The sequence below is a fragment of the Citrus sinensis genome, chromosome 1 (assembly GCF_022201045.2).
Source record: "Citrus sinensis cultivar Valencia sweet orange chromosome 1, DVS_A1.0, whole genome shotgun sequence".
NCBI lineage: Eukaryota > Viridiplantae > Streptophyta > Magnoliopsida > Sapindales > Rutaceae > Citrus > Citrus sinensis.
In genome coordinates this window covers 9,925,475-9,997,563 of record NC_068556.1, presented here as the reverse complement: position 1 = coordinate 9,997,563, position 72,089 = coordinate 9,925,475, and the positions used below count along the sequence as shown (strand labels likewise).

The 72,089-nt window shown below is 34.1% G+C and overlaps 2 protein-coding genes, 1 long non-coding RNA gene and 1 other non-coding gene across 8 annotated transcripts; 3 read left to right on the top strand and 1 right to left on the bottom strand.

Annotated features, from left to right (window-relative positions):
- The first annotated feature begins 15,357 nt into the window (after nucleotides 1–15,357).
- LOC102610774 (receptor-like serine/threonine-protein kinase ALE2) lies at nucleotides 15,358–24,906 on the top strand. Of its 4 annotated transcripts, none has more exons than XM_025097337.2 (15): nucleotides 15,359–16,005; nucleotides 16,709–16,790; nucleotides 17,006–18,358; nucleotides 18,453–18,587; nucleotides 18,685–18,768; nucleotides 19,505–19,627; nucleotides 19,737–19,943; nucleotides 20,045–20,116; nucleotides 20,221–20,313; nucleotides 20,438–20,509; nucleotides 20,624–20,992; nucleotides 21,085–21,375; nucleotides 21,747–22,136; nucleotides 22,213–22,456; nucleotides 23,799–24,906. In XM_025097337.2, the coding sequence occupies exons 3-15, from the start codon at nucleotides 17,206–17,208 to the stop codon at nucleotides 24,487–24,489; spliced, it is 3,924 nt and encodes a 1,307-aa protein (XP_024953105.2). In that variant the 5' UTR covers nucleotides 15,359–16,005; nucleotides 16,709–16,790; nucleotides 17,006–17,205; the 3' UTR covers nucleotides 24,490–24,906. The 4 variants fall into 4 exon arrangements, with proteins under 4 accessions (XP_006475459.2, XP_024953105.2, XP_024953106.2 ...); XM_025097338.2 differs by lacking the exon at nucleotides 16,709–16,790 and adding an exon at nucleotides 16,123–16,275; XM_006475396.4 differs by lacking the exon at nucleotides 16,709–16,790 and having other exon boundaries at nucleotides 15,358–16,005.
- Nucleotides 24,907–25,960: 1,054 nt separating this feature from the next.
- Nucleotides 25,961–28,394, top strand: LOC102611285 (uncharacterized). The gene is made up of 4 exons (XM_006475398.4): nucleotides 25,961–26,129; nucleotides 26,260–26,360; nucleotides 28,008–28,086; nucleotides 28,214–28,394. Exons 1-4 carry the CDS (start codon nucleotides 26,127–26,129, stop codon nucleotides 28,259–28,261), a joined length of 231 nt encoding a protein of 76 aa, XP_006475461.1. The 5' UTR covers nucleotides 25,961–26,126; the 3' UTR covers nucleotides 28,262–28,394.
- Nucleotides 28,395–31,156: 2,762 nt separating this feature from the next.
- LOC127901921 (uncharacterized) lies at nucleotides 31,157–33,582 on the bottom strand. 2 transcript variants are annotated; one of them, XR_008054259.1, is made up of 4 exons: nucleotides 32,903–33,582; nucleotides 32,778–32,813; nucleotides 32,345–32,689; nucleotides 31,157–31,403 (listed from the first exon to the last, which is right to left on the bottom strand). It is a non-coding gene; the product is annotated as an uncharacterized LOC127901921 (long non-coding RNA). The 2 variants fall into 2 exon arrangements; XR_008054260.1 differs by having other exon boundaries at nucleotides 32,994–33,582.
- A 19,520-nt stretch (nucleotides 33,583–53,102) lies between these two features.
- On the top strand, nucleotides 53,103–53,209 carry LOC112498037 (small nucleolar RNA R71). Its single transcript, XR_003065122.1, has one exon. It is a non-coding gene; the product is annotated as a small nucleolar RNA R71 (small nucleolar RNA).
- The last annotated feature ends 18,880 nt before the right edge of the window (nucleotides 53,210–72,089 follow it).

The following is a 72,089-nucleotide window of genomic DNA, read 5'->3' as shown; positions in this document are numbered from 1 at the left end:
CTCCACGATTGAGCAACAGAACCGCACCATTGATGGATTACGAAATGAATTGAGAGCGGGCTTTAACTCACAAGCTCAATCAGTTTCAAGCCTCGAGAAGATGGTGGGACAACTTGCTTCTTCAGTTCAGACCTTGGCAATGACTGTTGAGAAAGGCAAGTTTCCAAGTCAACCAGTGCCTAACCCTAAAGGAGTACATGAAGCAAGTACCAGTTCACCACAGCAGCATGGGGAGGTCAAAGCAGTCATGACCTTACGAAAAGGAAAAGAAGTCGACAACAAAGTGGAGATGCCGGTGACAAAAGAAAATCAAATTGTACCTGTGAATGTTGAAGACTCACCACCGGAGGAGAAAGAAGAAACCAACCCACGAGAATATGTTCCAAAAGCTCCATTTCCCCAGAGGTTAGCTAAAGGCAAGAAGGGAAAATCCACAGGTGAGATTCTCGAAATCTTCAAACAGGTAAGTGTTAATATCCCTTTGCTTGATGCTATTAAACAAGTTCCATCTTATGCCAAGTTTCTTAAAGACCTTTGTACTAAAAAGAGAAATATGCATGTTCAAAAGAAGGCATTTTTAACAGAAAACGTTAGTTCTATACTCCAACATAAAATTCCTTTAAAATGCAAAGACCTAGGCTCCCCCACTATCTCATGTAGTATAGGGAACCACACAATTGAGAATGCTTTGTTGGATTTAGGAGCTAGTGTAAATTTATTGCCTTACTCTGTGTTTGTGAAACTTGGACTGGGAGAATTACACCCAACTCCAGTGGTGTTACAGCTTGCAGATCGGTCCACGAAAATACCTCGTGGTATTGTGGAGGACGTGCTTATCCAGGTAGACAAGTTTTATTTTCCTGTTGATTTCATTGTAATTGACACTCAACCAATACAGGACTCAAGGAAGCACATCCCCATTATTCTAGGCCGACCTTTCTTGGCAACTGCAGATGCTCATATTCAATGTAGGACCGGAAATATGCAATTGTCCTTCGGCAACATGACTATGGAGCTAAACATTTTCAACATTGTCAAACAACCTCACAGTGCAGATGATGGAATTGTTGATGTGGATTTAATAGAAACAATAGTTGATAATACTTTTCTTTCAAACCTTAGTGATGATCCTTTACAAACATGTTTAACTCACTTTGGTTTGGATTTTGATATTGACAGATCAGTCGATGAGGTCAACGCCCTACTTGACTCAACACCATCCATGGACACTAATAAATGGAAGTCAAGAGTTGAACAACTAGCACCATCAGAGAAGAAACTCATCACATCATCAGAATCACCACCGAAACTTGAGCTCAAACCATTGCCCAACACATTAGAATATGCGTTTTTGGGAGAAGAAAGTTCTCTGCCGGTAATCATCTCATCATCCCTTAATGACGAACAAAAAGGTAAGTTGTTGGATGTTTTGAAAGAGCATAAAGGGGCATTAGGATGGACCATAGCAGACATAAAAGGTATAAACCCTGCAGATTGCATGCATTACATTCACCTTGATGAAAATGCTAAATCTACTAGGGAAATGCAACGTCGGTTAAATCCTAACATGAAAGAAGTTGTTAGAACTGAGGTCCTTAAGCTATTAGATGCAGGTATCATTTACCCAATTTCTGATAGTTCATGGGTCAGTCCTGTACAAGTTGTCCCTAAAAAATCAGGAGTCACAGTAGTTACCAATGCTGATAATGAATTGATACCCACTAGAGTGACTACAGGATGGCGTGTATGCATTGATTATAGAAAATTGAATTCTGTCACACGTAAAGACCATTTTCCTTTACCATTTATTGATCAAATGCTTGATAGATTAGCAGGCCATGAATTTTATTGCTTTTTAGATGGCTACTCAGGATATAATCAGATTCCCATAGCACCAAAAGATCAAGAGAAAACTACTTTCACTTGCCCTTTTGGCACATTTGCATATAGGAGAATGCCATTTGGATTATGTAATGCACCTGCTACATTCCAACGATGCATGTTGAGCATTTTTTCTGATATGGTTGAACGATTCCTTGAAGTCTTTATGGATGATTTTTCTGTCTTTGGTGACTCGTTTAATCAATGTTTACATCATCTAACGCTAGTTCTGCAGAGATGTACCGAGAAGAACTTAGTCTTGAATTGGGAGAAGTGCCATTTTATGGTAAAACAAGGTATTGTTCTCGGTCACATCATTTCGAGCAAAGGTATTGAGGTTGACAAAGCCAAGGTGGATCTCATTTCTAATCTCCCTCCACCTAAAACAGTCAGAGAAGTAAGATCTTTCCTTGGGCATGCTGGTTTCTATAGACGTTTCATTAAAGACTTTAGCAAAGTTTCTAGACCCTTATGCAATTTACTTGCTAAGGATGTACCTTTTATCTTTAATGATTCATGTCTTATGGCTTTTGAAAAATTAAAGCAATTATTGACATCATCACCCATCATTCAGGCCCCAAACTGGAGCTTACCATTTGAGCTTATGTGTGATGCATCTGATTATGCAGTAGGAGCAGTTTTAGGACAAAGAGTTGATCGAATTCCTCATGTTATTTACTATGCTAGTATGACATTGAATGATGCACAGTTGAACTATTCAACTACTGAAAAAGAAATGCTAGCAGTAGTGTTTGCATTGGAAAAATTTCGATCTTATCTCATTGGTTGTAAAATAATTATATTCACAGATCATGCTGCTCTTAAATATCTTCTCACAAAGAAAGATGCAAAAGCCAGACTAATTCGTTGGGTGTTACTTTTGCAGGAATTTGACTTAGAATTCAAAGATAAGAAAGGGATAGAAAATGTTGTGGCGGACCACCTCTCTCGTCTCCATTTTGACACAATTACAGAGCCATTAATATTGAATGAGTCATTTCCAGATGAACAATTAATGAGTGCGGAAGTATTACCTTGGTATGCTGATATAGTTAATTATCTTGTTACAGGTAAACTTCCAGAGCATTGGACCAAGCAAGATAAGGCTAAATTCTTTGCAGAGATAAAGAATTTCTTTTGGGATGACCCTTATTTGTTCAAGTATTGTGCAGACCAAATTGTTAGACGATGTGTCCCTGAAAATGAAATTCAGAATATTCTTTCATTCTGCCATGAACAAGCTTGTGGAGGCCATTTCAGTGCTAAGAAAACAGCGACTAAAGTTTTACAATGTGGTTTCTATTGGCCATCTATATTTCGAGACGCTTACACTTTCTGTTCTTCATGTGATAGGTGTCAACGAATGGGGAGCATTACGCGAAGGAATATGATGCCACTAAATCCAATTTTAGTGGTTGAGATTTTTGACATATGGGGTATCGACTTCATGGGACCCTTTCCCCCTTCTTTTGGCCATCAATACATATTGGTTGGTGTTGACTACGTCTCGAAATGGGTAGAAGCAATTCCATGTAGGACCAATGATCACAAAGTGGTGATAGGATTTTTGAAAAGCAACATTGTCTCGCGCTTTGGATTCCCTCGAGCAATAATCAGTGATGGTGGTGCCCACTTTTGTAACAAAGCATTCAAAGCTCTTTTGACAAAGTATTCAATCACACACAAAGTGGCGACCCCGTATCATCCGCAAACCAGTGGCCAAGTTGAGATCTCCAATCGAGAAATAAAGCACATATTAGAAAAAACGGTGAGGCCGGACAGAAAAGATTGGTCATTAAGACTTGATGATGCCTTATGGGCATATAGAACGGCTTTCAAGACCCCAATTGGGATGTCACCCTACAGGCTAGTGTATGGAAAAGCTTGCCACCTACCTGTGGAACTCGAGCATCGTGCATATTGGGCCATCAAGAAATTCAACTTTGACATGCAGCAAGCCAGCTCAGAAAGAAGATTACAGCTGGCAGAACTTAAAGAAATTCGCAATGATGCATACGAAAATGCCAAGATTTACAAGCAACGAATGAAAGTCTTCCATGATAAGCAAATTATGAGAAAATCGTTCACTCCAGGTCAGAAAGTGCTTTTATTCAATTCTCGCTTGCACCTATTCCCAGGTAAGTTACGCTCTCGTTGGTCTGGTCCCTTTATTGTTCATACTGTTTTTCCACATGGGGCAATTGAAATTAAGGACCCAAAGAACGGTGTCACGTTTAAAGTTAATGGTCAAAGATTAAAGCCATATCTAGAATACCAACCACATGGAGAAGACACCGAAATAAATTTGAGTGACCCACCAGATTTGAATTGATTTTTTCTTTTTGTTGATTTGATTTTTCTTTCTTTCTTTTTATTATTCTTTTGCTAATTGAAATTATTTTTGCATAAGTGTGTTTGTTTTACCATTAAGTTTTTTTTTTTCTTATCATTGTTAATCATGAGTACCATACTTAGACCGTTCCTCCTGAACATTCTTAAACCACTTCAACGTGTCAAAACTCATCTCAAAAGGCAGATTCAATTTTGTAAAACACAACGCATTTGGGCTCTACAACCACCAGAGTTAGTAGCCTATGTTGAGGGTTTAGAAAGCCAACTCAGAGACATTGAGAGAAGTGTTTACGACATCCAGTTGGAGCTTGAGGTAAATTCAATAAGAGGACGATTTTAATTTTCTTTGTGTGTTTTAATTTGTTTTTCTGTTTGTGTGCTTTAGTTTGTTACCCCGGTGAAGTGGCGGATAACGGTACTCCGTGACAATCAAGTCGGTTACTTCAGTTTCCCATAATAACTGATATTCTGAGGCGAAAGTATGGACAGAAACGAGATTCTAGCAAAGCTTCACAAGCGATTCCCTTCACTTCCTCAGAATGCCCTCCTTACGATCTATAAAGCTCGGTCCGAACGCATGCGATTACTCATGAGGAATAACATACCTGCTGACATCCGTTGGTTAATCGAGGCTAAAGTACGATCGGCAGGTGAGTTACCTCCAAAATTTATTGCATACATGCCTGGTTGTGGTAAAGGAAATTATGCAAGAAAACGACGAGCTCGAAGAATTTCTGTTGCTTGTCATAAGTGTGCCAGAATGAGTTGCAATAAAAACCCATGTTCTTTAGGAATGATGTCTGATAACAGGGAAGATAAGATTCAATTCATTAGGGATGGCTTGAATAAGGAGTCATTGGATGATATCCTTTTGTCTCTTGAAACGCATCCCAGTGGATATGTGCAAGGAGCGATTCTCCAGTTATGGCCATTATTCCAGAAAGAGCATGCACGATATAGTCTCGGGAATCTGACTATAAACGACCCTGTTTGCCAGTTTATAAGAAAACTGGATAGGAAGCCTATCCTCGACCCATAGAGGGCGTTCAAGCCGTTTCTGGACGTAAAACCAGAGGAAGATGTGAGCCACAGTCGCAACTACCTGTAAATATCCTTTTACTTTATTGTTATTTTATTTTACTATTGTCTTATTGTTTGCATTATTGTCTTTAATAATTTTATTACTGTTTGCTTTTTCCTTTTTACTGTTTTCTTTTTGACTTGCGAGCCACGTGCTTTACCCGTTATTTGACACTGACATATTACCTCATACACAACCATGACCCACTATCACCGAGACTCTTAAATGTGATTTCTTTTTTGTCAAGCACTCACAAATTGTTTTTGAGAAGTATCACAATGTCAGCTACTCCTAATAGACAATTCAAGAACATTTGTGTGCTTTCTGGATTTACATATGGCAAACATAAAGAGTTCGTTGAGGCAGCTATAGATCTTGGTCGAAGCATAGCAGCGAGAAAATTACATTTGGTGTATGGAGGAGGTAATCGAGGGTTATCAAAAATGGTCTCAGAAGCAGCTTTTATCAGAGGAAGTCAAGTGTTAGGCATCATCCCAAGAGTCCTAAAACCATTGGGCAGTTCGTCTGACTCATCAACTGGAGAAGAGTTAGTCGTCTCAGGTATGCAAGAAAGAATAACTGAAATGCTTAATTATGCTGATGCTTTTATTTTCCTTCCAGGAGATCTTGCAACACTAGAGGCACTTATGACACTAGCATCTTGGGCCCATCTACACATTCACCAGAAACCCATCGGTTTGTTAAATGTCAATAACTTTTATGATGGCTTTATCGCATTTCTTAACCATGCAATAAAAACCTATTTCATTCCTTCTAATGTAAAAAAACTCTTTATTTGTGCTCACACTGCTAATGAGCTACTTGATCTGTTACAAGCTTATAGACCGGAGCCAGACCCCTGGACCTTTGTGTTGGAGCGTCCAAATAATGATGGTAACAATAGCAGCAGTAAGAAGTACAAATTAGATTTAACTCTCCGCCTGTAAATATTTTCTTCTGTGTTGCACCACCCAGGTGATGTCTTCTAAACTCTACTTCTTTCATTTCAAACATTGAGGACAATGTTTCGTTCTGGTTGGGGGGAGGGAATAGTCGACAATTATGGAATTTTGGTTAAGTTTTTACTAATTTTTTGTTGTAGAAACTAACTGTTGCTAACTTTTTGTGTTGAAGATGGCTGAATATGGAGTGTAGTGACTCTAGAAACGCATCTTCATCGTTTAAAAAAAATTAAAAAACTAAAAAAAAAAAATTTTCAGACATTTTCTTTTTCTTTATTCTGTTTTTATGTTTATTTTTCTTCTTCTTTTTATTTTCTCCTCTATAAATATACATTTTCCAACTTTTGAGTCGAAGATGGCTGAATATGGAGTGTAGTGCCTCTAGAAACGCATCTTCTTTTAAAAAAAAAAATCATTTTCTTTTTCTATCATTTTAAATGTAACTTTTCTAAATTAATTTTTCTACATCATTTTCACATTTCTGCATGCATATATTTTTTTTTTTTTATGTTTAGAATAGGTTGGGGGGTAGAATGTTGTTTTAAAAAAAAAAAAATTGTTTGGTTTGTTTTAACATTGGATGACATGATTAATTTCAAATTTTAGTATTTGTATTATCTTTGGTCTTAAGTGATGTTACGCTATGTTTGCTACTTTACATGTTGATGTCGGAGACAAATATGAGTTGCTTGAAGGAATGAACATGTCATAAATAAGTGCCAAGTGAGTTGTTGAGCCTATCATTTTCTTGGAGAGTAACCCTTTTGCCCATTCTCTATACAGCTTAGCAGTTTATTATTTTATACACGATCTCTAGATTTTTTTTGAGTTAACCCTTTAAAAAAAAATGGTAAAATTAAAAAAAAAAGAAAAAAGAAAAAAATGTGTGTTACTACATTGGGAGGCCCATCTAACTAGTAGATATGGATAATTATTTAGAGCCCTAAAAGACGATGGAAAGGCCATCTTTGATCCGTTTGAGCCTTTCTAGCCATCCCTATTATTAAATATCCATAGTTACCCCTTTTGAGCCTTTAAAAAAAAAAAAAAAAAAAAAAAAACCTTTTCTTTGTCAACTTATCATCTTGACCCACTCCGATTTGGAGTATTACCCAATGTCTTTTAAGTTCCATCCCTATTTATGTTTGAGAAAATGTAAATAATTATGTTGTTCAGTGAAGTTATGCCAAATAAAAGCAAAAAAAAAAAAAACAAAAAAACAAAACAAAACAAAAGTTGTTGTTTCAAAAGAATAAAAATAACAATAATAGGTGAAATCCACCTTGCAACTTTCAAAAAAAAAAAAAAAAATCTGCATTTTTCTCAAACATACACTTTGTTTTCCTTATTTCCTTTCTTTGTTAGCCATATCCCTAGCCTACGTTACGTCCTAATAAAAGTCCTTCTTGATTTTAGGGAACTATAGTTTGAAGTAGAAGCTAGTTATATGGGCTAAAAAGATGTAGTGATGCATAAAAAAAAAAAAAAGATAAATAAAGTGGGTTGACTAACATTTTATTTGACTTGAGATCGTATTATTTCTAAGCTGAGGGCATATTTATTTCATCTTGGTGAGAGCATGTGATATCATTTCTTTATTATTTTCTCTCTCAATTACCATTCATTGGAGTGACTATGTTTATTGGGTTTTAATTTCTTTGTGAGAGTGTCACCACTTCCAGTGAAATTTTGGGGTTTGACATGTCATTCTTGAAAGTAGATATAACAAAGTCTACTGGGCTGATTCATGTGGATGGTTAATATGGGTGTGATATTTCTTTAGACTGGAGATAATGCTTATACTTTTATTTGATTGCTATCATTAATCTGATTGAATAAATATGAGTGTTTCAAAAAAAAAAAAAAAAAAAAAAAAAAAGAAAAGAAAAATCATTTTGAATTTGAATTTTGTTTTCGCTTTATTTGCTAGGGACTAGCAATAAGCTGGTTGGGGGGTGTGTTGAGTGTTAGAAAATGCATATTTATAAAGGAGAAAACCGTCATTTTACATTTCAAGTCTTACTAACAACCCTTACTTTTATGTATTTAACCTTCTTGTTATTTAATTACATGTGTTTTATTTTAATTAAGTATTTTATGTATTTTAGGGGCATCATAGTCATTTCACAATAAACGAGAAATCAGATGGCAAAACGGACATCACTTTTGAACTCAGGACGGTCGAAAACCTTAGGAGGAGCATAAAAGGAAAAATGGCACTGTTCACTTGTACGATACTATTCACGTGTACGGTACTGTATACGTTACTGTTCACGACACTGTTCACATAGACGGACCGATGACGTGGCATTGACTGATGAGGTGTCACGATCCTGTTGGACTAAAATTCTTATATACTGTTGATGATGACGTGGCAGCATATCAGTGGACGAAAAATCTCGCATACGGTGCATGCATCACACAGGATTATTTTCAACCAAACCGCGTTACTGTTCATCCGGGTCAAACCGCGTTACTGTTCAAAGTCGGGTCAAACCGTGTTACTGTTCATCCGCGTGGTCAAACCGTGGACTGTTGACTGATGACGTGGCGCAATCCTGAGCGTCCAAACTGTTTTTAATCCGATGGCCATGATTTACTCCATGTATCTATAAAAAGGGGGCCTCCCCCCCCTTATTTGATATCTCTGAATCCATTTTTGGGATCCAATTTCTGTAATTCTCTCTCCATCTTGTATTTTCTTCGTATTTTAATAAATTCCCATTTTGCCCCTAGTTCAATTATGAGTGGCTAATTTTCTTTCAAGCTTGGGTTGAAGGTGAAGTTTCAACATGTGTCATGGGCTTTATTTGGTAAATTTATTTTCTCTTCCCCTCTAGTTTTTGTGGATGTTTTGACTTCTCGTCGACAAATAATACTAATCTTGTCTAGTACCGCCTTGGTTTCACCGGCCCTCTAGTATAAGGTTATTATTATTTGGCACGATAAGCCCTTAGCACCATATTGATTAGAGCGTGGTTCATGAGGTGTGGATTCCCCCCTCATGATTTAATTGGCATTAATAAGGAATATTTAGCCCATGATGCATGTTGATGCGGATCCGAATACCCAAGTACGTCATTTCAATAGAATTATCTTCAATCTATTCTGGCCATTGCAAGTCAAATTTTAGAATTTATTATCGCCATTTCAATTCCAATTTTAGAATAATTTAAATCACTTCCACCACAATTCCAACCACCCATCTACAAAATTAATTCTACATATAATTAAAATCCACCTCCTCGTGGGATCGACACTCGTCACCATTGATCTACACTACAATAGATTCGTGCGCTTGCGAGTACATTAAAATTTGCACAACAGCAGGACCCTCACATATCATACATTCAAAACAATTTGGACTCATAAATCATAATTCTTGAATTTATCCCAATGAGAAATGAAATTATAGGAAATAAAGAAAAGAACAAACAAAATCAATTAACAATCATACAAACAAAACTCAGAAAAACAAAATAAATTAGCAATTATATGAACAAAACCCAGAAAAATAAAATAAATTAACAATCACATGAACAAAATAGATGCGGCAAAATTTACCAAAATACAAACACTTGAACATAGCTTAATTTTATTGGAAAGAAAGTCAAAAAGTAAAAAATTAATACAAATTGAAATTCTGACCGGATTTTTCAGCCCCCAATTTATTTGTTTATTACGATTTCACAATAACGAACTAGACTTAATTTGATCCAAATTGGAACTAAACCCGTCATGTCGTGCGGTTTTTATTTTTATTTTTTAAAAATCATTAGGTCAAGGGATGAGAAAAGGAAAAACCCCAGCCCCAAATTAGCAAAGCAAGCCGCCCACTTCTGCAGACTCAGAACTCAAGTTGGCGCCACCCTCACATAGATGCAGCACCACCACCACTAGCTGAATCAGAGCAGAGACGAAGCGGCAGCAGCAGCAGCAGCCGTCGATTCTCAATTACAGTAGCAACAAGGCAGAGACGCAATAGCAATAGCACACGAAGCTGAGATGGAGCAGCAGCTTTCTCTCTCAAGGCAATAGCCGATTTTGCTTGAAAAACTGTAACAGTCAATTGTGGATGAAATACAAGAGTATTCACGAAGAGAGAGAGAGAGAGAGAGAGAGAATGAGAGAGAGCTCTGCGAATTTGGATTGAATTATCTTTTTTATTTTCGTTTTACTGGTATTACAGCTTCAGCCGGTTACCCATTTTTTAACTGTTAAATCTCAGTCGTTAACTATCTTTGTTCACAATCTAAAGGATCATTCGCTAAGAGACAAAAAACTGGAGGTATCAAACTCATGACGCAAGGTAGCTGGACCCTTTATTTTTCAATTCATCATCATTAGCTGGCCGTGTGACTGTTCATTTGGGCAGCCTTATAAAATTGTATTTAGACAACTACCTTATCTTATGCTTTCTTTGGCAAATTTATTATTAGTAATTTATTTTTTTGGTACATTTCCTTTTTGGTTAGGTGATTTGGAGCTTTCCCCACAATAAAAGAACAAGAAAATAAACAAGAGCCCACGATTTTCTTCTTGGTGGCTCCCTCAAAACTCAATTACCTAACCACTTTAATTATATTTCGTACAATCCAACAGATTGTTGATATCAAACTATCCTAATCCCTTGATGCATTTCGCTTTCGATTTTTTTTTTTTCCATTGACAAGAGTATGCTTCAATAATTATGCCAATGCCACTCAGACCAATTCCTTTTTGTATTTAGACTCAAAATTCCTCTTAAAGCTAATGCTAAGTTACATGCATGTAACTTACAACCATCTCACATGAATAGTAAGTGGTGTGGGCCCATTCACTATTCATGTGAGAGGGTCTCCCTTACATAAACTTGTAGATTATAATATAGCTATTATGTTTTATTTGTTAATAAGATTTTCAATACCTATTGTTGTTTGACAAAAAGTTTTGAGTAGATACTTATTTAATCCTTACATTTTGAGTTAACTACTCGTTTAATACATGTATTTGAAAAAATATATGAAGATGCCCCTGTTGTTCAATGTATTTCTATCCTTATTTTTTTCTTTCATTTTACTTTTAGGATTAATTTGGTAAATTAATTTTTTATAAAATAAGTATTAGTAAGATTGTTGCACATGAACACAAAATATTAGTTTTTTCACATTGATATTTATCAGTTAATTTGTTAATTATTTTTTTATAGATAAATTAATTATTGTCAAGAACATTGGTGAAATGGTATAATTATAAAATGAAAGAAAAAGTAAGGTAAGAATGTAATGTTTTTAAGTGTAGGAGTGTTTTTAGGTATTTTTACAAAATATAGGGACTAAATAGACATATAAATTAAAATATAGGTAGTAAATGAGCATTCACCCTAAAAATTTCGGGTGGTAATATTTCCATCTCATAAATTCTATAAAATCACCCCAATTGTAAAAAATTCACATTTAAAAAAAATCCAAATAAAGAAGAATTCTAAAGAATTAATCAATTAATCTTTCTTAAATTCTTATTTTATTTTTTGTGACTTAGATTTTTTTGTTATATTTTAAATTCACTATTTTATCTTCAAAAGGTAAACGTACCAAAAATTTTCTTTAACTTCAACTTTTTTTTTTCATTTTATACAAAATTCATTGTTTCTAAATAGTCAATTCTACTTATTATTATGATTATCAACCTTTAATTAAACTAACGTAATGCTTTTATGAGCCAATACTCATGTAAGTTATTAAGATGTCAAATTTATGTCATTTACATGCAAAATATTGAAAATTATTAGATTTCATTTAAAAAGTTAATCTACCTCACAAAATTAAATACCCTAAGTGTTAGATACAAGAAAACATGTTTCTTCGGGTAATTAGTCATTTTATGTTATAAAGATAAAATAATAAAATAAAACTTATATTAAAGTAACCTTAATAGTAAAAAAAATAAGTAGAAAAAAAGAATGATTTACTTGATTAATTATACAAATATTTTTGTTGATTTGTATATATTAAAAATAACTTGCATTTATTGTAAATATTTTTTTGAAATGGGATAGGTTTACACAAATAATGGAGTGGAATTATCTCCACCCAAATTTCATATGATAATGCAAGGTACGAAATCATAGAATTATTTTAATTATTTATGAAAAGATCAAATATTTATTTTTCAAGGAAAAAATGTTGGGAAAATATGCTCTTGAAAAGCATATGTGTTTATTTAATTGTAATAAACAATTTTTCTGATTAATAAAATAAATGAGGTATTTTATTCAAATATCTTAATTGCATTAATATTTGTATTAAAATCCATTTAATCATATTATATGTATTTATGTGATCACTATGTGGATTCACAGAAGACATAAATACAAGTTATCTTATGATTAAATAAATTTAGTTCGCAGTTGATAAATAAAGTTGGACACTTTATTTAGGTATAGACTGTAATAAATTCATTGAATGATTTGTCTTAATCATGTATGAATTTATTAATGTAGTACAACTACATTGAACATGATCACGTATGAGATTTAATTAACTTTGTAATAACTGTCAGACTTATTAAATCTCATAGGCGTTGATTTTACTATAATCTTAATCTTGAGTTAATTATGATTTCATGATTGTAATTGTTATTCCATTTGAGTTACCAATGGGCACGGCACATTTTTGTGGTCAAGATTACCCGGTATCTTGGTGGGAGCAATTATGAGTATTGAAGTTATGGATTAACAATATAGAATTTGTACAACACATCTCTTGATGGGTTTTCGGCATTTGATCATAAAATTCTCTGGCCAGAGTGTGTCAACATATTTAGTATGTTGAAAATGATCATTAGAGAAAACCAGTAAGGATCAAGGAATAGGATGTTATTAAATTGATTGGACAGTTGATATATCAATTTAATTAACGATGTGGTACAAATGATTGTGCAGTAAAGAAATCAATGTGGCTTGGGACGAATTATTATTCGAGCATACAATTATGGAAGTCAGTTCCAATCTTTTAGTGGAGTAGATTTGGAATTAAATAATTGGGCTAGTTTAATTACAGGCCTAATTATTGTAGCCACTATTGTATGTTCCCAAATGATCCCCGGGTTAGCTCATTTAATTGATTGCACCACTATTGGACTAATAAGTAGGATAACTAGGTATTTGGGTCAAAAGCCTAAATATATCATTTAGTGGGATGCTCCATTTAATTAGCTTTTGTGTAAGGGGCCTTATGTTATTTTACAAGGTGGTCCCCTATTGAAAAAGCAAATAACGTGAGTTTTATTTTTTTATTCTTTAGAGCCTAGGGTTTTCACTAAAGGGTGATATAAAATGCTTATTTTTCTCTAAAGAAAAAGAGAGCAGCCACTTTATACAGATCGGAGAATAAGATTTTTCTCTCTATTGTTGAGAGAAAAATTTTCTCGTGCTAATTGCTTTGGTAGTGATAAAGGCGCTCACACGTCAAGTGTAGATCGAACCTGAGTCATAACCTGGAAGATCATTGGTGACAGTTTGTGATCTAATAAGCGTGGTGGTGACAGATCGTGATCTAACAGGAGTGGTGATGGCGGATCGTGATCTAGGAGCCTAAATCACTTCAGTGGAAAAAGTCAACTCGGATTTTCAAGGTAGGATTTATAGAATACAAATTCTTATATATTATATGAGAGCGATCTTCAAAAGGTTTTATAAAAAAATTAAAAACCTAATTTTTCCCCAACAAAAAAAACAAAAGAAAAGTTCTGAACATTTCAGAAAAGAAGCAAAAATTTTAAATATGTTTGTGTTTAACATTGTTTCTCCAGCAGTAAAAATAAAAAAAAAATTGTTTCTCAAGTAGTAATTGTCCAGTGGCACATATGCCCTCGAAATGCTTGGGTGCATGAATTTGAACCCTGAAGGGGAGTCCGTTTCTCTTCGAAGTTATTTTTTTTAAATATATTAATGCAGGGGTGAGTATATTTTAACTTTAAATTTTGACACAATTTCTAATACATTGATCTTATGCAAATCCAGAAGCTCGAAATAGAAACATTAAATTCTACTTTTTGACATTAAGTTTTTATTATTTGATTGTATAAAATCAATGGATCAGAAATTTGTTTCAAATTCAAAACTTTAGTACATTAATTAACATATTAATGCATCATTCATATGTAGGATTACGGTTGTTAGGGCTATTATTTTGGAATCGATACATATACAACCATCATATAAATGATTATCAACAAAATTATAGGGTAGATTCTTAACTAAATGATTGATTATCAACAAAATTATAGGGTAAATTCTTAACTTAATGATTATTTGACAATCTATCAAAATCTCATACATTATTTGACAGTCTATTAAAATCTCATACAAACACACTCATTTTTAGATTCCAACAAATTCTAGAAAAGCAATTTTTTTAATAATAAACCAATTCCAAATGGAGTGGAATATTAATCTTAATTTTTGTTATTAAAGAAAATATACGAGCTAAATCCTCATCAATTAGTTTTCTTTTTTAATACATATTTTTTCAATCGTAAGATAGACAAATGGACCCATAAATAAAATTACCCCGAATAATTTTCCTTTCTTACAAAAACCCTTCAATTGTAAAATATAAAGCTATTTGATGATGAAATGACCTAAAACTCCAAAAAGACCCAAATCTCTAATCACCGTCCATCAATGTCTGATACCGATGTTGGACCACATTTTAGAATATACTAAAAATATATAAGCTAAAAAATCCATCGCTTTTTTTTTTTCCAAAAAGCTAATTATCATTAAAATAAAGGACCAATAGTGATGTGTCAATTGTCAAATTATTTAATCTGGACACATGCCCACATCTCACAGACACACTCTCTCTCTCTCTCTCTCTCTCTCTCACAAACGGTCACTAATCTCAAATTGGCCAACAGAAATACAGAATCAACTGAAAATCTGCAAGAAATATTAAAAAAAAAACCGTCATGCACAAGCAACCCAACTAAATAGTAAAATTAAAATAATTATAATTAAAAACTCAATAAATTTTTTTAACCCCCCACGTACTATTAGTTGGGTCCAATAATTTCCCAATAAATCTAAATTAACCAAAAGAATATCTCTCTGACTCTGAGAGTCTGTTACTTACGTGGTTAATGCACTTGCCTTGTGTTTTACAGTAACACTTAAGTCTTAAGCTATGTTATTGTCTTCGTGTCAGTTCTGGTTGTGTTTTCAATATCAATAACACTCGTATTTTCAGTTTTGAGTTTTTACAGCATCCATGAAAATAATAATACTCTCTCTCTCTCTCTCTCTCTCTCTCTCTCTTTTTTCGGGGTGCAAAGTTGAGAGTTTAAGTTCTGGGGAGAGCATTAAACAATAATCATTAAAAATAGCTCTGGTTCTTCTCACCAAACTTAAATATTATTTTGTTTTATTTTTAATTTTTCCTTCTGGGTTTGGCCTTAAACTGCCTTGTCATTGCTTTTCTTTTACTTTTTGTGGGTATTTGTTAATGTGACATCTCTGTTATTGTTTCTTCCCTTCAAGCTATCAACCAGTGTCTTAATTTAGCATTCCATTTTCAATTCCATTTTCTTTATTCTTTTTAAAATTGTTATTACTTGTTTATCGTCATTGAGGGGTTGGTTTTGAGATTTGGTTTTATGGGATAGTGATGGGGTTGGTTATGCCAGTGATTCTTCAGCTGGTTAAGCTATGTGTCATTGGTTTTGCTTTCACTGTTCAAGGATCTGCAGGTAAGTTTATCTTTTTTCGTACTTCATTTGTTAAATGATTATTTGATTATACCCAGTTAGTAAAACGATTTGATTTTTTTTTTTTTTGAAAGATTCATCATTTTTGTGTTACATCAGTGATTGCATGATCTGGGTTGATGTGAATTCGCCTGTGTTATTTATAAGAGCAGAAATGTGGAGAAGCTGAACATGTTTGTTCAGTGTCAGTATTGTGATCAAATTCTTAGTTTCACTGATCCAATGAGTAGAGGTGGACAATTAAGAATTAATGTGAGTGATTTGAACTCTGGCATTTCCATTATCTGCAAATGTCATTGTCTGATAAAATCAGATTGCAGAATTTGCCTGGATTCAGTTTTAAGACCGGAGGATTGTGGTTGTAAATTGGTATACAACTTTTTCTGAGTGTACCTACAGCCAATGTTTTACTGATCTATTTTATTTGTATCACTTAGTGTTCAAATAGAATTTTATTTAGCATGATCTATCTTGCCCATAGCCATAGCTCGGCTAAGGCTGCATTTGGGAATGATTTCTGCTAAGGCTTTTTCTGGAAAAAAAAAAGCTTTTTATTATGTACATACTGCTTATAGTATGTTTATGGGTGCCTCATGCATTCTCATTAGGTGATTAAGAAGGTTTTGGGTTTAGGCGCCTTTGATAAGTGGTTTTGTATCTGATCTTCATCAAATCATGTGCGCAGGCTAGTTTCTAAGTTTTTTCCTTTGTAAAAACTAAGAACCGGACAAAGATTTCTGATGGTTCCAAATTCTCTTATGCGAATAGTGAGTACAATCATTAACCAAAAATTATTTCTTTCTGGTGAAACATATAATGAATGCTTTCATCAAATGATTAAGCTCATGTGTCTTGGTTTTATGATGCATGCGGAGAACCCCTAAGTAAATATTTTAGTGGATTGTTTAGATAGTAAAAATTAATAAGTCTCAATTATTAACAGCTTTTATGGTTTTTATGCTAAAACATTTACTTTGTTCAGGGTATGGAATCCCACCATCTCCAGCAATTATAGGAGGACACTTTCTACTTCCAAGACTACCAGTAACATTCACCCTAAAGCCCCATCTTCTAGGAGGACACGCACCATCGCCCATAGAATTGCCAACACATTCTGCTCCTCCACCCGTAAATATACCATCCTTTTCACCGAGTACACCAGCTGTATCAGTGCCATTTGATATGGCTCCGCCACCATCTTTGATCCCAACTAACCCAGTGGCGTCACCTCCATCTATTACAGCTCCTCCACCCGTCAATATGGCCCCTCCACCATCTTTGATCCCGACCACCCCAGTGGCGTCACCTCCACCTATTACAGCTCCTCCACTGGTCAATGTGCTCCCTGCACCATCTTTGATCCCAACTACTCCACTGGCATCACCTCTGTCCAGCAAAGCTTTTCCGCCTGCATCACCTCCATCTAATGCAGCTCGTCCGCCTGCATCACATCCATCTAATACAGCTCGTCCGCCTGCATCACATCCATCTAGAACAGCTCCCCCGCCTGCATCACATCCGTCGAATACAGCTCTTCCGTCTAAAACAGCTCCTTCTCCCGCATCACATCCGTCTAATACAGCTCTTCCACCTGCATCACTTCCATCTAAAACAGCTCCTCCACCAGCATCACATCTTTCTAATACAGCTCCTCCGCCCGCATCACATCCCTATAAAACATCTCCTCTGCCTGCATCACATCCGTCTAAAACAGCTCCTCCGCCTGCATCACATCCGTCTAATACAGCTCCTCCGCCCGCATCACATCCGTCTAAAACAGCTCCTCCGCCTGCATCACATCCGTCTAATACAGCTCCTCCGCCCGCATCACATCCGTCTAAAACAGCTCCTCCGCCTGCATCACATCCGTCTAATACAGCTCCTCCGCCCGCATCACATCCGTCTAATACAGCTCCTCCGCCCGCATCACATCCGTCTAATACAGCTCCTCCGCCCGCATCACATCCGTCGAATACAGCTCTTCCGCCCGCATCACATCCGTCGAATACAGCTCCTCCGCCTGCATCACATCCATCTAAAACAGCTCCTCCGCCCGCATCACATCCGTCTAATACAGCTCTTCCGCCCGCATCACATCCGTCGAATCCAGCTATTCCGCCTGCATCACATCCGTCAAATACAGCTATTCCGCCCGCATCACATCCGTCGAACACAGCTCCTCCACACGCATCACATCCGTCTAATACAGCTCTTACGCCTGCATCACATCCATCTAATATAGCTCCTCCACCTTTGTTTGTTCCCGTGCTACCAAGTGCTCTTCCAGGGAAGGCACCTGTCAGCCAGAGTCCGATCTCACTTCCCGATGCTCCAGGTATAGGACTGGTTAGTGTTTTGTTGTGCCCTTTCGCAAGTTTGAACTTTACTTTTTCTAAGATCAGATTTTTCTTATTTATTGTCTACTTCAGCTGCAACTCCTCGGGGGAATTTTCACCGACATTCACCTGCCATTCACCCAAGCATGCCAGGACCTTTGCCACCAGTTGCTCAGAAAAGAAATGCATCAAATAGAGAGGCTCCCATCGCCGAGCCAATTGCTCCAGGTTTAATGATATTATATGGTTACATTATCATGAAATTTCTAGTAGATATCCTTTTGACCTGGCTTCCATTTTCATCTGTTTCTGAAACATCACATAGGTCCATTTCCACCGGGGAACTCAAGACAGAAGTCCCCAGTGGCCCGCCCAATCATTCCGGGAGGAACACCTACTGCATCACCCGGTATGCCTTAATATATTTATACTTTTCTTTGAAGCTTCTACCAAGGAGACCGTTTAAAGTGGAACTGGTTTTATCTTCTTCTTTCAATGAAGTACCATCTTCATCACCAATTAGGAAACTGCCACAAACCCCACCAGCCGTCCACCCAGTTGTGAGAGGAGAATCTCTGAGAGGATTCGACATCTTCATGTCTTGGTTGAGGATAGACACTTAAGTTTCAAATGAAGGAGGTTTTGATGGTTTAATGAAGTGCTTAACTCTACACAACCATTTTCCTTCCCATCTGTCTTTCTAAACTGCTTTGCCTTGAGGAATCACAGCTTGGTTTGAAAAGTGTCCTCTCTGTATCTTCACTTTGAAGATTCGATAACATGTCACAGATCACTGTAAATGTTATGATTAACATGGTAGTTGAGCAACATAGGTGGCGCTACACACTGTTATTAATTACAACTGCTTGTTTGGTGGCACAACTGTCGAATGAAAAAGAACATGATTTGTACTGCTTTGTTCTCTCTCTCTCGCTCTCTCTCTCCCGCTCTCTCTCTCCCCCCTTTTTTTATTCTTTCCTCATCTTTTGGAAAATATGCATTTACGAGTATCTTGTGTGTATCCAATATGTTCTTGTAAATACTTTGTAATCAGTAGTTAAATATCAGTGGTGTCATTTCCATATTCATAGAAGCTCTATACACTGATGAATTTTCTTTTGGTTGGTCTATGTATGAAATTGCAGATCCTGATGTACCTCCATCAACCCCGCCCTTAAGTGTTGATGGGAAAAGGGTTGGAAAACCTGTAGCCGAACCTTCATATGACATACCAATACCACCACCTGTGAACCATTCCCCATCAAAAGGTATACTTCATAACTCTGACGAATTCAGCCAAATAACCGACATAAAGTATTATAATGAAGACAGCAGAGATTCTCTTGATATACTTTAAAGGTTCTTTTTCTGCTACAGCACCTTCTACACACAAGTACATGAGGCACTCTAATCATTCTCCTCTTCCACCGTTTTCTTCTCCTAAACCTCCTCAAAATAATGGGAATGATACTCCTGTGTCCTCACCTTTGGCCTCATTTCCTAAGCATCGTGATGTAAGGAACAAAATTGCCAGCTCTCCTGCTCCATCATATTTTATTTCTCCTACCACCTCCATACATCAAGGTCTAAAGTTTATACCTGAGGCATGTTCCAAGCTGATATATGATTATGAGTTATTATGTTCTTTAATGAATATCCTATTTTCCTTTTTATTTTTTATATAGGTCCAGTCGTTCCTCCATCATTTATTCCTACCAGCAGGAAAAGACACTATGGCCCTCCACCCCTTAATTCAGGTACCAGAATGGTTAATGCCACTAATACTCATTCAGACCGGAGCTTTAGCAGTGAAATGAATGGCATTTTAACTCTTAACGTTATCACTCTCTGTGGCTTTCAGTTTCCCCATCCCATTCTCCCCTTCCAACACCAGTGAGTCGTGTGCCAACTTCTCCTTCACCATCTCCAACGAGTGCATCTGGCCAGACTGAATGTGAGAAAGCTCGCATCACTTTCCTTTTTAATTTTATTGTACAGTTACATTTTACATCAAAATTTTCTTATTTCATTTGTTGCCTACTTAACGGCTTACCTTGGGATATGTTTGCATTTCGAAGTGCCTCTTTTACCGCCTAAAAGTTCTCCGAGTGAACCCATACGAGCATTTCCACCTCCCCCTCCTAATGCAGGTATGCGACACTAGGTTCTCTTTATCTCTTGGGTTCCTAGAGTGTTCTTTTTCATTGTCCTATAATATTCTTTGACTTAGTAAGGTATAATACAATGGTTGATTATTTTTGTAGATTGTTCGACAACTATTTGCACAGAGCCATATACAAATACTCCACCTGGCTCACCATGTGGCTGTGTCTGGCCCATGCAAGTTGGACTACGCCTTAGTGTTGCACTGTATACTTTCTTTCCTTTGGTCTCAGAGCTAGCAGGGGAAATTGCTGCTGGGGTTTTTATGAAACAGAGTCAAGTAAGAATTATTGGAGCCAATGCTGCAGAGCAACCCGATAAGACAGTTGTCCTTACAGACTTGGTACCCCTTGGAGAAAAGTTTGATAATACCACAGCATTTTTAACTTATCAAAGATTTTGGCATAAACAAGTTGTTATAAAATCTTCATACTTCGGTGATTATGAAGTATTATATGTGCGCTATCCTGGTATAATAATATTCACTTTCTTGGTTATCTCCTTTCAAAATTATTTTTATGTATCAAACCAGTGTATTTACATAGAAATACCGCATCTATAGGTTTACCTCCTTCTCCGCCTTCAGCATCTTCAAGTATTGGTATAATTGATGATGGGCCATATTCTGGAAATAATGGAAGGGCAACAAAGCCTGAAGGGGTCGATGTGCCAAAGAGGCGGCAGAAATATGGGCTTAGTGGTGGCATGATTGCTATTGTTGTTCTGTCAGCCTTTGTAGCTGTTGTCTTATGTTCAGCAGCTGCTTGGGTTTTGTTGTTCAAATATAAAAGTCATGCTTGTCAAGCAGAAGAAGTGCCACAATCTTTGCAAACATCTCATGTAAAACCATCAGGTAGCTATTATTTTTACAGCCGGGTGCAATTTTTTCAGTTGGTATTGACTGGGTCTTCCATAAGTTGATTTCTCAAGATGATTCTAAATATTTAACATTAATCTTTCACCATAAACTGCTCCATATAATGAATCTGGCTAGATGTTCTCATCTAATAAAGCATGGTTGGCATATATGGAAGATAATAAACTAGTTATCAGTCTTTTGTGCTAACATGATCAATATATTTCATATGCATTAATGTATAATTGTTCTGATCTTGTTCTATTATCATAGTCTTAACTGTATAATTGTTCTGATCTTGTCCATCCACGAGCAGTGCTTCTATTTTTGACTTCCTTCTGTTGATATAAAAGCACTTAAATTTTCAGGTGCTGCTGGGTTAATGGTTGGCAGTGGTCTTGATTCGGCTTCCTTGTCATTTGGATCTAGCATTGCAACTTATACAGGGTCTGCTAAGACCTTTAGTGCTAGTGAAATAGAGAAAGCCACTGGTAATTTTGATGCTTCAAGAATACTTGGGGAAGGTGGTTTTGGGCTTGTTTATAGTGGTGTTCTTGATGATGGAACTAAAGTGGCTGTGAAAGTTTTAAAGAGAGTCGATCAGCAAGGAGGCCGGGAGTTCTTGGCTGAAGTTGAAATGCTAAGCCGCCTGCATCATAGAAATTTGGTGAAGTTGATTGGCATATGTATTGAAGAGCAGGCCCGCTGCTTGGTTTATGAACTCATTCCAAATGGCAGCGTTGAATCTCATTTACATGGTAGTTGTTTCAGGATAAATGAATGGTTGATTCCCTGTTAAATGCTCTTGTTGATGTTAGTTTTCTTTGTTATCAGGAGTAGACAAGGAATCCGCTCCTCTTGGCTGGGATGCCCGGCTAAAGATAGCTCTTGGTGCTGCTCGTGCTTTAGCTTATCTTCATGAGGATTCAAGCCCTCGTGTCATACACAGGGACTTCAAGTCCAGCAACATCTTGTTGGAACATGATTTCACTCCAAAAGTATCGGACTTTGGTTTGGCTCGATCTGCCATGGATGAGGAAAGCAGACACATATCGACACGTGTCATGGGTACATTTGGGTATGAGACCTTCTCCTTCTTAATATTCAACTCATCTTATCACCCTGGCCATTGCAATATGGAAAATTGCATGGGTGACGGTATGAAAATGAATCAATCTTGAAAGGTTTGTCATGCATTCATTGCTTGTCAGAAGGAATTATAATTCTTTAGAGTAGACTCAAGCTCTTGCTGGCACCTTTAGTGACTGCCCATAAGCTAAATCAGCATTGTGGAAATTGCTATGTCAAGGATTCAGGGGACTCATCTTAAAATACCTAGAACTTTTTTTTTGCAGTAAATGGCTTTTGAAAGAAACAGGAAAAAAAATGAGGAAGTTCTTGCTCATTGTCACATCACCACTTTATCAAAATGGTGAATTAACATTGGTGAAATTTACGACCCCACACAGACTTTTGCTATTTTGGCAGCCATCTTATAGCATCACCTGATGAATAAAAGTGGCTGTCTTCAACTGCCACCATAGTATGTGTCAACGACGGTTTTGAGTTACTTCAAATCGTGTCCCGTGGTTTTGAAAATAGTCATTGCGGCCTGCAGCCATTAGCCAATCCCGTAAACTTTTCCTGTTGACTGTCTTGACCAATGCAGATACTTTTCTCCCCCTGGGTGCTTACACTTGATTGAAAACATAGTTTTACCCCTAAAAGCATTCATATGCTCTCCTAGACTTGATAAATAAGTAATTTAACGTGCAGCCTAAAATTATTATTTAAGAAAGAAAAAACAACTTAGTCAATCTTTATCTTTTTGTTACTGAGTTTAGTCGTTAAGTTGCATGCTTGTAGGTAATACCATTGCGGAGAAGAGGTTTAATCAATTCAAGGTTATTTCCTAGATTATTGAACACAGTGGATTGTTGAAATAGCCAAGTCATGTATTAAAATTTTTGGTTTTATAAGGAGAGGAAAAAAAATAAAATATTCTGCTTAATTGAGAGAGTAATTTTAATGTGGCTGATCATCAGATGAATTAGTGTAACATGCCTTTTAGAATAGCTTGTGTGCACTTTCGTGCAAAGTTATTGAACTTCCATGGTTCAATTTTGTAGAAGAGTGGCTTTAGGAGAGGATGAATTCAGAGCTATTTAATTTTTTTCTTGTTTCGTAAATCAGCTTCTCTTCTTGAGCTTTGTCCCCAACTTACAAACTAAAACCCGAAAGCAATAATAAAATCTCCAACCACACTAAACAGTGAAAAAAAATTGAAACCATAATATAGTTAAAATAAAAGCTGATGCTGAAGTTGGTTCCAACTGCTATTTTTTGTGTTTTTTCCTGGGGGTTCTGTTAATGCTTTGATTATTTTAAAATGTGAATTCTTAACAAATAATTTAATCCAGGTATGTCGCTCCTGAGTATGCAATGACTGGGCATCTTCTTGTAAAAAGTGATGTTTACAGCTATGGTGTAGTCATTCTTGAGCTCCTGTCTGGTAGAAAACCTGTGGATATGACTCAGCCTCCCGGTCAAGAGAATCTGGTTGCTTGGGCTCGTCCACTCCTCACAAGCAGAGAAGGGTTGGAAAGAATTATAGATCCATCTCTAGGGAATGATGTCCCTTTTGATAGTGTAGCTAAAGTAGCAGCTATTGCTTCAATGTGTGTACAACCCGAGGTACAACACCGTCCTTTCATGGGTGAAGTTGTGCAGGCCTTAAAATTAGTGTGTAATGAGTGTGATGAAGCAAAAGAAGTGGGTTCGGCAAGTTCTAGCCAAGATGATATGTCCATTGATTTAGACTCAAAGGTCAGTACTGGCTCGGGACAATTGCCGGATCCTTTGCAAAGACATTATTCAGTTCCGAACTATGATCTGGGACTTGATACAGGGAGGAGACTGTCACTATCGTATTTATTCAGCTCATCAGCAAGATCTGGAAAGGAGGAATCTGAGTTGTTTAGGAGATACTCAAGCTCAGGTCCTTTGAGAACAGGTAGGGGCAGACAGTTCTGGCAACGAATAAGAAGACTGGTGGGGGGAAGTGATAGTGAGCATGGTGCTGTGTTCAGCTTATGGCCAGGCTCATATTGAATGCTTAAAATACACTTTTGTGTAGATTGATTTTCCTTCCTCGGAACATTTATTATCAAATTAACCGGCAGGAGTAATTAGGTCCTGCGGCACGGAACTGGACAGCGAGCAAGTTGGATGGAACTGCAGACTTGTTCATGCATGAGTCCAAGGTGGAAACTGGATTAACGTTAATAAATGTGAAATTGATGACAAGGGCTGGTCTCAAAAGACAGCTAAGTTGGCTGAGTTGTGGAAACAATAACAGTGATGATTTGAGTCACGGCCAATCCGCCATGTATTGAGAGAGAGAGAGAGAAGGAAATTCTTTTGTTACTGAGATGTACAGAGTGTAGTGTGTCATAATATTAGTCTGTACATTACATTTTAGAGCAGTGAATTTTCAGTTAATTATGGCCATTTTCTTCGGTAGAGAAACTGAACCTGGTATCTTATGATTAGAAAATTATCTGTTTCTATTTTTTTTTTTTAAATTGATTAGAGTTTAAGCCGGTAATATTACAAATTTTTAGAAAAAAAAAATGAAATAAATAATGATAAAATTTTGATTTTTTTATAAAAACATTATAAAATTTTGTTAAATGGATGACACCGTCATATTGCGATAAGAAAAAAAAAAAAAAAAGTCAGGTTATTGCACGAAATCTAGACACCATAAGAAAACAGATTAGATTTGTGGTAGCTCAAATTTAACACAACTCTAAGTTGACACAACACAAATACAATAATAAGCAACTCGCATAAAATGATATTTATGGTTATTTTAATTATTTCTTATTGTATCATTTATTTTTCTTTTTTCGTTTTTGAATGCAATGCATATAATTAACTAGGTCATTGTTTTTTTTTTTAAAAAAAAGAAAAAAAAGGCTTATCAAATGAAAAAAAAAAGAATGCTACATATACAAACACTTAAATGTATGTAAATAAATAAATAATTGTGAATTTCTCCTACTGAAATTAATATACACCACCTATTCTACTATTGTTTTTTATAATAGCCAAGAGCCCCCATAACAACATAATTTTATAGTATAATTTTTAAATATACTTTTATTCATATTTATTATAAATTAAAATAAATCATATGAATAGAAATTAAAATAAAAAAGTATATATTTTGATGTGAATAAAAAAATTAATAATAACTTTTCTAGTATTTTTTGTTATTTTCTTATAATAAAGACAAGAAATAAAAAAAATCACAAGAAAAAAATCTCATTATTAATTTTTTTCACATTAAAACATATATTTCTTATTTTTAATACTTAATTTATTTTAATTTCCACTTCATATGATTTAATTTCTAATAAACATGAATAAAAGTGTATTTATGCAGGTAGAGAGATTATTGACTATAATGAAAATAGTGGTATATATTAATTTAAGTGGAAAATTGGCAACTTCTCTAAATAAAATTTAACACACAACATCAACGGCTACCAGATGAGAGAGCACGAGCTTAACTGTGTTGTCGGAGCACCAAATACAAACGTCCAATGGCATAAAACTCCTTAGAATTACAAAACCTCTCGGTTCTGCCTCTTCATTAACTCAGGTCAAGAGTCAAGTCGAAAGCAGAGAGTAAAGGAAAGAAGCCGAAGCGGGGGATCCATTTCGCTAACCAAACGTCTCAGATGGTAAGCCCTCTCAATTGACAGTTGAAACTATTTCTAAATTAAAAAAAAATAATTAATTTTACTTGAAAAAATAAAATGTTCTGATGATGTCATTTCTGTTTAATTCGATTTTTTTTTTTTAAATTTGAAGGCTCCAAAGCCGATTACAAGTCCAGTGCCGGATGCGTGGTACCCGACCCTATCCGTTTTCATGCTCGCCATTGGTCTCTTCGTCACTGCTTCTTTCTTTATGTAACGTCTCTGTCAGATCTCCCTCCATTTTTCTTGAATTATTATTTTGTTTTTTGTTGGTTGCTTTCTGAATTCCCAAAATTCTCAATTGAATATTTGAAAAAAAAAAGAAATAATGAAAAGGGATCATCATGAGTTAGATGCTGTGTAGATCTAGTTTGACTGGTAATTTAGTGATTGAATTTGAAGCTAATCTTTGTGTTAGAAGAAAAATTAGGAATTAATTATCATGAATTTATGTTATTTTGAATCGAGATTTCTGTTTGGGTGCTTATCAAATTCACACTCTGTAATGAAGTAGGACATTGGAAAAATTTTGTAGGCATAGTCGTAAGACTCATAACATAAGGTTTGCCATCAGATCAGGGATGTAAGTTCTTAATTTTGCAAATAAAAAACGGTCCATTACCTGGGACAACTGAACTGAGTTTAAGCAGTGAGTGTAATGGGATTGTGATGATGTTGTTTGATGATCTTGTGTAAGTGGTCACCTGGTTTAATTCTTCTTTTTATTTTTTATTTATATATATATAGTATGGGAATTGGGGATCAGGGACTGCACATTTGTTGGCCTGCATTCACGTTATTTTGTAGGAACTTCAGTCAGAATCATTAATATATAATAATTCCTTTCTGATATAGCTATATTAGCCTATTTTGTAGGAACTTCAGTCAGAATCATTAGTATATAATAATTCCTTTCTGATATAGCTATACTAGCCTAAGTCGCTTCCTCATGTTGTTCTTAATCGATGTTGAATCTATTATCATTGAATTACTTGTTGACACACTTCAGTGTCATCAGTTATCACATTTTCCCTGGTTCATATAATTTTCTTAGTGATTAGGATGTATTCATGGGGATAGATTACTTCTTCTGAGATGCCATTTACTTGTTCAAATTGTCCTCTTATGACTAGTTAAGCTTCTAGTGCCAATTTATATATGTACGTTTATAACTTTTGTTGTTCACGTAATTACTCTTATAGAAGATTTATAGCATTTAATACTGCTACACATGCTTTGTCAACTCTAAAACTCTCTGTTTCCTTGTGAAGTTTTACTGTGTGGTGCTTCAACTTATATTTCTCTTGTGAGCCGTTGTTATTGTATTCCTCTTTTTAAGAGTATGTAGTCTTTGCCCTAAGTTCATTTAACTATTTGAGATATTAGATCATTTGTTTTATTACTTTTTCTCCCTATGCAAGTATGCCAAATATGATCTGGTTATCTACTCAGTTTAAAGTTGTTAGATCATTTGGCTTCTGGGCTTTTGATATCTGCCCTTGTTTTTCTCGCCACTTTCAAGGTGATCATAGCCATAGGGCTGAGAAGTCTGAGGATGTAAAGTTTTCAATGTAATCAAAACTTGTGGATTGATTTTACCTTGGATTTAACTATAATAAATAATCCAGCTGAAATTCTGATCTTTTCATTTTCAAGTTTCATTCTTTTTCTCCTGAAAAGTCCTGGTTATGCACACATATTGCTTTCTTTCCTAGTGATTGTGTATTTGCCTTATGATGGAAATCTAGAGACTTGATAAGCCTCATCCGTTAGTTTTAAGATTCAAAGCATCTGAGGTTTGTTGTGGTTTATCTTCTATACCTGCTTTTGGTTGCTGATTGTGCTATGTATCTTTTGCAGCTACGAAGCAACATCTTCTAGGCAAAATCGCAGTCTTGGAAAGGAGCTTATAACAGGAGCAGTAGCATCTGTCTTCTTGGTATTGGCTCAGTTCCGTTGCTTGTTGCTAATCAATTATTGTGAATTTTGTTCAGTTGCTTGTTGCTAATCAATTATTGTGAATTTTGTTCAGTTGCTAACTATTATTTACGATCTTTCTCTTGCAGGGTTTTGGGTCCTTATTCTTGCTTCTTGCTTCTGGGGTTTATGTTTAATTTGTAATGTTCGAATGAGTTAAAATTTTGCTTAATCAGCATCAGATTATTAATCAGCATCAGATTATATATAAAGGATGATATGTTTGACATTGTTAGTTGAATACATTTTTTGGTGGCTTTGATTTGGATATTTTCCTTCCGAGTTCTGCTATTTACCCCGGGTTAGACCCTGGGTCAAACCCTGAAACTAATGCAAACGATGCCGTTTTGTGAATTTTTTTTTTGGTTTTTTATCATCATCAAATGACGCCGTTTGCTATGCTTTTCATCTCTGTATCAGCAATGCATCAATTTTTTATTTTTTTTTTAAGTACTTCCCGGTCCCTTAAGCCAACAAGAAATTGGGCAAAGCTTCAAGAAACAAAGCTGCTTGAATGAACATTGTACCAACAATTTCAGCAATCACACTCTTTCTCAACCTATTAGCACCCACAAACACACTCACAATATCATCCATCTCCTCTTTCATTTCCTCCCCAATAACCCCTTTGAGTCCCTCATCACTCTATCCCTCGAAAGCCACCCAATCCTCTGCTATCCTCCCCACAAAACCACTTTGCACCTTCTTGATTCTACCAATCAACGCCGGCACCATCAGCCTCAACCCACATTCAATTTGCTCAATCTGTGACATCAAATTCTTGGACACATTCCTCCACGCCATGATCACTTGTCACACCCTATTCTCAAAAAATTCTATCATCATCATCATCTTCTTCTTCTTTGCTTTCTTCATCAACAAATGATCTAACGAGGTTGGTGAAGACATAAGGGTGGAGATCGCCAAGAAAGAGGAATGGGATTTCAAGATTGTTGCGCCAAGACAGGAAGAGAAGCTCGGGTAAAACGAAGAAAGAGGTTTGTGAATGAGAGACAGAAGGGTTTTTTGCAGAGGGGTAAAACGAAGAGGAAGACAAAGCGTTGGGTTCTCGTTGCTTTTGCCTTTTTTTCTAAGCCAAACGGTGCCATTTTACAAAGAATCAAAACATGAAAAAAAAATGAACGAAACGACGTCGTTTAGGCCAGTTTCGGGGTTTGACTCGGGATTTGACTTGGGGCAAATATCATTTTCCTTTCCTTTAATAAGGCTGAGTGCTTATTTCTAACATGTGGCATGTGGACTCCCACTCGATGAATTGCTTAGGTGGTTTTTAGAAGAATTTCTCTGTATTAAGAAATTTTGAAAGTGCCCAATTTTTAAGTCAGCAGTTAATCGTCTTGTTCTGATTAAGCCGTAAGTGCATATTATCTGATGGATCCATTGCAGAGCAGCTAAAGAAATTTATACATTCCCTAATCCCTTCAGTTTTGATGTTTATGCAAATATCAATTCACTTTCACTTAATAGTCAATGTTTTCAAATTCGCCTCAGCATAATTCTAAATAAAGTATCACTTTTCTTTTGGGGCTATCATCATGTAACTTGAATGTAAATTGTGTTATGCTAATGGCTTAAATCAAATATATAAAACTAACAAGTTCTTGATATAGAGGTTGAAAAAATAATGTATGATAGTTTTATTATTAATGGAATTACAGAGATTGGTCAGTTTCTTTCCTATTGAGATTAATATTACCGTTTATTTTTTAATAATAGTCAATAATTTTCTTAAAAGGGGGTAAGTGGGTTATTAGTTTTTATGAAAACAATAAGGAAGTAAGTAATATATATTGATTTTAATAGGAACAAATTGACAATTTCGCATACAATTAATTACATAGTTTTTTTCAATATAAAAGTTAAAACAAAGCCATTTCTTTTAGTTTAATGCATTTAATTATTACCTTTTTAATAAATTTTATTGCATTTAGGAGTAAGTTGTCAGGTGGGGGTAATTCATGTTTATATAATCAGAATAACTAATCAAATCGGAAGGAATTGAGCATTTTGACCGGGGCAAGTTTGAAATGTTCCAAAACTAGGTAGGCCATTTTTATAAGTTTGAAACTTAGATGGGGCTCATAAATTCAAAGAAAACAAGGATAAAACCTACAGGGTTTTAATTAAGTATATCCCAAAAAACAAGTATTTATCTATTTAGACACCATACTTCAAAATCACCTACTTATGTCTATTAGGGCGTGTATTGACTAAAATACCCTAAAAAAAGGATGTATAAGACCACCACTCTTTCATTTTCTTTCTCAAATGTTTTTTTACCTCCAATGGACCAAAACAAAAAAAAACTCAAAAGCACTCACACGTCTACAACAATAATGTTTAGATTTTTTTTATGTTTCTAGATATTCATCCAACTACAAGATATTGTAAAAATTCAATTTACTTTATACTTTATGTGATTTTGATGCATTTTCTTCATATTATATACTTCTATGGTTTAATTTCACTACTGGAAAAAAAAGTCTTTTATAACGGTTATTACCCCTATAACATGGCGGTTAAGCGACTGTCATTAATTTCAGTGTCAAGAAAATGCCATGACTATTTTCATATGTCATGTTAGGCATGACCTATTTTCCATCACGATTTTGTCATTGTTAATTTGATGAAATTTTTTGATGCATGACTATTATCTATCATAAACATTTTCCATTCATGATTATTGTCTGTCATATAAACATTACATATTTAATTATAATAGCAAAATTATTTAATTATTTAATTAAATATTAATTCCTTAAAATTATTTTTATTAAATCTGAAAGGAATAATTGAAATTTCTTTAAGATTTGGTAGTAAATAAAATATATTTTAATTATTTGGTGGGAATTAATGAAATTGGCGCCAATTTTGTTTATATTATTTTTTGGCAGGAATTGAAATATATTCTTTAAATTATTTTATAAATAGAAAAATCTTGATAAATGATAATAATAATAATAATAATAATAATAATAATAATAATAATAATAATAATAATTCATATATAATAATTCTCAAATCCATCCACAAGTTTCATAGATTATAGTTCAGTTATGAATATAAAATAACTACAACAATCATAGTTAAATGAATATTTCATCGGTTCTTAATTTGTTTTCCAACATAACAATTACAATTCTTAAATGAACAATCTTGAATCAATCATTTGAATCAACCAGCAACACCACCTAAAACCACCAACACTGCTTGAATCAACCATCTCAATAAACCAATAACATCAGCTGAATCAAGCACCTGGAATTAACATCAGCACAGCAAGAACAATCTTTAATCAACACTAACAACAGACCAAACTACCATCAAATGTCACAAAACCAAGCACAGTCTCATATTGCCATCAAATGCAAGGAACATATGCAACAAAATTAAATGCAAGTGAAATGTTAGAGAACATCAAATAAACCAAACCAAATGCCACTAGATTCACATTTTTGATAAATAAACTAGATGCAATGTTTAATTAAACTAAATGTAGTCTCATACTGGCATTACATTCAAAATTTCAATAAAGACACCATTCCATCAGCGAAGCACCAAAAACAAACCAGTCTAATCCAACATAATTATTAGCTCAACTCAAAACAATTATACATTATATTGACATATCAAAATTGACTTTGAAATCAAGCTAATATAGCCAAGTAAATGGACATGAAAACTCAAAACATACCCAAACTAACCGAAGTATGTAATAAACAACTCCTCTCCTTATATGAACATTCAGACATTTCTACCTGAGTGTAAACTGGTTTGTTGTTAAACTACTAATGGCTAAATGATTTAACAACAAATATGGTGGATGTAAAATATTAACAAAAAATGGACATAAAATATATCACTTACATTGTTGAGCAATAAACTAGGATCAACATTAATATCACTCATATATTACATGACATAATTAATACCCACACTCATATGAACTGAGTTGTTTTGGAACCTATAGTAATAAAACTCAATCTAAGTACTTAAAAAGCTATAACTAGTAGTTAATTAAAATGATAGGGAAAAAATTGTATTACCAATATTGATTTTAGTTCAGGGTGCACTTTTTTTTACTTCTCATTGCTGTGAACATGTTAATCCCATTAGGAGTTTAAAACTTACGGTTAGAACTACTAAAATGTTTATAACGGACTTAACATTATGTAATGATTTAACGATGATATACTTACTTTATTACCAACTCCTTATTGTCTTCCGCTAGATTTTTTTTCCTTACGGATCCATGAAATATCCAATCTTTGCCGCCATATTGATCACAACAAGAATAACAAAAGTAAGAAGAAATGAAAAATTAACAACTTATTTATTAATGATATGAAACTACCCAGGATTGTAAAGAATAAATATCAATGGAGAAGGGTGAGCTTTTGGCCAAACAATAAGAAATTGCTTGTGTCCTCGTTATACGCATTTTAAGTGCATTTTCAACTTTGTTGGGGCTAACATGACTAGGATTCATGAAGCCAAAAGGTTTCCCATCTTATCCAGTCACTGGAATCTTGTCATATAAGCAACTAATATTCAAGAAAAAACAAGAATTAAATATTTATATAAACTTTTAATAGATTTTATAATTAAAGAAACGAAAAAGAAATTACTTACACCATATAGACATGCATAATCTTGTCATAGAAGCAACTAATATTCAAGAAAAAACAAGAATTAAATATTTATATAAACTTTTAATAGATTTTATAATTAAAGAAACGAAAAAAGAAATTACTTACGCCATATAGATATGCATGTGGCTAAGACCTAACCATTCCATGGTAGCCAATGTATAACAATAATCCCTCCTGATATGAGTTAGACATTCACCTTTAAATACTTCATTATCAAGTGTGTGAGGAAGGTAATTCCACTGGAAGGCAACTTCATGTTACATAAGCCTAAAAAGAATTTGAATCTTGGATTCATTATGGCATTTTGTTTGGTGTTGAGCAGTTGCTTGCCCTGTCTTTCTTCTTGGAACCATTGGTCAGCATCACCACAATCTTCAAGTTTGGTCTTTCGGACTAGTGCTATATCAGGTTAGTCCATTGCTTTTTTTTTTTTTTTGCCTTTGCTGTCTCTGGACTTTTCTTGTTGGGGGCTTCCTTTTCTCTTCTTTGGAGTTTCAATGAGTTTGCCAAAATCTCACAGGATGGTGTTTGCTGTTTCGGGACTTTTCTTGTTGGGGTTGCCCTTTCTCTTCTTTAGAGTTTCAAGGAGTTTGCCAAAATCTCCGAGCTTGTTGTTTGCTATTTTGGGTCTTTTTTTATTGAGGCTGCTTTTTATTTTCTTTGAAGTCTCAGGGAGTTTTCCAAAGTCTTCAAATATATTCCTTGTTGTTTTATGCTTTTTCTTGTTGGGGCTATCATTTCTCTTCTCTAGATTCCCACCATTCTTTTTTGGAGATGTTGTTGTTGACTTTAATTCATGTTTTGAAACCTATAAGGTCATTTCCATGATTTAAAAATAAGAAATTTAGGGTAATTATCTTTTATCTTTATCATAATGTAGAACAAAAAAGTTTGTGCAGTATCTTTTGTTCATAAACTACAGTGGCTTCAACATTTGTCTCAAGATCTCCATCATGCATGTAATCACCCTTCATTGGTGTATTAGGACTGTTGATGTCAGAGTGCCTAGGTTTCCTTCTAATTTCCTTCCTCAACTCTTCAATTTTTGCATTGTGCTTTACCAACCAATCCTCTAACTTTAATCTATCCTTTTCCATTGGATCACAACTACGTGAAGTGTCAAAGTAAAGAAACGGGGTTACAAACTTTCCAGTCCCTTGTATACTACCATTTTTTGGTGTCTTCCTCAAAGTTTTTGCCAGCAAATCATTTCTTCCATCTGAACTTGAAGACATTTTATTTTGCGTTCCATCCAACCTTCATCTAAGTATTATTCACACTTTTTATCAAATATTGATACAAGAAACATAATTTTTGCAATACCATATAAAAAGTAACACTTACAAGGCTATCATCGATAAGGAAAACATCAGAATGATAGCCCCCATTCTTCTTTCTCCTACCTCTGATCCAAGTTACACTCCTATCTATTTGATCTTCATTAAGACTAGTTTTAGCATTCTAAAATGTTAAAGTCTGGCAGTAAATTATAAACCCCCTCAAGCTATACATAATGAAAATATAGGCAAAAAATACAAGCAAAAGAATGCAAACAAACATATATATTTAAGAACCAACTGTAATAATCAAATGCAAGCAATCAGAATATTTCAAAAAATACTTACAATTTCTTCCAATGGTCCAAAATATCCTCTTTGGCTCAAACAATCGTTATACTTGTTACTAACACATATTTTTTTTGTTTCTCCTTCCTTATATTCTATTGTAAATCACAAACTAATATTAATGCAAAGTTTTACTCAATCCTTAATATTATACAGCATTTCCTTAGTATTATATAACATTCAATGAAAATTTCCTGTGAGAATATTGAATAAGATCTAATTTATGCACTGCAAACTTATCATTAATATAATCTTTGACGAACAGGTCCCAATAATTTTGTCTTATGTATCGCAAAGGAGGTTCCCTTAACTTTTTACAATCACTCTTATTTGGCAAAATGTACCCATTAGTCCAAGTGTACTTAAGATTCCTAAATGATTTTCGAATGGATTGTAAAACTTGCTTCTTACTTCATTATGAATGAGAAATCGCCTTTGAATAATAACATTTTCACAAAGTTTATTATATAAAAGAAAGTAGATAAACAAGGTTATCATATCGAGAAGTTAACCAAAAAAAAAAAAGATTTTATGCTTGAACAAATGGCCACAATGCTTCTTTATATTTATCCAGCACTAATCTCCAATCCTTGTAGATGATTGGAACATAAACACGTGCCAACACTCTAAGGAAAAGTGGACAGTGCATGTGGCCTTTAGTCCAACAATAACATCGTATCTATTGTATCTCATAAGAATTTTCCCATTTTCACTCAAATTCTTATTATTAGATGAAGAGTAAAATCTTTTTGTAATGATAAATCTTTTGAAAATTGATCATTTTCATTTATAGGTTTTGCATCCTCATTATTCTCAAAACAAGGAGGAAAAGGAAGTAAATCCTCAAAATCATTATCTTTTTTTGGCGCTTGATCATTGTCATTGGAGTAACCTTGCTTCTCTTCATTACTGATGGGGTCATCATTGAAATCCATTTTATTATACCTGAAAACAAATGGAAAATTTTAACATTGGCTTGGTAATTAAAAAAGCCAAGAAAAAATCAGAGTATCAACTAACAAATGTAAAAAATAGAATGTAAAATGCGGATTAATTACAAGTAAAATAATAATTACAATTCAATTTATAACACCTTTTAACTCTAACCATAGGCAATTAAATTCTACTAATATCCTCAAATGTTAATCTTTTCACTGTTCAATCTCAATAGCTTCACCACCCCTCAAGTACATAATCTACTTGATTGTCATCATTATATGCATCAATTCTGGTTATTCTTGGTATTTCTTTGGTGAAAGGAATGCGCTCCTTCATATTATGCACATCCACATAATTTTCAAAATTGGGAATACTTCTAAAAGGCATGAAACAAACAATTGACCATTTCTTATCAACTGGATCAGTAGCATAAAACACTTGTTTGGCTTGTGAAGCCAAAATGAAGGGATCCGACTTATGGCCTATTTGATAGAGGTCCATCAAAGTGAAGCCATGCTCATTAACTTTTACACCACCCTTATTTTTTAGGGATCCGACTTATTACCTCATGGACACGATGAACTGTTAAGTGAACCACTATGTTGAAAAAGGAAAGTGAAAAACATTTTTCTAAAAAACATAATGTCATCACTATGTCGTTTTCCATTTCATCCAACTTACTTACATCAACCATCGTAGCACATATGAAATTAAAGAAAAAGAAAAATCGAAATATTGCAATATGTACATGGTTAGATAATATTGTTCGAAATGCAACAGCAAGAAGTTGTTGTATAAGCACATGACAATCATGTGATTTGAGACCCTATAGCTTGCATTTCTTTAAAGACACTAGATTTTTCATATTAAAAGAATAACCATGAGGAACCTTAATGTTTCTCAAACATTCATAGAACCTTTTTTTTTTGTCTAAGAAATCAGATGCCAAGTTGTCTGTAATTTTGAATGGTCCAAAATCCATTCTTGATTTAAGGCCTTCCTTTGTTTTTTGATAACTTTATGAAAAGAGAGTTATCATGACACTTTTAGACTTAAATCAATACTACTTAGGGAGTAAATGATGTGTTTTCATTGCATTTTTTTTATATTTTGCATAATCATTCATCTTAGTTTATTCTTCATAAATTTTGTTTTTAGAATAAATTGTGTGCTTAAATCATATCCATAATTGTAGGTGTTTGAAAGCTCAAATTTCAAAGAAGGAATGCTAATGCAATAGGCTTGCGAAAGATAGGAAAGAATTTGGCCACAAATGAATAGAAACAAATCTAGAACAATGCAGTTGTTGTAGCCATTGATGTAGCAAGCGTTGCTGTAGCAATCTTGGAACAACGACATAAAAGATTTTGCAGAATCTTGTGATATGTAGTTTCTTAATCTAGAAGATGTGAGACTTAGACTTCCGTTTACCATAATTTTTAAATATAAAAGGAGCACACATCATATAGAAGGGAAGATGTGAATCAATATAAAAAAAATCAAGAGAAAAATAAGGAAGAAACAGAATTCAAGAGAGAACAAGTCTGCACCATTGAAGAAAAAATCTGCAGAACTATTTGGATTCAAATTTTATCATTCTTTACTTGTCTCCTTATTTATTCTTTAATTGAAACAATGTATTCCATGGCTGAGATTTTGTTGTTAGTTTTTCTTTCACAAGTTATGAACTAAATTTGATTGTAGTTGAGTGACAAATAATCTAGATGGGTTCTTGACTGTTTTTTGAGTTGCTGTATGTCTACTGTAGCATTTTGCTTTAATAACTGTTATTATAATCATTATTTCGCTTGACCTCCCATTTAATGATTCAAGTTAAGAGAGAGCCACAAAAGGGCATGTCTTAGTAGAAAATATTAAAGTAATACTTGATCTTAAGTCGAGTTTCCTGGATTGAGTTTAACTTGAGTTCCAAAAGGGCCACACTTGATTTAAGATTTGTGATGAACTAGACATAAGGATTCACCTTGTCGGGTAGAGAGAGTATTTGTTTGTAATGCCGTATCTTATGTGACATAACAATTGGTCATTGTTAGGTTGTATAAATGTATGAGATGTCCAACATGCAATAGCTGAGGATGCAAAGTGATTTTGCCCAGTGCTGTAGCAGTTGCTGTAGCAACTGGTGTTAACTTGAATAAAACAGTCATCCCATTAAGAAAGTTTGATCATTCAACTACCTTATTCCTATTGAATTCTTTTTGTGCAAACCGTGCAATTTAATTTCATCACTGCGTTTACTTTGTTAAGTTGTTAATCTTATTAGTCAATCAACTTTATTTATTTTATTAAGTTAAGAGATAAGAAAGTTTGCACCGTCGTGATTGCTGTAGCATTTCTAGTAGCATCAGTCCCTGTGGAGATAATCTTGAAAACTCATCACTTTATTACTTGTTGTGTACACTTTCACATTGACACCAATAGTAATTGACTTAAAATAACCAACATTTTTCAAAGAATATTCAACAATGTGCCATAAATGCTTTCACACACATTTTTTCGAATGTGCATAACATTTAATTAATGTCGAACAAGCAAGTATATCTAATACTTTAAATCAAGGAATATTGACTTTTTCTTCAAACAGTTACTTGTATTGCTATCATCAATACTTTTTAACATTTTTACTTCTTTATTTTTCTTTTTTACTATTTTTTCTTGATACCGTTAACTTATTCGCACACATCATGGCCTATCAATAGTTTAGGTAGGTCTCGTTCTTTCATTTCATTATTAAAGGGTTTTTTGAAATTGAAATTCATGTTTCTAAAGAGGAAAATGCCTATGACCCATGTATGCATTTTTCTTACTATGTGACAATCTACAAGGAGTTATGTTTTCTCCACAAGCTGAACAAGCATAATGAACAAATTTCCATAAATTGGAACGTCATTTATTGTCTATAGTAGGATAGCTCACAAGTAGAAGAATTCTTTTCTATAGGCATCATATGCCTCAACACTACCATCCCATAAAGACAATAAGTAATCGGTTAATGGTGCTATGAACACATCAATGTCATGCCCTGGTTGTTGTGGTATGAAAATGAACAATGACAACATCATGAATTTTCTTTTCATACATAATTACGGAGGAAGATTATAAGTTACAAAGACAACTGGCCAACAACTGTATGTATTATTTAGGGAGCTATGTGGATTGATTTCGTCAATTGAAAGGCCAAGACATGAGATTTCTAGATTTAGATGCGAAGGCCATTTATCATTCACTAACTTCCAAGCTGGTGAGTCAGCCGGATGACGAAGCTTGCCATCAACTTCTCTTTCATTTGCATGCCAAGTTGAGTCAGTCGGAACAGTTGCTTAAATCTAGGAATGAGTAGTAAATACTATAAAACTTTTACGAGAACCCATTTCTTATATTTTTCCTTAGAATAATCTTTTTTTCACCATCTTGATACTCCACAAGTAGGATATTCAAAAAAGCTCTCATATTCCTTTGTATATAGTATGCAATCATCTAGGTAAGCATGTATTTTTTCATACTGCAAGCCTAAGGAAGACATGAGTTTTTTTCTTTGCCTCATATGTAGACCTAGGCAATGTATTGTTCACTGATAATATGTCAACAAGGAGACTTAATAAATCTGACAAGCTAGTATCAAACCACTCATATCTCCCCTCTAGGTTATATAACTTAACTAATGCACCTAAACTAGTACTTGTATTGCTATCATCAACACTTTTTTACTTCTTGCTTTTTCTTTTTTACTATTTGTTCTTGATACCGTTAACTTATTGGCACACATCATGGCCTATTAATAGTTTAGGTGGGTCTCGTTCTTCCATCTCATTATTGAAGGGTTTTTTGAAATCGAAATTCATGCTTCTAAAGAGGAAAATGCCTATGACCCATTGTTGGTTATTTTTATAAGCAATTGCTACCAATGCTAATGTGCAAGTATACACAACAAGTAATAAAATGATGAGTATTCAAGATCGTCTCTACAGAGATTGATGTTACTCGAAATGCTATAGCAATCACGATAGTGCAAATCAACTTAAGGCCGAAGCTAACAATTATAAGGTAATTTCTATTGTAATTAATGATTGTGAAAGAATTAAATAAAAAAATACCGTAATGAAATAAACTATGTTAAATGTATCTAAGATTCAATTGAGATCATAATAATTGAATGATCAAACTCTCATCCCCAAACTCTCCTTATGGGGATGACTTTTTTTTTCATCAAATTAGCACCAGTTGTTACGGCAAGTACTGCAGCACTGGGCAGAATAAATCTGCATCCTCAGCTATCGCATATTGGAAGTCTCATACCCTTAAATCTATTAACAATGACCAGTTGCTAATCTACTTATGGCATGGCATTATGATCTTTAGTCTCTCCACCCTACAAGGTGAGCACTTATGTCTAGTGTGTCACAAATCTTAACTTCAAGTATTGCCCTTATGGGATTCAAGATTGTTAACTTAAATATTTCTTTATTGATTTTGATGATAATAAACGTGATTAAGATATATTAATCTTTTAAAGAGCTCAAAATAACTTTCATATATTTTTCATCATTCTTATTTTATAAAGGCATCATATTTTGATTATTCTCATTTTAATGGTTACAAATTGAAAAAGCTTTATGATTTTTAATGATAACAAGTATTGCTTGAAATCCTGAGAAAAGGCTTAATTGACAAGTCTTTATAAAGTTTTTGGGCCATAGTATAAAGTTACAAAGTTTTGCAATCAAACAGAAATTTTGCAAAAACAGTACACTGTAGCAGTTGCTGCAGAAAACGACTGGCCGACATCTTGTTAACGGTTCGCCGACAACGAACAGAATTGAAGATCAATCTCTGGACACTAATGGCGATCTGACATCTGGTTAACGGCTCGCCGACATCGAACAAAATTGAAGATCAGTCTCTGGACACTAACAGTGATCCGACATCAGTTAACGATGATCCGACAATTTGAAAATCCAGCCCAACGATCATATTGACGAGTCAAACGGCGATCCGACATCAGTTAACGACGATCCGACAGTGAGCAAAAAATGAATAACGGCTAGTTTTTTAGCTCCATCTATAAATAAGCTCATTCAAATTCAAACAAGGATTGATCACAACACGACTACTAAGCTTACACTCGAGAATACAATCTTCATTGAGCTTCAAATACATTCTTGCTTTATCTATTCACATATTGGGTATTATTTTGTAATCTTAAATATTGTGAGAGGCAAAATAAGTTTATAATCTTTTATCTTTGAGTGATTGTAAGTGTTGGGATACACTTGGGTTAAGAGATTGGGATAATCTCTTGTTGTAAAGGTTATTGACACCTTGGAAGTCAAGTGTAAGCATTTGAAGCCTTGGAGGCTTGCTTAGTGGAATCCTCAAGCTCGGAAAGCTTGGAGGCGTGGACGTAGGCAAGGTTGGCCGAACTATGTAAAAATCTTAGTGTTTGAATCTCTCTTCCTTTATCCTTTTTATTGTGGTTAACTTATTTGTTATTGCTTTGAATTTGTTTCATATTTGCATTGAGTTTTTAATTATAAATTGAATAATTTTTAGAATTCCAATTCACCCCCCCTCTTGGGTTGCATAACAAAAATTGCATTTGGTATCAGAGCCTTGTTCTCTTGTTAAGACTTAATCGTCTAGAGTAAAAGATCCATGGCAATCCTAAATGACTCAACCTTTAGAGAATGGCAATCTACAACTAGACCACCGTTCTTTGATGGTAATGACTATGCTTATTGGAAAACTAGAATGAGAATCTATTTGCAAGCCTTAGATTATGAAATTTGCAAAGTTGTTTGTGATGGTCCATTCATGCCTATGTTTAAAGATGAAGTAGGAGATGATATTCCTAAATCATCAAGTCAATGGAGTGAGTTAGAAAAGAGAAAAATGTCTTTAAACTCCAAGGCTATGAATGCTTTGTTTTGTGCCCTTGATAAGAAAGAATTCCATAGAGTATCTAGTTGTGAAAGTGCACGAGAAATATGAAATAAACTTGAAGTTGTCTATGAAGGGACAAATCAAGTTAAAGAGTTTAAAATTAGGAGATACACTCGTCAATATGAGTTGTTCCAAATTTAGAACAAAATAAAAATGTGTATTCTATGTATACTAGATTCACGGACATAGTGAACACCCTAGGTGCCTTAGGGAAGACCTTTTCAAATAATGAGAAAGTTAAGAAAATCATTAGGTCACTTCCAAAAGAATGAAGACGTAAAAGAACCGCCATTGAAGAGGCCAAAAATTTAAATACTTTACCTCTTGATGATTTAATTGGTTCTCTCATTTCATATGAAGAAGACTTGGCAGCAGAAAAAGGAGATGAGGAGAAGAAGAAAAACATTGCTCTCAAAGCTTCAAAATATGAGAGTGATAGAGGTAGTGAACCGGATGATGAAGAGTTAGCCATGCTAGCAAGGAGGTTCAGAAAGTTTTTCAAGAAAACTGGAGAGCGAAGAAAATTCAGAAACTTCAAGAACCAAAGGGAGAAGAAAGAGGTGATCATATGCTATGAGTGCAAGAAGCCTGGCCATATAAGATCGGAGTGCCCACTTATCAACAAACTCAAGAAGAAAGCCATGGTTGCAACGTGGGATGATAGCGAGGAAGATTCAAGTGATGAAGAAAGATTGCAAGAAGTATCAAATCTAGCGCTTATGGCAAATAGGAGAGGATGATAATCTCAATGAGGTAAGTGATCCCGCCTATGATGAATTGTATGATGCTTTTAAAGAATTGCATAATGAATTGATGAAGATTGGTAAAAAGAATGTATGTCTTAAAAAGGAAATGACAAAAGTTAAAAATGAAAATAAATCTTTAAATGAAAAATTTGCATGCCTAGAAGTAGAGAACAAAACATTGCATGCCTAGAAGTAGAGAACAAAACATTGCATGATGAACTTGCATTATCAAATGAGAAACCTAGTATCTCATATGAGCATTTAGAATCACACATAGATGATTTGAAAAATGAAAACGAAATGCTCAAGAAAAAGAGTAATGAGTTGAATGAAATTATTTTGAAATTTACAAATGGGCAAAAGATATTGGATAATATGCGTAACTCACAAAAATGTGTTTTTGATAAAGGATGACTTGGATATAAGCCTAACTTGAAGCAAAAGTATTATAAGAATTATTTTGTTAAAGCTACCTCTACAAGTGATCATAAGATTGTCTACCATTATTGTAATCAAAATGGTCACATGAAATATAGATGTCCCGTGAAAAAGAATGCATATTATGATGTCAAATGTATTTGGGTTCCAAAAGGAACCGTTGCTAACTCTCAAGGACCCAAAAAGTTTTGGGTACCTAAAACTTGAGATTTTCTTTGTAGGGCTTAAAGAAGAAGAAAAATAAATGGTACTTGGACAGTGGTTGTTCAAGGCACATGACCAGAAACTATGCATGGTTCTCAAGCTTCACCAAAATTGAAAATGGTGGAGACGTATCTTTTGGAGACAACTCAAAAGGAAAAATTCGTGGAATTGGAAATGTTGGTAAAGTCTCTTTAACTCTAATAGAGAATGTATGTTTGATTGAGAACTTGAAACACAACTTAATTAATATTAGTCAATTATATGACAAAAGTTATAAAGTTATCTTTGATAAATTTAGTTGTGTTATTGAGAACTCATGTGATGGCAAGATCTTGTTTGTTGGTAATAAATGTGGTAATGGTTATATCATTGACATAGAATGTGCATCTACTCTTGATAAATGCTTTTCCGCATTACATGATGATAGTTGGCTATGACATAGAAGGTTAGGACATGCAAGTATGGATTTGATTTCAAAAATTTCAAAAAATGATTTAGTTAAAGGTCTTCCGAAAATTGGTTTTCAAAAGGATAAGATTTGAATTTCAATGATAACTTAATCCAGGAAACTCAACTTAAGATCAAGTAATACTCTAATAATATCCGCTAAGACATGCCCTTTTGCTGCTCTATCTTAACTAAAACTATTAAATGGGTGGTCAACCGAAATAACGGTTATATTCATACAAACTACTAGAGTAAAATGCTGCAGCAACGGCATAACAACTTATAAGAATAATCAAGAACCCAATGGATTATTTGTCACTCAACTACAAGTAAATTTAGTTCATATTCTGAATGAGAAAAATAAACATAAATATATTGATCAAGGGATACATCAAACAATTAAAGGAAGAAGATAAATATAAGTTGAGCACGGTGAAAGACAAATCCAAATAATTATGCACGATTCTTCAATGTTGCCGAAACATCACTCTCCAATTCTGATCTTCTTCTTCTTTCCTTTGAAAATTATTCTAATGATAATTCCCTTGCCGCCTTTCTATGTGGTGCACGCCTCCCTTTTATATTGCAAATTAGGGTAAACAAAAGCCCATGAGCGTGCAAGCGTTAAATTAGGAAACATGCAGATTGCGATTCTGTGGCTGACCCGCGCCTAAGTTTTCTCCCGCATTGCTCCCAGATTGCTATAGCACTGGTTGCTCTAACATCCGCAACCACACTGCACTATTCCTGATCGTGTTTTACTTCTTTTACGGCTGTCTTCTTTCGTCCTCTTGCTCGTCTAATGCCTCAACATCTCCTCATGAATCAAGACTTTCTGAAAACCTACAATTATGCACCTGTTTTTAGCACAAATTACTTTGATTTAAGCAAAACTTATTAAGACTCAACTAAAATGAATGTTTATGCAAAATATAACCAAAATGTAATAAAAACACCTTATTTGATCTCTAAGTGATCTTGATTTAAGTCTAGAAAGGATGTAATAACTCTCATTTCCTATAGTTATCACACCCCCAAACTTAAACCATTACTTGCCCTCAAGTAATGACACATACTAACACTTCACGCAAATAATCATGCACACAACTTTAGCTCTTTTATCAAATTTGCAAGGATTCTTCCACCTTCAGATCACAATCCCAATCATGCAAAATGACCATAGTAAATTAGTTCTAGACTTAAGCTTCTCTCTGTCCATAGTGTGTGTGTGCTCCTTTGATTGAATTTCAGAGATGCTATAACATCACTAAGGGACTGCATGAATTTCAGCAGTGATAACTCTTCATTCATAAATGGGATAGCATAAATTTTTCATACTCAAACTGTGATGATTTTAAGATTGATAAACTGGGGAGTATTTAATCTCCTCACTGTAACATTTATCTTTCATGTGAATGTCAATTAATTGTAATGATGACACCCAATTACTCAAACCATGCCCAGATCAGAGTTGCTGCAGTAATGTCTGTAATATAATCTTATGTAGAGTTATCTTTTACTAAAGGCTGAACATGGGGCTCATGAACAGACTTGGCTACTCAATGCTTTAGACAAAGGACTTCTTTTTCTCTAATTTTTTTTTTAATTTTTTTATGTGTGTGCTGCAGCACTGCTCATAACTCTTGCTACCTTTGAACACAATTCTGCATATGGAGTACATACTCAAATCTGGTTACTCAGCAACTTGAGCCATTGGAACAGAGTTCATTTCATAGATATCACAGTCAATCAAACTTGATTTTCCCCCCAAACTTAAGATCTTGTTTATTCTTTGGGCTCTGCTCTAGCAGTCTCATACAATTCTGCTCTAGCAGTCTCATACAATTCAACCAAAGTCTAAGTGCCGGGACAAAATTTCACTTCCATCTATAACTATCTCTACTTGGCATTCTCATAAATACTAAATAACACTCAATTTATCTTCATTAGGTTTTCAAATCCATACACAAATATTAGATAACAGAGCTTCATGCAACACAAACATAAACACATGCATTTGGAACACAATCCCCCCAAACTTGAAAGTTACTGTGTCCTCACAAGCATAGATAACAAAGGCACACGAATTGACAAAGATACGAAAGACTTTAGAAAATACCACACAAACTGAAAAACAGAAGGAAAGAAAAGTTGTTTTTTTTAGAACAAAAATTAAAGTAGCAAGGAAAGAATAGTCCCCTGTGGTGGGGGCTGCGGCACATAATGGGATGCTATCAGCACTTCTTGGATGCACTGCGTAGCTTATCCTTTGGGGAAGCCTGTGGGAAAGTAGCTGGCAATGTCTTTGGCTTTTTCTTCACTGGGCTGGTAAGAGGAGTTGTGGCTGGGGTAGCTGGCGTGCTTGCCACTGATTTGGTCTGTTTTGGTGGTGGCGAGGTTACTGTAGCAGTGCCTTTAGATGAATTGCCTTTTCTTTTGCTGGATTGCCGCGAACTGGTACGAACAGGTTGGCTAGGAGTTTGCTGTAGAGGAATTGGAGTTGATGCATCAGCTGCCTGACCCTTAGCTGTGATGGCAACAATGATATCAAGTAACTGTTTGGCTTCTGCAGGTGTGGGCGTAACTCTGGTTGCTGCAGCAGCCAGCTCTATATCTACTTGCTCCATTTTATCTTCAGAGGCTGGAGGTGTTGCTATTTTTACTTTACCCTTGCCTTTACCCTTGCCCGCTAGGACTAGAATGGACGGTTCCTCTTCAGGGTCTTCCTCCTCTTCTTCTTGAATAATGTGCATTTTTCTGGTCTTGGACTGAGTGGGGATGGAAGGTTCCTTACGTTCTTTCTCAGAGTTGTCCTCTGCCTCAGTTGATGAGCTATCAGTTTCAGACTTGTCATCTTTTTCCTCAAGTTGATCAGATGGATCCTCATCTTCTGATTTTACCTCTGCCATTGGTTCGGCTACAGCTTCTTCTTCTGGTTCATCTGTGGTAGTGGCTTCTTTACTAGCTTTTGGTGGAGGTCTTGTGGCGTTGTTGACAAAATTGTATTACTAGACCAATGAGTTAGGGAAGTTCCGGTGAGTGCGTTTCATGTATAGAGCGAATTGGTGTAGTTGGTTGTCCAGGTGCTGTAGATAACTCCAAAACCGATCGTTTTTCCTTTGCTGAGCTTCAGCACATTAGTTATACTTGTGTTGAGTGCCTGGATTGTCTGTTCTAAACCAATAGCTCGTCTTGCTCCTATTACAACAGCTGGTTCAGTTGTTGTTCCAGCACTCTCTCCAACAACTCTCTCAATGGTACGTGCCGTAAAGGCACCATTATTCCTGATATGGTCATCTCTTGCGTCAAGACGAACACCAAAAACTACACAAATACTGGTGATGAATAAAGAAAATAGCAAGGCAGCAGTCCTGTGAGTCTTAACTGCACAGTCTCGGATTTTTATTGCGATGATTCTACTCACATCTATGAGAAGCCCTCGAACAATGACATATAGCAAGACCAACTTCTCTTGTGAAACTGTAGTAGTGTGAGTGGTTGGCATAAGCCTAAATTTCAGAAATTTGATCCACACCTTAGTAATAGGTTTCAAATCTATCCTATTAACTACACGCCCTTCCTCGTTGGCCCACGATGCCCCTTCGATTGTAAGAGTTGTGAAAATAGTATTCTATTTTTTCGGGGTCAATTTACCAAGCAACTTGGCATACTCACAATTAATTTCAGCAGGTAAATTATAAAAAGCATTTATAACACGGGAATCTAATGGAACAAGTGTATTTTTTACCCAAATATTGTGCTGATCTGGGCTTACCAAATTGGAGTAAAATTCTTTAACTACTGGTAACACATGATATCGAGGGTGGTTGCAAAACTCTAACCATCCTTGCTTTGCTGCAACATTGTGTATTGTTTGCACAATTCCAGTGAGTCATTCTGGAAATTGAAACCCTTTTTCTTCTAGAATTTTAAGCGGCTCTATGAATTCTTCATATTTTTCTTCAACGTGGTAACTCTGGAAGCGTGAGGGATCTTTGAGGCGGCTGGCTGTTTTCTTATACCTCGGCATTGTTGTAGCAGTAACAAATTGAGACTAATGTCCCTGAGAGTAAAATGAGAAGAAGAGGTTAAGAATTATGAGAGTTGTACTTTGCGAAGAGATGGGGAATAGTGCCGTAGAGTACTACGCATAGTGTCTCCTTTTTATAGTGGACTTTAATTGAAGATAAATACGGTAACTAAAGATAAATGAAGGAGGAAAATATTTTGAATTTTAATGTGCATATCCCAAAAATATCGGCTAGTGAAATTAAGGCATTAATTTCAGAGAATTTTTTCACAATTTCTATCCACATTCATGCCTCCATCTGTCATGATTTGTATCCAACGGTAAGTTCAATCTTTTAATTTATTGTAATGGTAAAATTGGTTACTGCATCACCCATTCGCTTACTCTAGGAACGGTTACATACTCTACACTAAAGCCCTTTGACAACGGTTACATACCTCACTTGTTAATACAGAATTCAATTGCTACACATACTTCCCATACACTAAAATTAATTAAAATAAAGAAATCAAATGATAGCAAAAGTAAATAATGCAATAATGTGAAAGGATAAAACTAAATAACTAGAATGGAAGAACAAAATCAAATAAAATGGTAAAGAGGGAGAGCTGTCTAAAAAACCAAAGGAGATCAAACTTGGTTTTAGGTGGTTGTCTCCACTATGGGTTGCCTCCCATGGAGCGCTTGATTTAAAGTCCTTTAGCCTGACCTTCTTTCATTGCTCAATAGCTGGGTTCTTTAAGGAGTAACACCTCCTTTGAACAATCTGTCGCTAGGTGTATGCAATGCTTAACCCTGTGTCCATTAACTTTAATTTCTTGACCTGTTTGTTCATCTAGAATATCAACAGCTCCATGAAGATAAAATTTTAACAGCTTAAAAGGGCCAGACCATAGTGATTTTAGCTTTCTCGAAAATAATCTTAGTCTTGTATTGTGGAGCAACACTAATTGACCAGGACTGAAGTGCATGTGTTGAATATGCTTGTCGTGCCAGTGTTTTGTCCTCTCTTTATAGATTCTTGCATTTTCATATGAAAATAGTCGTAATTCATCAAGCTCACAAAGTTGAAGCTTTCTTTGCTCTGCTGCAGTATGAATGTCCCAATTTAATTTCTTCAGTGCCCAGTGTGCTTTATGCTCTAGCTCTAGTGGCAAACGACAAGCCTTTCCATAAACAATTCGGTAAGGAGACATGCCAAGTGGAGTTTTGTATGCTGTTCTATAGGCCCATAGGGAGTCATGTAACTGTAAAGACCAATCCTTCCTTGTTGGGTTCACCATTTTTTCTAAGATCTTTTTAATTTTTCTGTTGGACACTTCAGCCTGACCATTAGATTGTGGGTGATATACTGTTGCTACTTTGTGTCTGACTCCATATTTCACCATAGGTGCAGCAAAGACTTTGTTGCAAAAATGTGTACCATCATCTCTAATAATTGCTCTAGGAGTGCCAAACTTGGAAAAAATATTTTTATGAAGAAAAGCCACCACTGTTTTAGCATCATTGGTAGGTAATGATGCAGCTTCTACCCACTTGGAGACATAATCCACAGCAACATGGATATATAAGTTCCCAAAGGATGGTGGGAAAGGCCCCATAAAATCTATTCCCCAAATATCAAAAACTTCCACTTCTAGAATATTAGTCAATGGCATTTCATGTCTTTTAGTTATGTTCCCTGTCCTTTGGCACTTGTCACAACATTTAATAAATTCATAAGCATCTTTAAAAATAATGGGCCAGTAATAACCTAATTATAGAACTTTAGCAGCTGTTCTATGACCACCAAAATGTCTTCCATATGCTGCAGCATGGCATGACTCTAGTATGTGGTGTATTTCTCCTTCAGACGCGCATCTTCGTATTACTTGATATGAGCATAAATTATATAAATGTGCATCATCCCACTGATAGCTTCTAACATCCTGAAGAAATTTCTTTTTCTTCTGAAACTTCAGCTCAGATGGTAGCATCCCACTTACTAAGTAGTTAGCAAAATCTGCATAGCAGGGGGGTCCTGACTGCTGCAGCATCTGTGCTTACTGTATTGCCAATAGCTGTTTATCAGAAAATATTTCAGTGATGTCCCTCCTTGTCAATGTACTAGTGTCTGCTTCCAGCCGTGACAAGTGGTCTGCCACTTGATTCTCAGTCCCCTTTCTATCTTTAATTTCCATATCAAATTCTTGAAGCAATAAGATCCATCTAATTAATCTTAGTTTGGCATCCTTCTTTGAGATTAAGTATTTGATGGCTACATGGCCTGTGTAAACAGTCACTTTAGTACCCACCAAGTAAGCTCTGAATTTGTCAAAAGTAAATACTACAGCTAGCAACTCTTTCTCTGTAGTAGTGTAATTGATCTGAGTTTGAGTAAGAGTTTTGCTTGCATAGTATATGGAGTGAAAGACCTTATCCTTTCTTTGCCCTAATACTGCTCCCACAGAATGGTCACTAGCATCACACATCAGTTCAAATGGTAAATTCCAGTCTGGAGATATAACCACTGGAGCAGTGATCAGAGCTTTCTTTAACTCTCTAAATGCTTGAAGGCAATCCTTGTCAAAGTGAAAATGTTTGTCATGTTCCAGCAATGAGCATAGTGGATTAGCTACTTTGGAAAAATCCTTAATAAATCTTCTGTAAAATCCAGCATGACCCAAGAAACTCCTAATACCCTTTACTGAAGTTTGAGGTGACAATTTATCTATTACCTCTATCTTGGCTTTGTCTACCTCAATGCCATTATTAGATACCTTATGTCCCAACACTATTCATTTTTGCACCATGAAATGACACTTTTCTCAATTGAGTACTAAGTTGGTCATCTTACATCTTTTTAGAACTTCTTTCAAGTTATGTAAACAATCATTGTATGTTTCTCCAAAAACTAAGAAGTCATCCATGAAAACTTCTAAAGTTTGCTCTACCATATTAGAAAAAATAGACATCATGCATCTTTGAAAAGTTGCTGGAGCATTGCATAACCTAAAAGGCATTCTTCTGAAGGTAAATGTTCCACAAGGACAAGTAAATGTAGTCTTTTCTTGATCCTCTAGAGCTATAGCAATCTGGTTGTAGCCTGAATGCCCATCTAAGAAACAATAGTACTGTTTTCTAGCAAGTCTATCCAACATCTGATCTATGAATGGAAGTGGGAAATAGTCTTTTCTTGTGGCTTTGTTGAGCTTCCTGTAATCCATACATACTCTCCATCTAGTCACTGTCCTTGTAGGAATAAGTTCATCCCTCTCATTAGCTACTACTGTTATCCCTCTCTTTTTTGGAACACATTGAACTGACCTCACCCATGAACTGTCTGATATTGGGTATATGATTCCAGCATCCAACTATTTGATGATTTCCTTCTTCACCACTTCTTTCATTATAGGGTTCAACCTTTTCTAGTGCTCCACCGAATTACTAGAGCAATCTTCTAACAGGATTTTATGCATGCAAATTGATGGGCTTATACCTTTGATGTCTGCCATGGTCCATCCAATTGCTCTTTTGTATTTTCCAAGCAAATTCACTAGACTCTGTTCTTGACCTGTATTCAAAGTAGAAAAAATGATTACAGAGAGTGTTTTGTTTTAACCAAGATAAACATACTTCAAATGTGAAGGTAACAGTTTTAATTCAAGACTAGGAGGTGATTCAATAGATGATAAAGTTGTCTTTACTTCTCTGTCTGAAAGATTCAGATGCTCAATAAACCTGTTGTGCCTATCAGATTGCTTTTCTTTCATCCAATCTATTTGATTTACTGCAACATCTTCCTCTTCTACATCCTTAAAGGTAGTGACTTTGTTGAGTTCATTACTGCAGCATCTGTCCATTCTATTTGCTACAACAAAATCCACTACACTTAGAAAATTGCAATCTTCTACTTCATCAGGGTTCCTCATATCCTCTAGTACATTAAATGTGACTTGGTGATCATTTACTCTCATGGTGAGCTCTCCTTTCTGCACATCTATCAGAGTCTTTCCAGTTGCTAGAAAAGATCTTCCAAGTATAATGGGTACCTCTTTATCGGCTTCAAAGTCCAGTACAATGAAATCTATTAGGAAGATGAATTTGTCAACCTTTACCAGTACATCATCTATTTTTCCTTCAGGGTATGCATGAGATCTGTCAGCTAATTGCAGAGTGACTGTTGTTGGTCTACATTCCCCTACTCCCAGCTGCTTAAATACAGATAATGGTATCAAATTAATACTAGCTCCCAAGTCACAAAGTGCTCTGCCAGCATACCTAGTTCCTATAGAGCAGGGTATTGTAAAACTTCCTAGATCTTTCACTTTTGTAGGAATCTTACTTTGAAGCATATGACTGTTTTCCTGTGTTAAAGCAACATTTTCAAATTCTCCCAGTCTTCTCTTTCTTGCCAAGATGTCTTTTAAAAATTTCACATAATTTGGCATTTGCTTTAAAACTTCCACAAAAGGTATATTTATGTGTAATTGCTTTAGCACTTCCAGGAATTTGCTGAACTACTTGTCTTGTTTTTACTTCTGGAACCTTTGTGGGAAAGGTGGTGGATGTCTAAATTGCTAGGTAGCTTCAAGAGGTATTAAACTCTGTTTGTTTGGTTTGGTGTGGGTTGTGGCTAGTGGTGTTGCAACTTCTTTTTCAGCATGATCTGGTTGAATTTATTCTGCAGTTGCTATAGCTTGGCCCATGAAACCAGTGTCTTGATAGGGAGATTGTTGTAACATGCTTCTATTTTGAGGTGATTTTTGTGCTGAATTGAATTCCATCCTATTTTTTGTTACATCAACTAGGATATCAACATTCTTTCCATATCTCAAATTAATTACTTTATAGTGTTCTTTGCCCTCTCTCCTAAGCTCTTCTGTGTTGCTAGGTAAGCTTCCTTGAATTCTGCTGCTTATTGCTGTGGCAAGTTGTCCCATTTGGTTTTCCAGGTTTCTCAAAGATACAGCTTGACTCTACACAATTGCTTCATTCTTTGCAATGTATTCCTTAATCAGTGCTTCCAGGGAAGTGATTGGATCCTGACTGATATGCTTTTGCCCTTGACTCTGCTGATGAAAACCAAATGGTTGTGTGTTTTTATTTTGTCCATTCAATGCTGGAGCATTTCGATTCTGACTGCTCCATGAGAAATTTAGGTGTTGTTTCCAGCCAGGGTTGTATCACACCATCAAATACACAAAAGACAGCTCAATAAACTTTTGTGAAGTCTAATGCACATAAAGACAATCCAAAGCTTTACACACAATCCATGCAAAATTAGAATCACATGCAATTCAGGGCTTAACACACAATCTATGTAAAGTCAATATAATATTCATAATGATTAAAAATTAGTGCTTTACAAAATCAAAATCAAGTAAACAACAATTAAATTAATTACTTAAATCATCTCAATTAGACATGGAAATTAGAAATAATTAGAATCACAACCATAATTTCACATGCAGTACCTAAAATCATTTAAATTTGTAATGGAAGAACATGGATGCACTCGTAAAACATCGTATCACCAAAATGAACAAGCTATTTTCAAAGCTCATAGCAATTTAGATATTAATCAACCACAAAAACCATATCCATAATATTAGATAATTTCACTATTTTCTTTACGATCAAAGAAATATAGACAGTACCACCCAAGAGTCATGGCCTTTACCATGTTAGTCAATGAGGTTACTTGTGCTGATAAGGCTGTAATTGCATCTATGTTATGTACCTCTACTGATCATCTTGCTGCTGGTTGCCTAGTTGAAGGTCACTGATAATTATTATTGGCAATTCTCTCCAGAATTTCATAAGCTTTAGTGTAAGATTTGGATAACAAGGCTTCATTTGCTGAAGTATACACCATTAACCTTGTACTCGGATTCAACCCATTGTAGAAAGTTTCCAATTGAATGCAATAAGGAATACCATGATGAGGACATCTTCTGAGCAATTCTTTGAATCTTTCCCAAGCCTCGTACAAACTCTCATCTTCAAGTTGATGGAAGTAAGTAATCTCATTCCACAACTTTGCATTTTTTGTCAATGGAAAATATTTCATTAGGAATTTGTCAGCCAATTCATTCCATGTAGTGATAGAATCAGATGGTAACAAATTTAACCATGCTCTTGCTTGATCTCTTAAGGAATAAGGAAAAAGCCTCAGCTTTAAGGTATCTTGTGTTGCTCCAGCAATCTTAAAAGCATCACTTACTTCCAAGAACAATTTAAGATGGAGATGAGGATCTTCATTTGGCAATCCATTGAATTGACCAAATGTTTGCAACATTTGAAACATCACTAGCTTCAACTTAAAATTTGCAGCTTCTACTTCAGGTCTGATAATCCCAGAGTGTACAACTTGAGGAGTTAACACAGCAAATCTCTTATAGCTATGTCTCTGTCATCAGCCATGTAAATAATATTGTTATTGCCTGGCTGTCTCTCGTTAGCATGTTCTTTCTGCTCTTCTTGAATGTTGACTGGTTGTAAGGGCCCGTGAGGATTCAAATTTCCCGCATCCTGCAAATTATTCATGCTTGAAACAGTTTTTTAATTCTTTTATTCTCTTCGTCGTCTCCTGATAGTCCTTTCAATCTCAGGATCGAATTGGAATACCACAGATTTGTCTTTGCACATGCACGTATCGATCTGCCAATATATAGAATGAATTAGGTCAAATTTGGCGCTATCAAGATTTACTTCACACTTCAAAGATAAACAATCAATCCCCGGCAACGGCGCCAAAAACTTGTTAGTTATTTTTATAAGCAATTGCTACCAATGCCAATGTGCAAGTATACACAACAAGTAATAAAGTGATGAGTATTCAAGATCGTCTCCACAGGGATTGATGTTACTCAAAATGCTACAGTAATCACGATAGTGCAAGTCAACTTAAGGCCAAAGCTAACAATTGTAAGGTAATTTCTATCGTAATTAATGATTGTGAAAGAATTAAATAAAACAATACCGTAATAAAATAAACTATGTTAAATGTGTCTAAGATTCAATTGAGATCATAGTAGTTGAATGATCAAACTCTCCTTATGGGGATGACTGTTTTTTTCATCAAATTAGCACCAGTTGTTACGGCAAGTGCTGCAGCACTGGGCATAATAAATATGCATCCTCAGCTATCGCATATTGGAAGTCTCATACCCTTAAATCTATTAACAATAACCAATTGCTAATCTACTTATGACATGGCATTATGATCTTTAGTCTCTCCACCCTACAAGGTGAGCACCTATGTCTAGTGTGTCACAAATCTTAATTTCAAGTATTGCCCTTATGGGATTCAAGATAACTTAATCCAGGAAACTCAACTTAAGATCAAGTAATACTCTAATAATATCCGCTAAGACATGCCCTTTTGTTGCTGTATCTTAACTAAAACTATTAAATGGGTGATCAACCGAAATAGCGGTTATATTCATACAAACTACTAGAGTAAAATGCTACATCAACGACATAACAACTTATAAGAACAATCAAGAACCCAATAGATTATTTGTCACTCAACTACAAGTAAATTTAGTTCATATTCTGAATGAGAAAAATAAACATAAATATAAGTTGAGCACGGTGAAAGACAAATCCAAATAATTCTGCACGATTCTTCAATGTTTCTGAAACATCACTCTCCAATTCTGATCTTCTTCTTCCTTCCTTTGAAAATTATTCTAATGATAATTCCCTTGTCACCTTTCTATGTGGTGCACGCCTCCCTTTTATATTGCAAATTAGGGTAAACAAAAGCCTATGAGCGTGCATGCGTTAAATTAGGAAAAATGCAGATTGCGATTCTGTGGCTGACCCGCGCCTAAGTTTTCTCCCGCATTGCTCCCAGATTGCTACAGCACTGGTTGCTCTGACATCCGCAACCATATTGTACTATTCCCGATTGTGTTTTACTTCTTTTGCGGCTGTCTTCTTTCGTCATCTTGCTCATCTAATGCCTCAACATCCCCTCATGAACCAAGACTTTCTGAAAACCTACAATTATGCACCTGTTTTTATCACAAATTATTTTGATTTAAGCAAAACTTATTAAGACTCAACTAAAATGAATGTTTATGTAAAATATAACCAAAATGTAATAAAAACACCTTATTTGATCTCTACGTGATCTTGATTTAAGTCTAGAAAGGATGTAATAACTCTCATTTCCTGAGTTATCACCCATGTATGCATTTTTCTTACTATGTGACAATCTGCAAGGAGTTATCTTTTCCCCACAAACTGAACAAGCATAATAAATAAATTTCCATAAACTTGAACGTCATTTATTGTCTATAGTAGGATAGCTCACAAGTAGAAGAATTCTTTTCTATATGCATCATATGCCTCAACACTACTATCCCATAAAGACAATAAGTAATCGGTTAATGGTGCTATGAACACATCAATGTCATGCCCTGGTTGTTGTGGTCTGAAAATCAACAATGACGACATCATGAATTTTCTTTTCATACATAATTACGGAGGAAGATTATAAGTTACAAGGACAACTGGCCAACAACTGTATGTATTATTTAAGGAGCTATGTGGATTGATTTCGTCAATTGAAAGGCCAAGACATGAGATTTCTAGATTTAGATGCGAAGGCCATTTATCATTCATTAACTTCCAAGCTGGTGAGTCAATCGAATGACGAAGCTTGCCATCAACTTCTCTTTCATTTGCATGCCAAGTTGAGTCAGCCGGAACAGTTGCTTAAATCTAGGAATGAGTAGGAAATACTATAAAACTTTTACGAGAATTCCTTTCTTACATTTTTCCTTAGAACAATCTCTTTTTTACCATCGTGATACTCCACTAGTAGGATATTCAAAAAAGTTCTCATATTCCTTTATATATAGTATTCAATCATCTAGGTAGTAAGCATGTATTTTTTCATACTGCAAGCCTAAGACAGACATGGCCTTTTTTTTTTTTTGCCTCATATGTAGACCTAGGCAATGTATTGTTCACTGATAATATGTCAGCAAGGAGACTTAATAAATCTGACAAGCTAGTATCAAACCACCCATATCTCCCCTCTAGGTTATATAACTTAACCAATGCACCTAAACTAGTATAGTTTTGGGAACTTGGGTACACAAAGGTTTCTTGGCATTTTTTAATAAGGATTTAAAGGCCTTAGGATCATCATCAAAATGCTTGTGAACACCATGAATCATGTCTACAACCTCACCCTTATTAAGGCACATGTTTGTGGGTTAATTTGGTCACCTATATCAATTTTTGTTACATCAAGTTCAGTTTCCCCATGCCAAGTCCAAATAGTGTAACTCTCGTCAAAACCCTTAAAAAATAAATAGTCTCTAACTATCCTAGAAGAGTAAAATGCAAGGCTTTCACATTTGATGCAAGGACACCTTATAAAATCATCCTCATAAAAAATTTCAATTACAAAATCCATTAACATATTCACACCAACAAAATATTCCACGGACAATCATCAATTTTCCATCTTATAAACCAAAAACAGCTCCTACTACAAAAATAAAAAATGTAATAAATTATTTAAAAAAACAAAATGACAAAATACATGCAAAATCTTATACTCTTTCAAAGTTCGAGGACAAATACTATAAAAAGAGTAGCCAATAAGTCGGGGCGAATGCCTATGGCCCTATATTTTAGGCCCAAGTAATCTAAAGCTGATCCTATCAAGACTCATTATTATCATAGAATACACTTCATTCTAAAATTTCTATAGCAAATATGCTACTAGTTATGTTATGTATTTAATTACATATGATCAATATTTAATTTTACATGCACACAAAAAAAAAAAATTAGACTTTACTTTCATTAGTGTACTGAAATTGACAGTGTCATGTAAGCAAAATAGAATAAAAAATAGACACATAGTACTCAAGCAACCAAAAAAGTAGTATTATATATTTCCAAAAAAGTTTTACCTACTTGATTATGCAGCTTAAATGCCTTTCTTTGGCCAAGCATTTTACAGCCAATTGTATCTAATCTGAAGAATATATAACCCTAGAAAAATTGGACATTAATGCTTTTGCTAAGCTTAATATTGATTTTTTTTTCTTTTTTAACGTTACAATATAAAATCCAAAACACAAGTATTAAACAATTTGAGAGACCCATGTGTGTCAAAAATGCAACACATAAAGGCCCTCATTGTGCCTTGAAATATTTTAAAAACCAACCAGGACCACAAATTCAATAAACAAAGTTCACCATCTTTAGAAAAAAATAGAATATATTTTCGGGGAGCACAAACAAAACTATTGTAATAAAGAATACATACCAAACAAATGTTTTCTTTATCACACCATCAAATACACAAAAGACAGCTCAATAAACTTTTGTGAAGTCTAATGCACATAAAGACAATCCAAAGCTTTACACACAATCCATGCAAAATTAGAATCACATGCAATTCAGGGCTTAACACACAATCTATGTAAAGTCAATATAATATTCATAATGATTAAAAATTAGTGCTTTACAAAGTCAAAATCAAGTAAACAACAATTAAATTAATTACTTAAATCATCTCAATTAGACATGGAAATTAGAAATAATTAGAATCACAACCATAATTTCACATGCAGTACCTAAAATCATTTAAATTTGTAATGGAAGAACATGGATGCACTCGTAAAACATCGTATCACCAAAATGAACAAGCTATTTTCAAAGCTCATAGCAATTTAGATATTAATCAACCACAAAAACCATATCCATAATATTAGATAATTTCACTATTTTCTTTACGATCAAAGAAATATAGACAGTACCACCCAAGAGTCACTGTGGGTGATTCGTCAATTGAGTAAAAAATAAGTTGTAGTGGTGATGCTTCTTCTATGCTTGAAAGGGTGGAGAATAAAAAAAGAAAAAGGGGTTTCAATTGTTGCAACACTTAAAAAATTTTGCTAAGTGTCGGAATGATGTTTCCAAAGCAAAATGATTGTCATTTATTTTTTAATTTAAATAATTAATTAAAAAGGGGTTTCAATCATTGCAACATTAGCAAATTTTGCTAAGTGTTGAAACATTGTTTCCAAATCAAAACGATTGCATTTTTTTTAATTAATTAACAATGACAATCTTTTAAAATTACATTTTTTTAATTAATTAACAATGGCAATCTTTTAAAATTAAGTTGTACATTAAAGAAATATTTTTAAATAATTAACAATGGAAAATTTGTAAAAATATAATCTTAAACAACTTAAAATTTAATAAATAAATCAATTACATGTTTAAAATAAATAATTTTTAAATAATTCATTTCAACCCATGACAATCTTTTGTCATGTAAATTAAACAATTTAAATGGCATGCCATTTTGAATTTTTTAAAATTTAAATTAATCAACCATGACTTTTATCCATCATCCATTTATGTATATTCTCTATTAGTCACAAATATGTCAAAAAGGTGTGATATACATTATATATCATGAAAATGTCATTACTACATGATAGACTCGTGACATATCAATATCCATCATAGAAAATCTATTATGGATCAAAGTTTTCTTAGCAATGTTTACTTTACGATAAAAACTAAAATAACTCATATTTTCATTATATTTACATGAGAAAACTAACACAACGTATTTTTTTTGGGTATATTTGTTGAAATCTCATTTTATTCTTACGACTTTGGAATGCATATTTCGTTCCATACCATTTACTCGACTGCAGCAATGTATTTATTCAATTTACTCAACTATAATTGTAAATATGTAGAATTTTCCTATTGCTATGACACCTTAACATCATAAGAGTTTAATTAATGCATCATTTTTAACTAAATATGATATCTTAACATCAACCAGCTTATTTTGTAATACCAACTCGTTTTCTGCCTATTTAATCGGCTACAATCATGTATCTTCTCAATTTACTCGATTGTAGTCATGTATATGGGCAAAATATTGTACAATCTATTGTATGATTTTCCTTTTGGTAGATATTCTAATTATTATGTGTTGTATTACTAAAGAAAATGACTTTGGTATGTGTGCTTATTTTGTTTCATGGTAAATAAGTTCAACTGAATGGACATTATAGATTTAATGGTACGAACATAAAAGAAGTCAATTTACAAACAAGACAAAGCAAAATGCCATATTTGCTTGGGCAGCATTAAACTTGCCCAAAACAACTAAGAAATCAACTAAGAAAGCTATTGCATTGTTGAATGATACTGGTGGCTTTTAATTTATTTGTGTTCTCTTTAGACTTAACTATGACACTAACATATTTTCAAGCTTATGTTGTTTTTGTATTGATGATCACTTTTCGTAATTTATATTTTTTCCATTTACTCTATTATAGTATTGAATTTATGAATTTACATGATTGTAGTAAAAAAGTTAGGTTGAATGTTATGTGACTTTTTTATGATCAAAGATTTTCTACCATATATATACGATACAAAACCGAAAAAAGGAAAAGGGTACAAAAATACATAATTCACCTATTTATCAAGCAAAATTGGGAGTAGTCAATTTACTCGATTATAGTCGTGTAGAAAATGTTTTGCATGGATTTCATGACCTTGGAATCCAAAAAAATTATGTGGTGGGGTAACTATGAAGAAATCTTCAACTTTTAGACATCCAAAAAATGACTGAAACAAGAACACTTGAAAATAATTTTCTACTCCTTAGTTAATTTTTTTTTTATGCCTTCAATTGCATTTAGCGATGACTGGTTAGAAATCTTTGTTTTTTTAAATAATTAGACTCCTTGAATTTTGATTCCATTTGCTAAAATACAAATATATTTGAATAATATGAGAAATAAGACTAAAAGTTTCATAATAACATATTCTAAACCAATCAAACAAATTACAAGATGTACCAACTAAATAAAGTATTGATTACATGACTACAGTTACGTGTATTTATTACACGTCTGCAGTCGAGTAATTTGGCTACTCTCAACTTTAAATAAAATATAAAAGATTCTTTGTATGTATATAGCATTTATGATCTCCTATTAAAAAAAGTAGATTGAATTCATCATTATTTCAGTTTTTATTTTTATTTTTTTGCAAAAGCTACATGATGTGCTTATCGAGTATAATATTATACACACGAGTTAAATCGAGTAATTTGGCTACAGGTTCATTAAGAATGTTTCATTTTCTCATTTTAATTGTGTAGAATAGTAAAATTTAAAAAGCTAATTTCTAAAAGTATAAGGAACTAAATCTTTATTGAGTCAAATTTAAACTTGTTAAATTCAATAGAAAATCATGATTTTTGTGCCATTTGTCTAGGGTGGTTGCTCAAGGAAAACATAATCAAATGCAATAATAAACTTTATGGAAAGGGGAATTAGAGGATTTATAAACTTATTAGCCTAATGTTACTCATGATTGCACCCTAAATTTAAAGCACATAAATATACACACACCTTTAGAAGAGAGAAAGTAGCATCAAGTGTGGTAATGAACTCTTAAAAGTAAGTGTAGATAATGTCTACAAAATTTAATAATCATTGCATTAAGCTTATGTTGAAGGTAAGCATGCACATAAAGAGAGAGAGGTGTTGGATCCTTAATCTAACATTAGGCTCATATATGAATAATTATATGTTGCAAACTGTCATATAAAGTTAATCTTAATTAAAAGTCATCTATTAATGATTTCGATAATTTGGGCTTTAATGCATCTATTAGGGTATGATCCTTTAATGTATAAAGATTTAATGGTAATTTCTATTTTTACAATGGGTTGAAATAAGAATACCAAATGATAACAGGAAAAATTATCTATATAAGTAGTTATGCCCCTAGATCACATGTAACATTATCTTCTCTTCTAATGTTCTATCATCTGAGAGTGCAATGAGAAAGTTAAGGTATTTTTTAGGATAACTTGTTGATCTGAAAGGTAACCACACGACTTTAGAGAGCAATTAACCATTATCGATTTAGGTACGCTACCACATATTCGATTATTGATTCTTAGTGATACAACATGAATTTCCTGGATTATAGGTGATTGTTTTCGCCAAAAGATTTATTGTTCCAACAACTGGTATCAGCACCTCTTTACGTTGGATAATTAAGCATCAAATTTATTTTCGATTAATGATTGAAGTTTTGTTTTTTTAAGGACTAATAGAAAAATATATATATTTGGTTTAAGTTTGTGGGAAGCGGCAATAACTGCTATTATTACCGGTGTTGGTCGTACAAGGCGTGACTATTGAGTTGCACCATGCACGCAAGTCATGGCCTGCTTGTAGGAAAAACAATTAAAAGAAAGATTTTAAGTTTAGGCCTACGACAGCTACTACCACCAATGGAAAAACCACTAGGTTGGCAATGGTGAAGAAGAGCCACGGCGTTAATAAGAAAAGTCTTATTAAAAAAGAAAAAGAAAAAAGAGAGATAGCTTCATGTCCGAGAAATCGCACCACCAAGCCAAACTGTGGCAGATCTGGTAGGAGCAGTAGCCATGAAGACTGAAATAAATAAAAAATAGTCCTAAAAACGAGTTAGGTTTGGCTGAGGATCTAGATCAGTTTGACCCGACCTGGTCCAGACCTAGCCTTGCTAACGGTTAACCAGTCAATGTTTGATCATTGATTGTTGACTTTGATTTTGACCAATTTTTGGGATAATTTTAGTACAATTTTAAATTCAAATATTGATATATTTATATATGATTTTTTATGAATTAATTGAAATAACATGTCACTAAAGTAACCTTGTTTATGGAAATTAATTTGTTTTAGAGTATAAAAAATTATTTGTATATAATTTTCATGAATATCGATTGGCCCAAAGGAATGTCCATATTTAACAATATTGCATGTGCACCTTTAGTAATAAACACATGATGGTTATTTAGTTTTACATGTGAACAATAAATCATCCCAAGGAAGATTTATTATTTAACATGCTCTTATTTTCAGTGTTTAATTGCTCCACTAAGATATCGCTTACAAGTTAATATTTTGTCGAGAGATGAAATGTTAATGGAGTATCTGTTAATAAAGTGTCTGGTGTCTTGAGATGGATTTACCATTATTTGAATTTGATTTCGTTTTAAACTTATATGAATTTATTTTGTTTGTTTGTTGTTCTCTGATTCAGTTATGACTCTTGCTAATATTACTACCAACATCAATTCTATTCCTATACTAAATGGCTCTCATTTAAAGTCATGGCAAGAGAACCTCTTAAAAGTTCTCACAGTCATTGATCTCGACCTTGCATTAAGGTTTGACTCTCTCCCACCTCTTACAGATGAGAGTATCCTTAATGATAAGAGGGATATTGAAATATCAGAGAAATCAAATCACATGTATATAATGATCATGAAGAAGTCCATTCTGGATGCAGTCAGGGGCTTTATGACTAAAAAGATAACTAAGACTAAGGAGTTCCTTGTGGTCATTGAAAATAGGTTTGTCAAAAGCAAAAAGGCAAAAGTATGTACGCTCCTGACAAGTTTAATTTTAATAAGGTATATGAGCAGCAGCAAGAAAAGAAAGAAAAATGAGGAAGTTGCATATACGACACCTTAAGGGAAACAACAAAAGAAACTAGATAATCTAGAAGGTACTCATTATTTTTTCTATAGAGCTTAAGGGCATAAGAAGAAGCATTGCACCAACTATCATGCATGGTGTGATAAAAAGGATATGCTTCTTAATCTAGTTTGTTTTGAGAATAATTTAACTTGGGTACTTATACACACGTGATTGATAGATTCTGGTGTGATAACTCATATCAGTATGTTTATGCAAGATTGCTTGAATTGTCGAAAGCCCAGTGATGGTGACAAATACATTTATATGGGCGATGACAAAATAGTTGAAGTTGAAGCAATTAGAAAATTAAGATTATTATTAAAGACTAAATTTTATTTGGATCTTAATGAAACATTTATAGAACCGTCTTTTAGATGGAACTTGATTCATATTCTTGCTTTGGGAAAATATAGTTTATCTTATTAATTTAAGAATAAAAAATTCAATTTGTTTCATGATTTAAAATTAGTTGGATCTGGTTCTTTGTCCGATCATAATAATCTTTATTTGATTGACGCAATTGTTTCAATTAATGAATCCCAGTAATTAAGTACACAAGGCATAAAGAGAAATTAAACAATGAGAATTCAGCTGTGTTATGGCAAAAAATATTAAGTTACATCTTTAGATAGATAATCGAAAGACTTGCGTCAAAAAAATTCTCGACCCCTTAGATTTTACAGATTTTAATGTTTTTGTAAATATATAAAAGGAAACAAACCAATAAAATGATATTTGAAGCCAATAACACTTTGGACATCTTAAAACTTATACATACATATATTTGTGGGCCATTCTTTATGGCTGTTTGTAATGGTCAACAATATTTTATGATGTTTATAGACATTTTTTCTTGATATGGTTACATCTATCTCTTCCATGAAAAGTCACAATCTTGGATATGTTCAAAAATTTTAAGGTTGAAGTTGAAAACCAACTCGGCAAAAGAATCAAAAGCATCATATCTTACCATGGTGGTAAGTACTATGGCAAATATGATAGTTTAGGTAAACAATATCTAGGATTGTTTGCTAAGTTCTTAGAGAAATGCATTATCATCCAATAATGCACTATGCCAGGCTCGCTTGCTATGAATGGTGTTGTTGTAAGACGAAACATGACGCTTAAGGACATGTTGATGAGTGTGATTTGTCATTCTATCTTACCAGAGTTACTCTGGCCAGAAGAACTTAAGATTGCAGCATATATGCTTAATAGTGTTCTAACTAAAGCAACTGTCAAAACCTCTTCCGAACTTTGGATAAGTAAGAAGTCTAGTCTAAAGTATCTGCGTGTTTGAGGATGTCCAACTGAGGCAAGACATTATAGGCCTAATGAAAAGAAACTGGAGTGAAGGATAATGAGTTGTTATTTTGTTGGATACTTTGAAAGATCTAGGGGTAAAATTTTACGATCCCATGACTAAGTCAATTTTTTAGTCTGAAAATGCTTGGTTCTTGAGAATGTCGAGTTTGCGAGGGGAGATACAGCTAAGGACTTTGTCTTTAAAAAGGAACATGTTGATATTTCCATGGGCAGACAATTAGGGACTTTGTCTTTAAAAATGAATATGTTAATATTTCCATGGCGTTGTCAATATTGATCAAGAACTCATTTTTAACCTTGTTCAAGACACAACAAATTAAGACAATGTTAAAGAAAATCTCATACAAGAAATTTTTCCAAAGGAACAAACTCTATCACCTCAAGAACGTATATCATTAAGGAGATCCACTAGAAAAATGAGAAGTGCAGTGCTAGATGACTATATTATATTTCTTTAAAAATATGAGGTGGGCATTGGGGTGACCGAAGATAATCCAATATATTTTTATCAAGCCATGCAAAGTTCTAACTCTTAGAAGTGGATCGATGCTATAAATGAAAAGATAAAGTACATGAAGGACAATGAAGTTTGGGAAAGACAACTATTCTTAGGAAGTTCTGAAGTGGGAACTATTTACAAAGTTTTTTTACGTTTTGGGCCATAGTATAATTATAGAAAGTTTGGGGCCAAAGTGTAATTTCAGAGAATAGTGTTACTGTAGCAAAATTCAAAAATAACGGTAATATTACTGTTCCTGAGCGGCTAGCCAGATAAATCAAGCGGCTAACCGCTTGAGCGCTAGAATTTGCCTATAACGGCTAGTTTTTGGGCTTCTACTATAAAAACTCAATTCAAACTTCATTTTAAGAACTAACACAAGCAAATATAAGATCATAAAACATATATTGAGCTTCCATTTCGTAAATCATCATTTATTGAACCATTATTGAGCTATAATTTGTTATCCACTCTTAAAGAGAGTTTCATTGTTGTGATTTTCATTTCTCATCAATTTGTGAGTGTACAAGTGTCGGAAACACTTGGGGTAAAGAGATTGGGGATATAATCTCTTGTTGTAAAGGTTCATTGACACCTTAGAAGTCAATTGTAAACATTTGAAGCCTTGGGAGGCTTAGGATAGTGAAATCCTCAAGCGGGTGAGCTTGGAGGCGTGGACGTAGGCGGGGATAGCTGAACCACGTAAAAATCCTTGTGTTTGTTTTCTTTTCCCTTACTCTTTTAATATTGTACATGATTGAATTTATTATTTTCTATTTGATTAAGGCGATAGATTAAATTGTTGTGCGAATTGTATTGCATAAATTTTAAAATCTCAATTCACCCCCCCTCTTGGGTTGCATAACTTGCATTTCATTTGGTATCAGAGCGAGGTGCTCTTGTGTAGACTTAACCGTCTAGAGTTAAAGATCCATGGCAACCCATAATGACTCAACCTTTAGGGAAGGACAATCCACAATTAGACCACCGTTCTTTGACGGTAATGACTACCCATATTGGAAAATTAGGATGAGAATCTATTTACAAGCTTTAGATTATGAAATTTGGGAAATTATTTGTGATGGTCCATTTATGCCTTTGACTAAAAACGAAGTCAGGGAAGATATTCCAAAATCTTCATGGTAATGGAATGAATTGGAAAAGAGAAAAGTTTCTCTAAATTCCAAAGCCATGAATGCCTTGTTTTGTGCACTTGATAAGAAAGAGTTTCATAGAGTGTCTAGTTGTGAAAGTGCTAATGAAATTTGGGACAGACTTGAAGTTGTTTATGAAGGCACGAATCAAGTGAAAGAGTCTAAAATTAGTAGGTACAGTCGACAATATGAATTATTTCAAATGGAACAAAATGAGAGTGTGTATTATATGTATACTAGATTTACAGACATAATGAACACTCTAGGAGCCCTAGGAAAGACCTTTTCAAATTGCGAAAAAGTGAAGAAAATCTAGAGACCTCAAGAACCGAAAGGAGAAGAAGGAAGTAATCAAATGTTATGAGTGCAAAAAGCCTGGTCATATAAGAACGGAATGCCCTCTTCTCAACAAGCTCAAGAAGAGAGCAATGGTAGCCACATGGGATGATAGCGATGAGGAAACAAGTGATGGTGAAGAGCATCAAGAAATGACAAATCTAGCTCTCATGGCAATTGGAGATGAATCGGATGATGAACTTGATGAGGTAAATGATCTTTCTACTTATGATGAATTATGTGATGCTTTTGAAGAATTGCATGATAATTGGATAAAAATTGGTAAAAAGAATGCATGTCTTAAAAAGAAAATGGTAAAGCTCACAAATGAGAATGAATCTCTAAGTGCAAAGATTACATGCTTAGAATTAGAGAATAAAACATTGCATGATAGAGTTGCATTATTGAATGAGAAACCTAGCACTTCACATGAGCATCTAGAATCATATGTAGATGACTTGAAAAATGAAAAGGATGCTTTACAAAAATTCAATGATTCATTAAATGAAAAGATTAAAGGACTAGAGTTAGATAATAAAATGTTGCATGATAGAATTGCATCATTTAAAGGTAAACAAAGTATTTCATATGAGCATGAAAAATCACATGTTGATAAGTTGATGAAAGAAAATGAAGTGCTTAAGAAAAAGAGTAATGAGCTCAATGAAATTGTGTTAAAATTCACAAATGGTCAAAAGAACTTAGAAAAATTACTAAGCACTCAAAAATGTGTGTTTGATAAAGGAGGACTTGGGTATAAGCCTTATTTGAAACAAAAATATTATAAGAATTATTTTGTTAAGGCTACCTCCACAAGTGATCATAAAATTGTTTGTCATTATTGCAATCAAAATCGTCATATGAGTTTTAGATGTTCAATGAAAAAAAATGCATATTATGGAGTAAAATATATTTGGGTTCCAAAAGGAACCATTGCTAACACTCAAGGGCCCAAAAATATTTGGGTACCAAAGCACAAAACTTGAATTTGTTTTGTAGGTACCACAATCAAGGAATGGTGGAGAAGTTCCTTGATGAAATCTTGTGAGGATAATCATTTGAGCATGATCTAGGAGAAAAAGATGAGGCAAGATGATTTAATTGTTTTGGTAATAATTCTTGCCATATTAATTTTGTTAAATGAATCATGATAAATGAATTTGTGAAAGTATGCTTGTATGTTTACATGATTGAATTATCATTGTATTTAACATTGAGTGTTTTATCATGATGCAAGGTTATTTATATATGATGATAGCTTATCAACTCATCATGATGGATTTGTTTGATGTTAATGTTTATGAAGTGTTTAAGCATGATAGTTAAGTGGTGTGTTTGATTTATTAACTTTTGAATGCTTATATGTTTAATTATTGTGAAAATCCCAAGTCTGCACAAGCTGTAATGAATTGGTCATAACTCTTTCTAGAGAACTCCAAATCCAGTTCTGTAAAATTTATTGGAAAGTTAACTTAATTATCTTTCCAACGGTATATAGCTGGCATGTTACTTCTGGCTCAATCAATACAGTTTTTATTCCGAATTTGACCTTTCTGCATTTTATTAAGTTTTGAATGCTTATATGCTTCATGATTGTATGCTTGTTGGATGGATTATTTGTTTGAATTAATTATCTTTTGGATGTTTAAAATCATGAATCATGCATTAAATTGGCTCTTAAAAAGTTTTGAAATCACAAAATGATCACGGAATTAATCGAAACAAGTCGGAAAGCAAGTAGAGTGCAGGTGGACAGCAACCAAGCGACTAGCCGCCTGTTCCAAGCGGCTAGCCGCTTGGAAAACTGTCCCAAACCCGAGAGCAAGTGGCTAGCCGCTTGCCCCCAAGTGGCTAGCCGCTTGGTCACGGGTTGGGCATATTGTTTTTTGCTCATTCTCCTTCCTTCGTTATTTTTCTGCACTTGTTCTTCCTCTCTCTCAAAACCGTGAGCAACCTATCCATTTTCACCTCCATTTTCTTCCTTTTTCATCCATTTTCATGCCCAAATCAACCATTCAAACTAATACCCATGCATTTTATCTTCATTAAACACTTCTCCATCATGATTTCTTCACTTGTTCTTCATTATTCCATCCTCATTCCATTCCCGCATGAATAGTGCTCACTATTTTCTTCCTCAAATTTCTTCATCTTTCACTCATTTTCTTGTTAAAATCAATCATCCAAATCATTATTCATCCATTACTCCTTCAATTTTCGTTCTCAAAACTTCATTTCATCAACTCTCCACATAAAACCCAAAATCAAAAACCTAACTCTACTTGTTTCTCTCTCTACATTTTCAAGCTTCCTTTAGCCCATTTTTTATCCAATCTACATCATATATTAGCTTCATTCATCTCTAGGATCAATTTTCTTGGCTCAAACAAATCCATTTCACTCAATTTTTGTAAACCCGAAATTGGATCTTTAAGCTTGTTTTTGTTCCAACAATGGTGGATGGTAATAAATCATGAGCAAACAAGTTGCCAAGAGATGTAAGGACAATTATGGAGATAATACGGAGTTCATATCAACACCATCCATTATCTTAAATCTTCTCTTGGATAAATATAATCGGTTTAAAATAATCCATTTCACTCATTATTTTACAAAACCGAATTTGTGCATTTTGGGTATTTTAAATTACTATGGTTCTTTATTATATTATGCACCTATATTTTCATATGCATAATTGTTTTAATTGTGGATTACGGATGATGGTTGTTTAATATCTCGATAATTTATATTTGGATGATATTTTCTGAATAATGAATATGACTCTTTGGATTAATTGCATGCTTTATTTTTATATGGTTCTTGATTAATCATTGAGACATTCTTTTTGGTATAAACATGGATTCATATTGAATTTGATATGTGTCGCTTGAAAAATTAATGGAGTTGTTGGTTTGTTATAATTGTTTAAGCTTATAAGGAAGTGTTATTAATCACATTATGTATTTGAGGATTTGTGCATTTTAAGGGGAGACGCTGCTGAAATTTTTCCTCGCACAAAATTGGTAATATCCTTACGAATTATTTTTTATGCTCTTGTTTCGATTACATCTATCTATTTTCTTATTTAGGGGGAGATAAATATGATATGTTTTTGGATAATATCATTTTGGTTAAATTTTTTAATTGGCCATATATTTAGGGGGAGCATACAATATGATTTTGGATAAAATTTATTTTGAGCATTCTTTTGATGGCATGATGGTTCATGATCATTAACATATTATTGACCTTAGCATGAATTTCTAATAATTTTGATGATGAAGGGGGAGAAGTCATGTATTTTGAACATGAAGACTTATAATACGTATTTTGTATTTTAAATATTTATGCATGGTTTTGAAATATTAAGGGGGAGCTTACAAATTATCATAAATCAAATATTCAGGGGGAGTTTTTGTTTTGAATTTGATTTATATGTTTAATTATATATGCCATGTATTAAGGGGGAGTACAAATGTCAAAATACATGAGATGTTTGTCATCATCAAAAAGGGGAGATTGTTAGCCTAAAGGTCTATAAATAATATAATTTTGATGATAACAAACATATGTATTGAGTGATATAATAAATATTGTATTTTACATTTTCACTAGTTTTTTAAGGATAATATTTATGCAAGTGAATCAAGTGAAATCAAGATTGAAGACACTCAACAGACAACGGCGACATCAAGAATATCGTTTAGAGCTCAACGAATAAATTAGTGCGATAAATTCTTGTAAAGCCGGTATGATTTAATTGATGTTTGATTAAGCATTTGAGAAGCTCAAGAAATTAATTTAATTAAATACTTTTTATAAACTAAAAGGTTTTATTTTTATAAAGTAAAGTATTTTGTGGATTTAAGTAATTTGGACTTAAATGCTAAGATTTGAAATCTTTGATTTTAAATAAGTATTAAATTTCGGAGTTGGATGTTTTTACAAACATTTGAAATATTTTGGGCCATACTATAATTTATGAATATTTTGGACTAAAGTGAAAGGTTTTGAGAACTTTGAAAAAATGGGTATTATGTTGAAAATGACCTTTGTGCGAAACAATAAAATATTTAGGGCCATATCATAATTTCAGAAAGTTTGGGAAAGACAACTATTCTTAGGAAGTTCTGAAATGAGACTTATTTATAAAGTTTTTTTACGTTTTGGGCCATAGTATAATTATAGAAAGTTTGGGGCCAAAGTGTAATTTCAGAGAACAGTGTTACTGTAGCAAAATTCAAAAATAACGGTAATATTACTGTTCCTGAGCGGCTAACCGGATAAATCAAGCGGTTAACCACTTGAGCGCTGGAATTTACCTATAACGGCAAATTTTTGGGCTTCCACTATAAAAACTCAACTCAAACTTCATTTTAAGAACTAACACAAGCAAATATAAGATCATAAAACATATATTGAGCTTCCATTTCGCAAATCATCATTTATTGAACCATTATTGAGCTATAATTTGTTATCCACTCTTAAAGAGAGTTTCATTGTTGTGATTTTCATTTCTCATCAATTTGTGAGAGTACAAGTGTGAGAAACACTTGGGGTGAAGAGATTGGGGATATAATCTTTTGTTGTAAAGGTTCATTGACACCTTGGAAGTCAATTGTAAACATTTGAAGCCTTGGGAGGCTTGGATAGTGAAATCCTCAAGCGGGTGAGCTTGGAGGCGTTGACGTAGGCGGGAATAGTCGAACCACGTAAAAATCCTTGTGTTTGTTTTCTTTTCCCTTACTCTTTTAATATTGTACATGATTGAATTTATTATTTTTTATTTAATTAAGGTGATAGATTAAATTGTTGTGCGAATTGTATTGCATAAATTTTAAAATCCCAATTCACCCCCCCTCTTGGGTTGCATAACTTGCATTTCAATTATGTGTTGCAAACTGTCATATAAGGTCAAACCCAATTAAGAGTAATCTAATAAGGATTTTTATAATTTGGGCTTAATGTATTTATTAGGGTGTGGACCTTTAATGTATAGAGACATAAATGTAATTTTTATTTTTTTGATAGGTTGAAATATGAATATTTAGTAATAATAGGAAAAATTATCTATATAAGTAGTTATAAGTCTCCAGGTCACACATGACATCTCATCTTCAGAGAGAGTGCAGTGAGAAAGTTAAAAAATTCTCTACGATAATGTGTTGATCTAGAAGACAAATCACATAATTCCAAATAGTAATTAAACATTGTGCATTCAGGTATGCTTCCGCATGTTGATCATTGATTCTTGGTAATACAATAGGAATGTTCCTGGATTACAAGTTATGGTCTTCACCAAAGGAACAAGAGAGAGATTATAAAATGAGTAGTAACTAATCATACAATAGTCGTTACTAGTCAAGCATATACAAAAAAACAAAATGGAACTCTTGCATGATAAACTGAATTAGCATGCTATCCTTAAAAAACAAAATAGGTAAAAAAAAAAAAAGCTTGTACTTGCAATCAAAACTCAAATAGATATTTTCACGAACACTTAATATATCATAATTTAATTAAATTATTTTATGAATAATTTTTTTTGTTTTTATCCCAATTGATACATATCACTCTTTCTATTGACACAAAATCCTCAAGAAACCATTCAAAGAACTATTGCAACTAAAAGAAAATTGAAAATGGTCAATTGTCATTACCATGGAGAAAGAAGGTGCCACTATCGAAAATGCCGCCCGTAGATAAAAGCAAAGTTATTAGGGTTGATAAAGGTAATTTTGCTGAAAGTATTGTGGCAAGAGGAGAAGAAATACAATGACAAGAGGAGGAAAAAGAACTCAGTTGAATAGTCGACAACTGTGCTGTATAATTGGATATTAAATTTCAATGTGAGGATATTTTAGACATCACTCATCTCAAAAGGCATATTATAATAACTTTGACTTATAAAGTTATATATATAAATACCCAACTTTCAGGTTATACCTAAGGTAAATCTTGAAATTTTCCACAGGGCATTGAATAATAGAATTTGATAAGAAAAATCTACTATAACTTTTAATGTTGAGATCTTTATAACAATAT

What these genes read in the sequence shown, in the direction of transcription:
- LOC102611285 (XM_006475398.4), top strand. An exon ending in GTCACTGCTTCTTTCTTTAT is followed by an intron (nt 26,361 to 28,007) that starts GTAACGTCTCTG and finishes TATCTTTTGCAG; the next exon opens with CTACGAAGCAACATCTTCTA. An exon ending in CAGTAGCATCTGTCTTCTTG is followed by an intron (nt 28,087 to 28,213) that starts GTATTGGCTCAG and finishes TTTCTCTTGCAG; the next exon opens with GGTTTTGGGTCCTTATTCTT.
- LOC102610774 (XM_006475396.4), top strand. Translation starts at nt 15,924, where the DNA reads ATGGGGTTGGTTATGCCAGTGATTCTTCAGCTGGTTAAGCTATGTGTC. An exon ending in CGCCGAGCCAATTGCTCCAG is followed by an intron (nt 18,588 to 18,684) that starts GTTTAATGATAT and finishes AACATCACATAG; the next exon opens with GTCCATTTCCACCGGGGAAC. An exon ending in TACCACCTCCATACATCAAG is followed by an intron (nt 19,944 to 20,044) that starts GTCTAAAGTTTA and finishes TTTTTTATATAG; the next exon opens with GTCCAGTCGTTCCTCCATCA.